Source organism: Arabidopsis lyrata (assembly GCF_000004255.2).
Source record: "Arabidopsis lyrata subsp. lyrata unplaced genomic scaffold ARALYscaffold_4, whole genome shotgun sequence".
Taxonomy (NCBI): domain Eukaryota; kingdom Viridiplantae; phylum Streptophyta; class Magnoliopsida; order Brassicales; family Brassicaceae; genus Arabidopsis; species Arabidopsis lyrata.
The window spans coordinates 13,085,785-13,144,983 of NW_003302552.1; the positions used below are offsets into that span (position 1 = coordinate 13,085,785).

Consider the following 59,199-nt stretch of genomic DNA (forward strand, 5'->3'; position numbering starts at 1 on the left):
CTATTAGATATTTGAAAAGTTATACCTGGCAGATATTTAATTTCAACTGTATCATTCAAATCCAATTTCTTTTCATTTAGATCCCTGACCTACATAGATAATTCTGATATAAAATCCATCCACATTTGAGTTTTTTCAAGTGGATTCTTATATATTATATATTTATATGTAATTGGAAGAATCTTATGGAATCTTATGTCACTTGATTTAACCTTAGGATATGTCATATGTAATTAAGTCGTGCAAGTTATAGAATCTGAGTTATATGATTCTCTGATATTTTCTTGCTTGTGTTTATAAGAACATAATTGTTGCTGCTACTCAACGGACTGGATGAGTTCTATAAGTTTTGAAAATCCATTTGGTGTCAAAAGAAACACTAATTGTCTAATACTTCCTGATTTTAAAATTTATCAACTTGTTGCACAAACAAAAAATATTAACTAAGAATCCAAATTTGATATTTAAAATTATAAATCCAGCGTGCTCAAAGCAATTTTTTTTTAATCAAATGTTAAATTAAATTCAAAAGAAAAACTGTCCTTTTTACAACAAGTGCAACATTGGCTTAGAACATGAGCTGAAAGAGAAATAAGACTGTAGTTATGAGCCTAACTTCTTGCTTGTACCAGATTTGGAGACTCTTATCGTAACGTCTATCCCCCATTTTTCGAATTGAGGAGAGTCTGTTCCTCACTTGCCTATCGATCCATTTGATTAAGAGAGGAGCTAAGTTTGGTTGATCACCGTGCTTGCGTCCATTTCTTTCCCGCCAGGGTGGCGTGTAGTACATAACGAGCTACAAAGCTCTCTGTTCTGTCATGCCAGCCAGCATAGATTGTGTTGAGGAGAGAGTTCCAGTCAGATGAGTATCGAGTTTTGTAGAGGTTTTTTGTTAGAGCTTCCCAGATTTGAGATATGTAGCCGCAGGCAAAAAACAAATGATCTCGGGTTTCTATTGCATTGTTACAGAAGCAACAGGTCGCCGAAGCTCCCCTGTTCCATTGAAGCATTATATCTCCGATGGAGAGCCTATTTCGAGCTGCGAGCCAAACACAGAAAAAAAACTTTGTTGTTCCATGTGTGAGCCAAACTTTGGTGCTCAAGACAAATATAGTGCCAAGAAAAAACGTTATTGCCAAAAATTTTAATACAAATTTATTTTTATTTTTTCTGTGTCGTGGTGAGTTATTTAATCAACAATATGTATTATGATAACACATGAGTGACATCTCTAAGACAACCATTAATTACATGAAGAGTTTTGTTTTTCTGCGGTGTATTGTGTTTTATTTAGTGAGATATTTGTCTTACAGTAATATATAAACTAGTATTATCAACTTGTTTAGTTTGTAGCAAATCAAATTAATATCAAATCTGCAATCGTCACAGGAGTTATACGGTTATCAAATGTGTACTTATGAAAGTTGGCTACTAATTTCAACCAGTAAATCGAAACTATTATAAATTATAATATATATATATATATATATATATATATATATATATATATATATAGTTTGTTCTGTGTTTGTCGTTAATATCACTATTAATAGTTAATTCAACCAACAGAATAAAATCATTATATGAAATTAATTTCGTTATATTAGCCTCTTTTGTCAAAAATTTAGGTGAATAGATATATGAGTTGGTGTCTTTAGTTTCCATCACTATCAAACTAGTTACGGAAATGTATTATGGCATTAAATTGACCAGCAAATTAGTATCTTATATAGAGTCAATATTAGATATTTTTATTGATTTTTTTTTTTTTTGTGCAAAGATTTTTTGAATGATTTTAAGATGATAAATATGTTGAGCGTTACTTTTTTGATGGTTCAAAACTTCAAATAGTTTGTGGTTAAAATTTTCATGTATATTCGTTCTGAACTACCACCAATTATAAATGTGTTTTCTTATTTTCAAAATTAAATAGTTCGCCTATCCGAATAAGGTTTTGTTTAACAGTATTTTTTATTTGTTACTTATTAAAGTGTAAGAAAATACCATACCAACAAAAGACTGATTATATATGCCAATTTGTTTTTGTTGTTTTTAACTATAAATTGCTACATATGACATTTAGATCCACCAAATAATAATGCAACGAGGTTATAAGCGATACATATTTTATGTTTGTCTCTATGTACTTTTTATTTCTTTTCTAATTTGATAACAATTTATATACTTAACTTCAGATCTCAGTGTATGTAAATTTCTTATGTTATATATTAATTTCTTCTTCTTTTATAACTTTGATTTTCACTGTCTATTTAAAGTAACGAATATCATTTACTTGATAGCCAAATAAATCGAACATACCTGATCAGAATTTTTTTATTTTGTATTTTTTATATAACACCTGATCAGAATTTAACTAGTTTAATTTAGGGAAGCGCCAAAAGTAGTATTCTTTGTTATTATTACTTTCCACCGACGTTATGTATCCGCTTGTCTACTAAATTCATTACTTTAATTTTGTTTATACGAGTTAATAATGATTTAAGAAATAGCATTATTAATCTCTGCCCCCACCCCTCATATTCATTATTCTTAATTTTTAAAAGACATTTAATGATATATTCCATCTAATACAATACATTTCATGCAATATTTTTAGTTCCACTTCACATATCCGTTGATTTCTCCAATTCCAAAATCTAACTTTATATAAGTTTGATTAGAATAACGATTCTTTAGTTGACTTTTTGAATCCATCCTCGAGTTTATTATATAAGTAATTGATAAGTATTGGTAACATGAGATTGTTTAAATTATATTTCTGCAGAGAAAATTAGGATACTCCACTTGTTTAGCCATTTGTAACTGTACAAATATGAATACATATGTAGCAAAATGGTGAAAACTGAAATCATGAAAATGAAAGTGTTAAAAACAAAAAATTCTTTTTGAAAAAATGAGACATGGAAGAAATGTCGGTGAAAATAAAAAGAAGAGAAAAATGTCGAGTCTGACAAAGCTCGCGTGCCGATCAATTTATTTAATAATTCAGACTTGTCTCGTTTCACAATTTCATAAAGTTAAGTCCAAAAACTTCTGCACCTTTGATATTATCAACAACTCTATCTACCGTACGCTTTCTATATTCATTTTATTTTTAATTTATCCCATTTGATTCTTAACCCTACATTTCCCTTTTTATATTAATTTTTAACGATTATTCGTTTACCTAATAAATAACAGATGAGAATATAATCAAACCATGCAAAAACAAAAAGATTGAGGGATATGAGTCACTTCTTTATTAGCTTCAACAAGAATTTTAGATACTTAGTTATTGAGATGACATTTCTATGGGTATCTTTATTTATTTTGATCAAATATTTCATACGTACGTACGAATAGTTAAATCAAATCATAAAAAGTGTTTGTGAGCGAGTGATAGATGCTTTTGATGAATACAAATAAAATGGCAAATGACAGTGAAAAAGTTATTTTCATCAGCTTCAATCACTCGAATTTCATATTATTCTTTACATTTTTTCAAATTGATAAGCATCAACAAAAACAAATAGTAAATACCAAAACATAAAAGAACAGATATTATGGCAAGTGTTCCATGAATATCAAATCAGTTCATCATCAATATTATCACAATAATACATACTTTCATAAGACAAGAAATAAATATGAATTGAATATGCATATGATGGTAGTTGAAAATAACCGTTTAATGTAATGTATTTATAGGGATAAAATAGAAAACATGAATGTCTTATTTCTTAAGTTATAGTTAATATTATTTCATAAGGCGAATTTTACGTACCAAATATGGAATCTTTTTTTTCTTGCCCAAACTTCAATTAATTACGTAAGTAATTTGTAAAACTAAAAAAAATGAGTGGACCCCAAACGAAATAAGATCCTCATGACAAATGCCAATCTGACATAAACAGTTATGTCGCCATGGTACTATGCATGACACGAAGGTAATACATACTGTATAATAAATTAAAAAGGCGAAATTAAGAAGAAAAAAAAAACTAATTTTCATATAAAAAAAAACTAAATCATTTTTAGAACTAGGATTTAGAATTTATTTTTAATGGTTTTGATTTAAATCTCAGACTTAGAGTTTAGTTTTAGAGTATAGACTTTAGTTTTAATGTTTAGTAGAATTTAAAATTTTGGATTTAAATTGATATTATGTACTTTGGTATATTATTAGTTTGGGTATAAAGTATAGACTTTGTTTTAGGGTCTCATAAAAAAAGGGTGATTATTTGGATACAAAAAATGAGACATGCTTAAGGACCCCCTACCCATACCACCACAACACGCTTTGAATCATCTTCAATAGATGATAAGAGTCATGCATAGTAAACGCTACTACTACTATTCAATACTCATAAATAATTTGGTCAACTATAGTTTGATTATTTCCTTTCATAAATATGAAAATATTATATGTAGATATTTTGCGTGGTGGTTAGTCAAAGTGAACGCACAAATGGAAAATAAAAAGGGAATATGTATGTATAAACTAAATAGAAAAGAATTTTGTCCAAAAAAAAAAAAAAAAAAAAAAAACTAAATAGAAAAATATAAAAAAATTAACCTTCAACAATAGTATCTTGTCGGAAAAACTATGGAAATTACTAAATTACACTTGCAACCTTTATATATTTTCTCTCCATTATTTTCTTTTAATTTTGTTTTTTCTCTCTCCATCTATCTTCGATCACTCTCTTCTCAATTGTCTTCTTCACCACAATCATGTCCAAACCCATAATCAAATCTTTCTCATCGAAATAGAAAGATATTTCCCTCTTTCTCTTCTCAATCGAAAAGGACACACCAACAACAAAGTCTTATCCGTCAAATCGTATCGAAACCATCAACCGCTACCTCTTAAACCACCATTACAATATAAACCTCGACAACATCTTGTCCACCCATATTTGAAATCTCTTCTACCTCTTTTTTTCGTATCCATCACCGCCACCTCCGTAACGACGACCACCACCTCCATAGCGACTGTCACCATCTTTCATATGACATGCTATTTGTTTTTAAATAACATGCTATTGTTTTTGAACACGCTATATTTTCTAAAATAACATGCTATTGTTTCAAATGACAAGCTATATTTTTTTAAAACACTGTAGTTTTTACAAATTTCAAGCCAATTCAATGTTTTTCTTTCAGATCCAGTGTCATTTTTATTTGTTACATGTCATTCATTAAAATTACTTATATCTGTTTGTCTTCTTTCTCCACCATCACTCGTATCGACACCAACCGCCACTTCTTAAACCACCACTACAATATAAACCTCGACAACACTACCTCCACCCATATTTGAAATATCTGCTACTTCTTTCATTCGTATCCATCACACCACTTCCGTAACAACCACCACCACGTCTATAGCCAACGTCACCACCTTTCATATAACATGCTATTTGTTTTTTAATGACATGTTATTATTTTTCAACACGCTATAATTTTTCAACACGCTATATTTTCTAAAATGGCATGCCATTGTTTTCTTTGACAAGCTATATTTTGTTAAAACACTGTAGTTTTCACAAATTTCAAGTCATTTTAATGTTTTTCTTTCAGAACTAGTGTCATTTTTAATTGATACATGTCATTCATTAAATTACCCGTATCTGTTTGTCTTTTTAGTTTATATCCATCGACAAAGTTCTTGTAATTACTATAACTTAAAAGGATAATTTCGTATTTATCCTACCTTTATCCCACAAAAAAAAGGAGTTAGTTTAAAGAAAAACTGACACAACGTTATTTTCTTAATTTTTGTATAGATATTGGTTGTTTGCTAATATTACTCAAATAAAAATTACTCATAAGTGTGAAACCTTATAAAACACACAAAAATCACTTATATACGACTAGATTGGAGTGTAATAAATTTTTTTTTTTGCTTGAGTAAAAACGAGTACAGGTACCTAGTAAACAAATTTATTGTTTTGTTGGAATTAAATTTTGTGGTGATAATTCGAGACGACAGTAAATAGCTCACTGGGGCAACCAAAAAAGTCATATTAATTCATCGAACATATGCTGACAAACAAAAACAAATCATGGAACATCTATTTGGTGTTTTCCAAAAGCAAAAATCGTCTTTAAGTTAGAAAATGCAAACAATTTTGGCAAAAAAAATAGAAAAAGTAGGTGGTTAGATAGTTGGGAAAAATATCATTTAAATCATCAGTTTACCATTTTCGTTAGTTTAAAACATAAATTCTAGATCTTGTGATTTAAATCCTCTATTTTATGTGGACATAATGACTTAAATACTCAATTTTATGTTGATTTTCAGTTTAATCACAAATTTTCGTTGACTAAGTCAATTAAGACACACCGTTAACTAGTTTAACAGAGATGTCCTCGCATATTTTTTGAAGAAAAAGATGAAAATTATGTTACATTGGTGTAGAAAAAAAATTATGTGATGGCTTTAAAATGCCAGTTATGCGATGACATCGTCTTATTGATCCGTTAAGCCAATTAACGATGTGCTTCTATTGACTTTGTCACGAGAATGTATGATTAAAATGAAAATCAACATAAAATTAAGGATATAATTCACCAGATCTTAAGTTCATGCTTTAAAACAACAAAAATGGTAAACAGATGATTTAAATAACATTTTTTCCCTAGATAGTTTGTGAAAATCGTGTATATCAAACTTGTGAAAATTGGCAACACAATCTGTTTTACTGAATATTTTTCTATTGGAAAGAGTTTGGTTTATGTTTACTACTCAACTAGTAAAAGAAAAAACGCCATTTGAACGTCAACAAAATTTGGGCCAATATTCCAAATACATGTAACAACTTTTTCGGAATGAAATGTCGTATTGTCATTAATACAGTATAGTAGTAGAACATTAGGGAGACACGTACGTAGGTTTGGTTAGATGCTTGTGTCTATAGGCTCTTCTTTCAAAGGAACTCCTTAACCCTATTTGCAAGTGGGACATACACGGACAAGATCATAAAGATTAGGTGAAAATCATTAGGACTAATCTAGTTTTATATAAAATTTTATTGGGGTCAACTGACCCCATTAACACCTATGTAGCTCCGCCCCTGCATCCAGTACAACTGTACAAGAGAAATATAGATGTAAAAAAAAGAAATATAGATGTAACATCATCATAAGAAATCATAGTCACGAGATTTTATGACAGATCTTAGTCTTACATAAATGCCTGACAAATTTGCATGATATATATTTGCAATGATTTTTTTATTTTTAAGTTGCAAAAAAAAAAATCAATGTAAGACGCATCCTAGTTTTATTTGTTGGGTCCGAGTCTCTTGTAGCTAAATTACGACATTATTTCTTACAAGTTATCACCCAAAATATTTACCATCTTATATCAAGTTATCAACAATAGACATGCACATAATCTGTGTAATAAGTAATCTAAATATGGCTCTTAATATTTAATTAATGAAAAGGTGAAATAAGCATTTGAGATTTGATATTGAAGTCAACATCGGGAGGCGAAGGTCATCAAACGGCCACTTGGACTCCGATGAGAAAATTTCAAGTGGGCTGCTTGTTGGCTTTTACTAAAATATTGACCACAAATTTATTTATATTCTTTTATTTTATTTTTTTATTTTTATTTACCACAAATTTATTTATATTCTTTTAGTTATAATATGGTGATACTATATCTATATTATTAATACTCCATAAATATTATTATATATGACTAAAGGTATGAGCTTGTTCCTTTTTTGTTAAATATCTAAGGAAGAGTGCATAACCATTTTGGAACCATTTATGTTTAAATAATAAAATTTAGAATATATATACTGTATCAAATAACTATGAGGTGTTATTCAATGATGGATTTTAATAGAATTGAAATCCAACACTAATCCAGTGTTATTCAACTAATGATTATAAATCTAACGTTAAAATTTGGTGTTATTAGATCTTATACTTCATTAGATTTTAAAAGTTTGGTGTTATTCAATGGTGGATGTGGATGTCGGATTCACACACTCAAGTATTTTTGTTAAGTGGGAAAGATTATTCTTGAGGGACAAAAATGAATATATAAAAACTTGAAAATTGATACGAAAATTGCTATATTATTTCCCTTTCGAGAGGAAGATCCCCTTTACATGGCCATCGGCCTCTATATTTATACACCGATAAACGACATTAAAATGAGTAATTAAGCACAATTATTTCTTCTTAAATGTGTCTGTTTTGATTCTCCGGCTTTAATGCTCAACGTTTGAATTTGAGTTGACTCTGATCTTCATGGGCCTCGCCTCTTTCGGCCCAAGTGTCCGTAAACCGACTTACCCGTGTCTTCTACACCGAACTCGTGTCACAGTGTAGTCACTTCGGATTCTCGAAATGGTGACAACCACTTCGACCGTCCCTTCGGCTCACGGGTCCAATGGGCTTCATCCTTTATGGGCCATTATCTTGATCACATGGCAATCTTTGGTTGGTCTCGTACTTCTGGTGCGGGATCCGACACCAACAGTGGAGTTAAAGTCAATTCTTTAAAGTTTGTAAAATCCAGTGTTATTCAAAACTAAAAGACTTGTAAAATCTTTGTATATTAAGTCATTTCAAATGAAACCTCTTTGGAGTTTCATGAGTAAATTATTATAATCAAAATCCAAGATATACTGCAGAGATTTTGAAATCCACACAAACATATTCTTAAAACCAATATCAGCAAACAAATCTAAACCTTAAATAATTGACTTCCTGGTACGCTTGTGCCATGGCTTTCTTCTGAAGGACTGGAGAGTCCAAATTTCACACGTGTATAGGGAGGCCAATCATCTCGCGGATGGATTGGCTAACTATGCTTTCTCGCGCCCTTTAGGGTTGCATTTGTTTGATTCATGTCCCGATTGTATGTCGAGTTTATTAGCTGAGGATGCTAGAGGGGCTGCGTACCCTCGTCGAGTCCGTTTGTAATTTTAGTTTGATTTCTTAATAAAATGTGGGAGACATTGTCTCCCCTCTTCAACCAAAAAAAATTAAAGAATTGACTTTAACTCCACCATTGAATAACACCCCCTATATGTTATTAAAGAAAAATATAGATGAAGATATAGTAGTTAATTAGTTAGGAAATTTTAATATGTATAGATTTTAAAATGCCATGCTCTTTTAAATATATACATAACCAATAATCCAACATAATTACTATATGTTCATCTATTTTTAATAACATATAGAACAAATACACACTGCACTATTGCAAATAAAACTTTTTTTTTTGTCCAATAATGCATCCTTCTTGTTTTTCACTTTCTAAAAACTCCGGTTATGAATAATTTTTTGATCGAATCCGCTCTTCCGAGAGATTCAATGTCATTCTAGAAGTTGTCTCCCCAACTCCGCAAATAGCATATTGAATTTTGAATCTTCCTCATGTAAAAAAAACCCTAACATGATTCACTCACCAATGATCGAATCGTCTATAGCATAAGATCTAGAAGACCGACTATGACTTGTTTTGGAAATGGTAAAGTAATCAAACTTCTTTGTTCAACCAATATGTTTTATGGGTTAGTATTTGGTTATAAGAACATCCTTTTGCATGTTGTCTATGATACTAATATCACCACGTACATTTATATCAAAAATCTTATCCGTTCCAAATGATTTCTTCCGATCCTTGCCGAAAATTTTGAAAAATGGTTCAAAAACATAATGGCCGTGAATGGTGACCTACATGTGGTACGGTTTTCAAGCCTTTTATGAACAACGCACATATATTCACCATTCAAGCTTATTTTAACATATTGACGTTTTTGAAAAAAAAAAAGAAAAAAAAAAACAAATCGCGTAATTGTCTAACAGATAAAGCTTTGGACCGCTTTTAAAATCAGAGGCAGTGTTTACCCAATGGTCTAACTAAAACCGCACTGGGTAATACATGTTTTTTTTTTTTTCGATTTTTTATGAAAATATGCACATGTGCCAAAAACAAAACTCTCTCTCACTCACACTATCTCTAACTCTCTCATATTTGTGTTTTTTCTTATTCTTTTTTTTTAATAGTTTTTTTCTAGTTTTAATTTTCTTTTGAATAGTTATTTTATATAAACAAAATAATTTACATAATTTATAATATTATAGTTAGTTAAACTGATTTAGAGTTTAAGATATTGATTTTAAAGTCCCTATATGTTCATTTTTTTCAAATAATTATCTTATATGTAAACTATTTTTATTTAAATTTTAAACAAAATTACTCAATACTATACTAAATTATCTAAACATTGATGTGTAAATATATATATTTTACTATAAAGTAAAATATATATAAAAAAAATATTAACTATACTTTTTAAAACTTATATATGTATCCCGCAAATTATTTTTTCACCAATCAAAGATTATTCCGTACCGCTTATTCTACAAAAACCGCACTTCTCCCACAAATATATTTTTCTCGCATGTACCGCAGTACGACTGTACCGCACTTAAAACCCGCTTTTTCTATACCGCCAAATACGCGGTCACCATTCAGACCCAATGTTTCCGGGATACTACCGGTCGAACTACACATAGTCACTATGAAATTTGTAAACTGCCAATTGTAAAATTTTGTTTCTGAAAATCAGTTTCTTTTGGACAAGTGACAACATCTTTAGCAATCAAAGAAATATAATTAATCCCAAAAAAAAAAGAAGGAGAAAAAAAGAAGAGAAAATATCTGACAAGACTGCCCGAAATCACAAGTAACTGTAACAAAACTGACAACGGGCCAACAAAAAAAAAAAAAAAAAAAAAACTGCCCGTCGGGCAAATTCCTCCAATAGAGTCGTCTCTCTTTATCTCCGTCTCTCTCTCTTTTAAAATTAATTAACTTTCCAAACAAAAAAAAGATTTAAAAATTAATATCTTCTCAACAAATGAGTCTATCATCAATGTGTACATAAATGTGAATCTTCTTCCCTCTTCTTCTCCATTGTTAAAGCTCGCTCCACACAACCACCGTTCTCCGTCACGGTGGCGCTTTATTCTCTCATCGGAGCAGCGCCTCACCGGTGGCAGACGGTGTCGTTGTTCCTCTCCTAAATACCTCCATCAATCATCTCTTACACATATCTCTAACGAAAAGCTTCGAGAGATGGGGCAGAGTATGAGCTGTGGAACTAGACCGGAGCACAGAATATTCGCCTCCGTACAGTGCGGTGATATCATTACTATCCGCCGTCTGATAACGGCGGAGCCTAGTCTGTTGAATCAGACTACTGCTTATGATCGTCACTCTGTTCTTCATGTCGCTGCTGCTAATGGTCAGATCGAGGTTAGTTTCAGTGATATTCTCCGAGATCTCGCCGGAATCTGGTGATTTTTGTTTCTGATGTATCTACTTTTTTTTTGCAGATTTTGTCATTGCTTTTGGAACGATTTACGAATCCAGATTTGTTGAATCGTCACAAGCAGGTTTTGCATTTTCGCATTGATCTGGTTCTGTTTGTAAGTTTTATGAATCTTTTGCTGATTTTTGATGATTCTTGTAGACTCCGTTAATGTTGGCTGCCATGTATGGAAGAATCTCTTGTGTGAAGAAGCTAGCTGAAGTTGGAGCTAATGTACGGTTTACTTTTTTTTGCAATTGAATCAATTTTGGATTTGGGATTGAAAATCTTTTGGAATCTGCAGATTTTGATGTTTGATTCTGTGAATCGAAGAACATGTTTGCATTACGCTGCATATTATGGACATGCTAATTGTGTTCAAGCTATTCTCTCTGCTGCTCAATCAAGTCCTGTTGCTGTTCATTGGTGAGTCTTTTGATCAGTTTTTGTTATACCCTGTGTGTGCTTTAGAATCGAAGTTCAGATTTGGAGTTTTGAGTTTTTTTTAGGGGATATGCGAGATTTGTGAACATAAGAGATGATAAAGGAGCGACTCCGTTGCATTTAGCGGCAAGGCAGAGACGACCTGAATGTGTGAATGTTTTGTTGGATAGTGGTTCTCTTGTTTGTGCATCTACTAGTGTATATGGGTAAGGGATTGAATTCAACATTTGTTAGAAGTTTCGAGTCATTGGAACTAATCCTTTCAAGCTTTCGTTGAAACAGTTCTCCAGGGAGTACACCTCTTCATTTGGCAGCTAGAAGTGGATCTATCGATTGTGTTAGAAAGTTGCTTGCTTGGGGTGCTGATCGTCTTCAAAGAGACGCTTCTGGGTAAACTATCCTACACTTTGTGGAAGATCTGGTTTTAGTTTCAGAACATAACTTGAATCTTGAAATCTCTTTTCAGGAGAATACCTTATGTGGTTGCTATGAAGCATAAGCACGGAGCATGTGGAGCCTTGCTTAATCCGTCCTCTGCAGAGCCTCTTGTTTGGCCATCACCATTAAAGTTCATCAGCGAGCTTAATGACGAGGCGAAACTGCTTCTAGAGCAGGCCTTAATGGAGGCTAATAGGGAGAGAGAGAAAACGATCCTCAAGGGAACAGCTTATTCCTTACCATCACCCTCTTTCTCTGACACGGATGACAACATGTCCGAGGTAAATACTGCACTCTTTTACTTGACCCGTGTCTCGGTAATTTTTGTGTTTGTAGTAACATGTAAATGTGTCTATAGGTGAGTGATACAGAACTGTGCTGCATTTGCTTTGAGCAAGTATGTACAATTGAAGTTAAAGACTGTGGTCACCAAATGTGTGCACAATGCACACTTGCACTGTGTTGTCACAACAAACCGAACCCAACGACATCAACTGTGACTCCACCGGTCTGCCCGTTCTGTAGAAGCACCATTGCATGTTTAGTCGTCGCCCAGAACAACAACAACAATAACGAAAAGAGCAAAAGCCCGGATGATGTTGTTGTTGATCGTGAGGCAGGTGATGTTAGCTCCTCCAAATTCAGAAAACATAGAAGATCAATAAACCTTGGTGAAGAAAGCAGCAGCTTCATGGGACTATCAACTATTGGATCGTTCGGTAGGATAACCGGCCGTGGCTCGGGAAGGATCGCAGCCGACAACGAGCTGATGGACAAACCGATATTGTGAGGATCGATTCCGTTTATGGGGCATTTTGGGGCATGGGGGAGAGAAAGTGAAAGATGAGGGGGTGAAATTGTGAGAATGTATAAATATAGATGAATTTATGTTAGATCTTTTGTTGAGGGGAGGAAGATTGAAATAAAGGAAAAAGATGGGAAGTGTGTAATGCAAGGATTTGTTGTTTCTTTGATTAAGTTTGGCCAAAATGGTTTGTTGTTGTTATTATTTGGTTACTTGATATGAAAGGGAAACCCATAATCTTTTGTCTTTGTCTCGTCTTTTTTGGTTATTTTCTCACTAAACTTACCAAGAAAAGGCAAATTAGACTTTTCGCCAAATTTTCATTAAAAATGGATAATTTTGACGAAAACTCGAAAGGTAGAGTTCGAGTTTTCACCATATTCAAAATCGTTGTGGTATCTGTCTTGGCCACTTAAGATGTCTTAAATTGATAAAATGTTTGATTGTTTACATGTTTTGTCAAGATTAGTCCATGTTTTGGACCGGGATCTATCGCGATTATATCGAAAATCCCCGGATAATTTAGGTTAGATTTGTGAGATGGGAACAAATGTGATGTGAACGGCTGCTAAGTCGCCAATGTAGATTAAGATGGAGAGTCTGAAAAAGAAGAAGAAAAGTTTTTTTTTTCTCGGTGGTGTTTATTGATCATTGACCCTACACGATCCCATCACTTTCTAGCAACTTGTGGTCTCCAAAATATGGCTCTTTGTACTTAACTAAAATATCTAAACAATTTTTAACTTTGGTCAATTCAGATCAACTAGTAGATACACATGGCCACTTTTTGTTTATTCGTGGACAATTGGTTTTTTTATACGTCAAGACAATTAGTATAGAGTCATAGGGAAGACCGATTCGGTGGATAATTATTTATGTAAATCGATTTTAGAAAAGTAAACCTATTGGTTATGATAATATAAAATTAGACAAACGAAAAGAATGAGTAATTGATTTCTTACTTTTATATGTCTAAATCGTGTTTAAGCCGAAAGAGTAGATCGATGTCAAGAAGAAGAAAAAATGAAAGGAAAAAGTGATAAAAGTGAGGGGAAAATTCCTAAAAAAAACCTCAACTATTTAATATTTACTAGAAAAAAACCTGAACTTTTTTCGATGCCCGAAAAAAACCTCAACAAATTTACCCCTGACAAAAAAAACACGAACTATTTTTTTCTTCCAATTTCCTCTCGACCCCGTTACGGCCGTTAACGCCATCGTTGACGCCGTTATTATTTTTAGAAAAATTCTTTAAAAAAGCCCAAGTTATTTAATTTTGCCAGCAAAATACCTGAATTATTTTTTGTTGCCAGAAAAATACACAGATCAAGATTTTTCTCTTTTTCTTTTATTTCATTAACAATGTAAGGTGGTTAGACATCATAACTTTATGTGTTCCCTTGAACCTCATGCAAATTCTCACTACAATTATATTAATCGATTTTTCAATTTTCCAATTAGAACAAATCTCTCAATTACATTAGTTGATTCCCTAATTTTTTAACTAGAACAAAAAAAACACAATTAGATTAGTCTTTTTTTTAGCGTTGAGTTGGTTTGATTAAGCTAGCTTTACCTTCAATTTTGGTGGATTTTGTTTGATTGGAGTATTTTTTTTTGCGATTTATGTAGAGAATTTTTGAAGATCTACCAAGATTTTTGGGGCTCTTATGAAATTTAGTGTTCCATTGTTGATGATGTCCAAAAAATTGTAAAGTCTGAATAGATCAAAAACAAATCTAATTTAAAAATTTGAAAATCGACTAATCTATTTGTATATTTTTGTTCTTAAATTTAATTGTCCTAAGTAATAGTCAAAAATGAAAACTTTTATGAGGTTCAAGATAGCACATAAAAGTTATTAGCTCTCACCATCTTACATTGTTGATGGAAGACAAAAAAAAAAAAAAAAAAAAATGTTGATCTATGTATTTTTCTGGCAACGAACAAATAATTCGGGTAGTTTTCTGGCAAACTTAAATAACTTGGGTTTTTTTCAAGAATTTTCCCAAAAAATAGTAACGGCGTCAACAACGGCGTTAACGCCCGTAACGGAGACGAGAGAAAATTGGAAAAACAAAATAGTTCGTGTTTTTTTTGTATGCGGTAAATTAGTTGGGGTTTTTTTCCGGCATCGAAAAAAGTTCAGGTTTTTTTCTGGCAAATATTAAATAGTTGGGGTTTTTTTAGGAATTTTCCCTAAAAGTTAGGGGCTAATTGAATTGGATATCTAATTTTAGAATATTAATTTGAAATCGAAACTCAACTACAAGTACAACTATGAAGATCCGTATCCGCGATTTTGGATTTATGGATATCTTGATATCGATTTAAAATTTCGAATAACCGTCCAAACATCAAAATATTTATGGAAATATAAATCAAATTCGTAAGAAAACAAATAATTCAAATAAAAATACATAAATATATTATTAAAAAATTAAATATTTCTATGCAATTTAAATCTACTATGGTCTAGATATGAAATTTAGTTAGCATATGTAATCACATACTATATGCAAAACATTTTAAGGAAAAAAAATACAGTTGTGCAATTTATGATGTATTGATGGATACAATTTGTGAAAAAAATACAGTTGTGCAATACATTTTTTATATATTTAGCGAATCCTAATCCATATTTTAAAATTAAAATATCGAGATTAAGAAGTAGTATTGATGGATACAAATGTATTTTTGAAAACTATCTGATGCACTCTTAAATAGGATTTTAGATCTTCAAGGTAATTTCATTTCCAAACACAGTTGTGCAATTTATGATGCTTTAACCTGCCCCAGTTTTGGTACTAATTTTTCTTAATAATAATTTCACCCTTAATCACAATTGTGTAAGTTTATCGTGCTTTGACATTTCAAGTTTAACATATAGGACCCACTTTTTGGTGCTATAATTTAGTTGTCAGGTTATTGGACCCGACCCAAGGGTTGATGAAAGCAGATTTAGATTAGATACCTTAACCCACCAAGAAACTAATTTCCATATATAAATTCGTCATAATATGATCCAATGAGTTTCTCTACTCAGCCATCACTTTCGTGCTACATGAAAATATCCTCTCTTTTTTTTTCGTTTTCATTTACTCGTGGTCACAGGTTATAGGACTCATAACTCATAAGTCACACCATAGATATGTATGAAAGTTCAAACGTGTCATATTGTCTTCGAGGGATGCCAAATCATGAAATCAACATCTCTCACACTTAATCTCTAATAATACCAAGGAATAATATTCAAGCAACAAACTGACAATTCGCGACTTATGTGTCATCGAATTTTGAAGGGACTATGTCAAAATTGGTATTACCTTATCTAAAAGAACAAAAATTGTTAAAAATCTTAAATTATTCTACTCAAAACTTAAATATACATGAACTGATAAAATAAAAATGTTAATTTGAATAATTTTCATTTAACATATGAACTAACTTTAATTATAATTAAACTTTGATATAGTTCTCGACGCAGTCGGAGGGTGGAAAGGTTGTCATGATTCTAGAGGCAGTCACATTGTTTTTTTTTGTTTGTGTAGTATTAAGAGATTTGCTCACTCTCTCATATCCATAAAGTCTTGTAAACTAAAAGTCTCTATATATATCTAGAAGTAGCTGAATACAAGACAATATGGCGGGACCGTCCCTAAGCACAGTAACATAAAGCAATTGCTTGAGGTCTCCAAAAATTTTGTTGCAAAATTAGGTCTCTGAAAAAATTTTATGTTGCAAAAGAGGCTCCATTTTTTTGAAATTTTAAGATATTGATGTCAATTTTTACAATTTATTTATAAAACCTAACAAAAAAAAATTATGTTTGGGCCCCCTTTTTTCAGGCCTTGAATGTAGGGTTGGATTATTGATTGAACCCAGGTAAACAGAAAATGCAAGTATTTAGAAGGACACAAGATTGATTCCCGTCAAAAGAGATACTTTATTAAATATTATAGAAAATGTATGGATCGGAGGTAGGCCTAGAACTATAAGGTTATCAATAAAATGACACATTAGGGAGTTTCTGATAACTTAGTTTATTGTGTGATTTTCATGTTGAGATTGTTATTATATAGATATAGATGCAATTGAAAAGAACTTTTTTTTTTATTAGGAATCATTTAAACAATCTAATAGATATGTTTAATCAGGTTTACACGATGTTGATACAACTCGTCATTAACCAATTCCTAATCTACCCAAACTCACATCACCTCGTATGGAGAGGAGGTCACACAGTAATATATGACAATTATGTGAGGCGTATTTTTAGACCGAGGCACCCACTTCTTAACTCGTCAGCTTGGATCCTCCACATATATGCATTGGTGAACAACTATGTAGCTTTTTACACTCTCCAATATTGGAAACCCCCTCTGCTTCATCCACCAATACTACCGGAGCTGCACATTAAGTTTGCGGATGAAGCCAAAATACTTTGGCTAAAAAAAACGGCTAATGGTTAAGGATCCAACTACTCCACATAAACTCTTTGTTTAATTTTCATATACAAAAATTGAATTTTATTGCAACTATTGGTTCTTTGTATTCAACAACTCACACACAACCGTTAAGTATCCAATAGAAAGTATTTTCAATTAGAGAGAAATGAGGATTAAGTGAAATAACTTGAAAGCAAACCATAAATACTTTAATGAAAAATAAAAGAGAAAAAAAAAACAAATGCTAAGCAAATCGAAAAAGGTTCAAATTTTTGTTTTGGTATGTGGAATTTTTGATCTGTTACTATTTTTCCTATAAAGATTAGTATTTGACATTTTTACCCGTAATAACTATTATTAATTTGTTCTTTGAAAATTTTATTTATAATGACAATTAGATGTAATTTTTGATAAGAAATGAAGTTAATTCTGTATATGTACTTCCAAGATATTTGTAGTAGGATAACAAAACATAATTTTCCAACAAAATGATCAGTTTTAGTTGATAATTGTAGGGTGATTGACACATTTGTTGGGGGAAATATTTATACTCTCAACACATTTTTGGAAAAAAGTGATTATATTTAACACTTTTTGTTTTTTGGGATTGGAACACTTTGTCCATTGTTCAAAAGTTGCACATGCCCTTTTTAAGAAACGTCACTACAAAAAAATGATCATTTTACATCATTTATTTTGAATTATTGTATCACTTATAATTGATGCAAAATAATTTTACATCACTTAACTAAATGACTCTGAAAATGATGATGCAAATAATTAACATCGGTTTGTTAAAAATTGATGCAATTACACTGAATATTTGTATCGATTGTTGTAACTGATGTTAGTTTTGTGTCAATTACGAAAAATGATGTTATTTTTTTAAATCACTTTATATAAGTGATATTAGTATTTGTAACGGTTATAATAATCGATATTAATGTTTCCATCACTTATAAATAATTGATACTAAAACTAGTATCAATTTTGATAACTGATTTTAATAGTTGTATCATTTACAATAATTGAGTTATTTTATTCCAAATTAAGTTAATCATATCATTTATAATTCACTTTATTTTTTTATCACTTATTATTTTCAGCGATATGCTAAATCAATAAATATAAGAATTTCGTTAATAACTAATTAAATTGTAATATTTTTTTTATCCAAACTGAAAATTATTATATTATAAATTTATAATTATAATACATTTTTGACAAAAATACAAACTAAAATAAAGTATGCCATTGGAGACGATCATGGAACAATCACTATGACTCCATCACCACCATTAAACTTCTAAGTCGATGATCCATCAATTATCAGATCTTGCTTCCTCTTTCCAAACGGCATTGCTATATTCCGTTTTAAATTTCTCATCATCATGGGCGGTGATAATTGTTCCGACTTCTATCAAACAACAATGATGCATGACTTTGTTTTCTTCACCTTTCTTTTGTAAGACTTTGCACTATCATATAAAAAAAATCAATGAACAAGCGAAAGTAAATAACAAATATACAAAGAAGAAAGGATGAGATAAGTACACAGAGATAATACTCATTGACTCTAGTCAAATTGGTCTTTGAGCATCGTGGGTTGATGATGAACCTTATTTTCCACCATGGTAGATTTTGAAACCAGAGAGAATGAGAGAAAAGAGAGTCAATTCTAGTTTGGTTTAGAGGATAGTGAATAGGTTGTAAAAATAATTGAGAAAGATTCACATTTAATCCCAAAAAAATGATGAAGAACGTGACGTAGATGGAGATATTTTAGGGATTCTAGTTATTATTATATCAATAACAACCAATAAGATTTATTCCACATCCCATTTATTTATTTTTCTATTTTTTATAAGTACTATTTTAAATTTTAAATTTACAACCAATAAAAATGTAAAAGGTAAATATTCAATATAACTAAAATAAATTATAGGATTTTAGTTGTTTTAAAAGATACCAATCGTAGGATTTAAGGTGAATAATTTATCGAATATGTACATAGAGGTCATCATTTGAATACATATATATATATATATACATACGTTTAAACTAGTACAGTAATATTAGCATCATCTTTTTTGAATTAATGCCATATTGTAGTTATCAACACATAATTTTTTTATACAGAAACTTATAAATCACAGACAGATATCTTTTTGACACAATAATAAGCATCAACACATAAAGTTATCAATCATTCTAATTACGGCCAGGTATCTTTTTGACACAATAATAAGCATCAATTATTATAAGCAATTCTAATTGGTTTCAGTTATTATTTGATGCAAAAGGTTAAAAACAATTTTCATCGTTTTTATAATGAGAGAAATTTTATATCATTTTATAAGTGATGTTAACATTAATTAATAAACACATCGATTACCTATTTGATGTAAATTTAGTTTTTAATATCAATTTTATTAAAATGATGCAAACTAACAAAAAGTATATCAATTTTATAGAATTGATGCAAAACTAGTTAATTACAACATCAATTATTAGAATTGATGCTAAACCATGTATATTTGTTGCACTTATAAATAACTAATTTAAAATAGTAACACTTGGTTTTGTGATACAATTTAAGTGATACAACACACCTCTTTTTTTGTAGTGCGTTAGGTGCTCTAGGCTCATGATTGGGAAATTTGGAAGTTTACTTAAAAGCTATAATTAATATAGCCTTTTTTTTCTATGTAAGATCAAGTCCAAAATCACAATATAAACAAACAATGATGTTTATAGATCTTCCACATGATTTAGAATTGGAAACACTCTTTGAGGGTTCGGATAGTATCGGTTTCGTGTAACACCCCGAAATTTATATTGGTCTTGTTAAAAGGAAAGCAAAGTCCATTAGTGATCCAAAGGAACCAAATACAAAACGACGAGGTTATGTGTGTATCATGTTTATGTGCTCGTGGATATATAAAGGTATGTATACGTATATCGCCGTCTTCGTTTTGCCGATAAAGGAGAGAGTTCAGGGGCAGAGCTAGTTAACAATTAAGGGGGTCATATGACACCTATGAACATTGAAAATTTGGTTTTTGTTAAAAGCTCTATATTAACATCTTTGTCCCCTATAAAATCAATTTCTTAAGTTTTGACTCCAGTAAATCAATTTCCCAGCTCCGCCACTGAGAGAGTTCTATGTTGAACCCTAACACCGCCGCCAATACCAAGCCTCTCTCAACGTCGTATCTGCTGTCAACGCCATTGTTATTGTTCTCCCGATGTGTTGTTATGTTTGAACGGATACGAGTATTGTTGCGAAGGAGAGATAGTTGCCATTTATCACCACCATAGTCACCGTGTGTCACCGGAGTTGCCATAACGAGTCACCGGTTTCTAACCACTGTCACCGAAGCAGCCGTAGTCCATCGTAGAAGCTGTTAAGGGTAAGGAAACCCTAGAGTTATTATGTAACTTGTGCATGAAGTTTCTGGCTTTATCTAATTGTTGAGCCATGAGGAAGTAACCACCGCGAGTTTGAATTTCCTTGTCGAGCCGCCGAGGAGATCCACCGAGAGTAAACGCCGAGAAAATATAATCGGCGCTGCATTTCGTCTCGTGTTGTTGATGTTGTGTTTGTTGATTATTGAACCAAAACCTAAACCGATCCAAACCGAAATTGTATAATTAAAGTCTAGAACCGAAACTAGAAATCGTATTCACGTGAATGTGGCGTTAAGTGGTAACGTGGTGGTGACTTATGAGTTATTAGATTGGGTTGGTTTAATCTCTAAAGCGGATGTTAAGGTGGTAACGTATCATGGTCACGTATAGAATTGTGGTGTTGTACAATTGAGATGAATTGAGATTATTGAACCGAAACATTGTGAACTTGGATTATTTGTGATATTATTAAATTATTAGATATTTTGGTTGATTTAGTTACTTAATCAAGTCGGATTAATTTAATTGGAAGTATACCAAATCAATTAAACGAGACTAGAATTTTGGTTTGGATTATTAGATTAAATCAGAGATTATTAAGTATTTGACCGATTAATTTAAACCGTTGCAAATAGAAATCGTCATTGAAGCAAGTTCTTGTTGTTGCTAGTACTAAACCAAGGAATTCAACCGATAGGCTAAAGTGAGGGTGGTATTTGCGGATATGCAGTAAACTCTTTCCTTATATACTCTTCGATAGTTGTTGAGTATATGCTCGAGAATTATCTTTGTTGATTTATGTAAATTTGTGTGTATGATAAAGTTAGGTTGTTAGTAACATGGTATGTGAAATGCATTAGTGACATGATTTAATATCATATTTAAAGTATATTAAATTATAAAAAATGATTATGTATATGTATATGAGAAGAGAAAATTAAACAGTATGAGAATGATACTTGAGGAGGTTGGACTGTAATGGACCGACAGATTCATATACAGGTCATTAACCGCTGACAAGCAATAAGGAGAAGGATCGAAGTACGAGCTGTGGTCTTCCATAAATAGTCGGGACCATATGCTGTTCCGATATTTGGTTCAATCTCGATGGTGTGTTTTAAAGAATAAGTAGAGATTTTCAAATAAAAAAGTTGCAAATCCAAATTTGAAAAAAAAAAAAAATTGTATTTGATTTTTTTCCTTACAAAATGATTCACGCAGTAGATTAGTCATTTGACGACTGATATCATTTACATCAACTACAACATTAGAGGGTTCAATTTTCCTTTAGAGGGTTCAGTTGAATGAGATTAAGAAATTTGATTCTCCATGTCTTCATCAACTACAACTTTACATGTGTCTCCATTATTGGAAACCATGCCTATAACGGTATTCCCCTTGATCAAGTTAAATATTTCTTAAAGGAAGCATGTACTCACTAACTATCACAACACATAGGCAGATTTCTCTTCGATCCGTATCTTGATCCTCGAGGATCCAAAATGTATCATGTTAAAGCAAAGAGAGAGAACGGGCATACATTTGCATAGCATTTAATTTGCTCCTCGAAAAGCTCTACCAATCAAGGTCTAACTGGTGAACCTTTTTCATTTTTTCTTAAATAAAAGATGCAAAACAAAAATAAAATTTAAACATATGAAATAAGTTATACAACATCATTGGGACAAAATAAAACAACACAATTATGGTGAAGACATGGCAAAACAATGACATCTCCTCTCAAATTTAATAACACTTAGGGCACATCATGAAGAGTCGTAAAATATACAATGACGACGACTTTTACCAAATCAATTTGAAGGAGAGGTAACGACACGGCTAGACAAGAACACTGTGCACCCGTCCTTAGGCGACATGGTGGGGCAATGCACAATCTCATCACAACCATCTGATCGGACCCTCTTGAAATCAAACATGGAGGAGAACATGGCAATGAAGAGCACGAGGTGGTTCATCGCGTAACGTTGGCCTACGCACTGGTGCGAGCCAATTCCAAAAGTTAGGAAATTGCGTTTGAACACCTGATCCTCTTGCCTTGTCTCGCTAAACCGGTCAGGATCGAACCGGTCTGGTTCAGTAAACCCTTGAAACGAGGCGTCGAAAAGGGAAGGAAAGACAATTGTACCTTTTGGGATTGTGTACGATTCCGTGAGATGGAAGTCACTAACAGCAACATGTGGGACCATACTTGCTGGTGGTCGGTATCTAAGGACCTCACGCGCCACAGACCGAGTGTACTTCATCTCCGCGAGCTGATCAGCTGTTATCAACTCGTTGGACTCAGGCGACCAAACTCTTGCGACTTCCTCCCTTACTCTTCTTAGCACTTCTGGCTCCGACTCAAGTAGCACCACTGCCCAGAGGAGTGATGATGTAGACGCGTCCTGTGAGGCAAACAGAAAATCAACGAGCACACAACTGATCTCTTCGTCTTTGGAGTGAGGCGGTGGCGGATTCTCTCCTATGATCGAATGCGTCCAGAAATCGACTAGACATGTTGGATTCTCTCCTGCAGCCATCTTTGCTTTTGATTTTACTACGCAAACAGCCATTGTATTCACTAGTCTCGATACCGCCCGACGAGCCTCGCCGAACGTGAAGCCAGGGAGGTCGATCGGGAGGGCCATTGTTCCGGGATTAAACACATTGTAATCAGTACGGATCGTGTTCTTGACTTCCTCGTTGAGGTATGGTCCAACAAAAACGGTCTGGGAAGTCTCGAGGTTTAGTTCACGGATTAGTTGTCTCATCGAAACCGGCCGAGATCCACTGGAAAAACATTCCTCCCACTGCCGTAAATGACGGAGGATAACTATTTGCTCGAGGGAAGAATAGGCAGAGAGTGGTTGTCGGGTGAAGTTAGGAGCGACTTGACGACGAACGGATTTGTGATCCTCGCCAAACATAAAGATAAGGCTGTGATCACCGAAGAGCTTTTTTCTGAATGGATGTCCAACAAGTTGGAAAGCATCAGGACGAATGTTGGAGAAGATTTTATTGGAGAGCTCTGCGTCTTTAATGTATATGATGAATTTTCCAATAAGGTAGTTGACGGAGAGGCCAACGGAAGTGTCCGCCATCGCGGATTGCTTGTCCCAGAAGGAAGTTGGGTCACGGACAAGTGCAACAACGTTTCCAATGATCGGAAGGACGAAGAGAGGACCAGGGAGGTTACGTTTCTTGACAAGGTAAGAGAGTTGCTCGAGCAGAAGGAATAGAAGTAATGCTGAGACTAAGTACGGTGCAAGAGAGGCAAATAGGGAAATTGAGGAAACCATTACTCTTTGTTTTCTATTATTTGCTTTTGTTTGATTGCTTGCTTTTTGTCGTTTTGGTGTTCTTAGTTTGGTAGGTTTGTAGAATATTTATAAGAGGTTTTGGGATATTGGATTGAAGCTATTTGCAAATTTATTTATTAAGATAAGAAGAAGTCAAAGGTCTTTCTTTTTTGGGCAGTCTTTCTTTTTTCTTTTTGTTTCCTTTTTTGTCAAATGATATGTCTTTGTCTGCTCTGTTTTTTTTACTTCTTAAGTATGTCATTGTCGACGTGAAGAGAGAAAGAGAGAGATGATTCTATTGAATTGATCCTGATTTGTGAGTTTACGTGATTAATGACTTTTTGTGTTGAAACCAAATGACTTGTGAGTTAAAGAAATTTTGATGTTATCTTTACCAATGACTTTGGTTTCAACTACCAAATGGACTTTTCTGTTTTTGACAGTTTTTTTTTTTTACCTTAAAAAGTATAGATGCATAGTTTGGGCGCCAATATATCATACCTATTAACCTAATTTGCTCTAAATCATCAAAGTATAATTCATAAATTCATAAACTTTATATGATTTAATGCATTATAATTAGTTGATGGTTTGTTTGACAATCGAGCTTCAACTCACTCTAGCCAAATACTTAGATAGAGAAATTCACAACGTTAACATCTTATATGCCGGTCGAGAAAATAAACAATTTGTGGATGCATTGTCACTTTAGTTTAGAGTTTCATAACACAAGCATTCTTTTGGCTATAAGGCTCTGCATTGGATATTAATTAAGCTCTATTATATCCAATGTTTTAAGCCTAGGGTCACTTTTGTTTTAAGCCTAAGGTCGAAGTTAGCTTACACGTATGTTTGTTTTTCTTCTAGTTTCGCTGTAAGTTCTATTTTTGTTATAAATAATTTTATTTCTTACTATTGTTTACTTTGTGTTTCTACTAACCGTTTTATAATTTCAACTTGTTTAACAAATTATTAATTTATCATTTTTACTAATAGAATCTAATACAATATCACCAATCATAATTATTTTTTATTATTTAATTTACCAATAATTTATAGTTTGATTAGTTCTATATTTAGAGTAATTCATTGTCTCTCTCCTCTATTTTAGAGTGATACATTGGAGCAAAATCTCCTCTAAAATAGAGGAAAATATAGAGGTTGGCATTGGAGATGGTCTTAGAGAAGTTTTGAGGCCACTCAATGTCCACAAGATTAGATGGCATGTGGTTGGCACAATTGTCTTGTTAGGCAGAGTAGACATGATCAATAAGTTGAGTCTGATCTGTGGATTTGTTAAACTGATTGTTTGTGTGACGAGAAGACATATGATTTCTCATATCAGAATTGGTCTAACATTCTTCCAGTAGTGGGAGAAGACAAAACATTTGAACTTGGGTTTCGATTTATTTTAAAGCCCACTAAAATAGACCCATATGTGTAGGCTTTTTTCTATTCACACTTGATATTATAAACTCGGATAGGGAAACACATTCGCCTTGATTTCAGTGATCAAGCATTTAAATCATATTTTACTTAACATTATAGTATACCTTTAAGCTTTTTAATATCTTTTTCGAGACTAAATTCCACTTTACGTATCCGAAGTATTTCACCAACTCTGCTTTCCAATTTCCAAGGTTTTAATGTACTCTTAAACTCTATTAATCGTCGTGCATACATACCGATTAATTATTTCCAATGTACAAGATATGTTAAACCAATGGAAAAGAAAAAGCATGCACAAAGTGTAGGATACTATTACCCAAAATCAAAAGCCTTGTCACTTGTCAACAAAAAACATACTAGAAAAAGTTAAAAAAAAAAGGAAGTTAAAATAAACAAAAGTGAAATAGATAGTTTCTCATTACTACATTATGTAAACTCGTAGTGTATTACAATTTGGTTATTAGGTAGCTACGTTATACATACATATGAAAATCAAATGTATCTGGCTTTCTTAACTTTGTTACATAGAGATGTTGGATTAAACAAACAATCAATCTCTCTAGAAACATTTAGAATGATCATTCTCTTGCTTCTATATGAATTTCTAACCTTAAGGCTTCTCGACGGGGCTCTTTTAGGTTTCCTCGGCGCCGGTGGACAAATTCTTGGTATTGCCGGGAGAATCTGGTCGGAACGTGTCGGAGTCTTGCAATAATATTCTTCTTCTCTCTTGAAGTTTGCTCCTTCTTTACATGAGCAATTACTTGTGTTTTGGGATTTAGTTTCAAGATCTTGATCTTGGTCTTGTAATTCTTGATATGTAGGAGGAATGATGTGAGACTCTTGTTGTGGAGGTGTGTGAACGCTCCGGTCTGAAACCCCTAGAGAGGGTTCATGAAAGAACCCTAGTTCCGTTTCGCAGAGATTGTTTTGGTCGGAGATGTAAATTCCGGCGTCCGAGAAACCCATCTTTGAGAAGAAACGTAGCTCAAACTTAAAGCATAAAAGGGAAGGAGATATATAATTCTAATGGGAGAAAGAGAGAGAGTGAGAGAGTGAAAGAGAGAATTTTATGTCTTTGGTGGCTTAATTTGCTTTATATAATAATACGTGAAAATATGAATTGTGTTTATGTAAATATATTTTATTTGCGAACATTCGGGTTTATAATTAATGTTGAAGGATCCGATGCAACAACTATACTTTATGTAAGAGATTGTAAGATTTTCGTAAAAAATGGTTAGTCTCTATACCAATCACATGTTTCTCGCCTTTTGAGAACACATTTTGCTTTAAGATCCAGATGACTCTTTTAACCACACTCAGATATTTTGTTGAACTAATATAAAAAATGAGATTTCGTTTCTAAGGATACAAAGACCTCGTTAATTTTGAGTTTTCTTTATGAAAAACCAACAATTAAAATATCGACTTATGCATAAATCTCAAAATTAGTTTCTATGTCTCATTCTTAAATTTAATTAGTAAAATTTGTAGTCTATAAAAAAAATCAAAATAAAAGAGGCATAAATAATAATTGTGTAAAGATGAAAAAAGAGCTTGAAAGCGTATTGACATAAAAACAAGAAAAGGCCAGTTTTGTTGGTTGAAAAGAAAAAGGTCAATTAGTTTCCTTTATTCATAAGCTAAAAGAAATTATTGAATTTAGTGTCTAAAGGAAGATAAGCCGTCTCTTTCATCTTATTCAAATTTGGTTATATCATCATTTTCTAATATTTTACTTTCTCTCATATCCTAACTTTGATGCATGTGAACATCGATCTCACATGCCTTCTATGTACATCACACCTACCTATATATACACTACTACACATCAGTTTATCTATAAACCTATTTACCATTTAACTTGACCTATCATACATCTATTACCTTTTGTGTGTATATATCTAGATCGATTTAACTGACAAAATTAACGAATCGTTGTGTAATATACTCAATAGCCATTAAAAAACGATCCGATAGCATTAAACTACTCACCTAATTGACAAAAATCTTAAATGTTTATGATACAAATTTAGATTCCATCGACATATATCAACATTTGTCATTGGTAACAAAAGTCAACACTAATAATAGATATTGGATATGTTTGTTTGATTGTTTCTGTTATGCTCATATGTATTTATGTATAAACTAATAACGAATATAAGATAACAAAGTAATTGGAAACAAGACACTCTTACCTACGAGATATTTAAACAAAAACAAAACAAAAAAAATTATAAAAAAAAACACACACCTAAGAAAGATATATAGTTTCTGTTTTTTTTTTTTAAGTAGTGATGAATTTTTAGTTTATTTTTTTGGGCTATAAGTAGTGACGATTTATTCTACTTTGTAAAAGATGGTTGTTTCCTTTTTTTAAGCCTCTACTTCCAAAAGTAAGTAAATGCAAAGTTTCTTCACGTACTTAATTAGATAGAAACGTTCAATCAAATCACGAAAGAATCTTGTTAATCCTAAACGGACAAAAAATATTAAGATGATTTATAATATTTTTTTAAAAATAAACTTAAATCAGAAATCACTGTAAAACTTGCAAAAAAACAAATTGTTTAGACGATAAAGAGTCCCAATACTTGCAAGCTAAAACGTATAGAACAAATGGAACAAACACATTCCATATAACATCATATATAAGTTCACAGCAATATGAATAATAATTTGAAAATAAATTACCATTATCAAAGTTTTAACTAATTTTGTAACACTTGAAACGGTTTTCTATATAGTTATGTTGGTAGACTAAAACATCAGTACTTTTTTTTTTTTTTCTTAAACTATTAATTTAAAAAAAAAATAAGTGCCAATCGTAGTACAATTCTTGGTATGTGCTTAATTACGTACCTTTACCAACAAACAAGAAGAGAAATGTGAATGGTGGCACCAAATGCGTTGGTTAGATTTGTTGGAGATCACATTATCTATCACTATCTACCACCAAAAAGTATATCACATTTTGAATTATTTATTTAATATTAAAAAGAAATAGAGATCTAAATTCTCGGGATTCTATAACAATGTTATCTCAATCAACAACTGAAGTTAAGCAGATAATTTAACTTCTTGTTCAGGTAAAAGTTAAAATATCAGTTAATTTATCCACTTTTACAAGTTAAAAAATGGATAAATAAACAAAAGTTAAGCACACACTCTCATGGAAACATAATTGAATTATTTCTCATGCTCAATCATTTTGCCTCCCATCTTCTATTTCATCCTTATTTCCTTGTCTTTTCTTCTTCTTTGGGTTTAGTTTCAATTTCAGTGTAATTACAATCATTGACTATTAATAATGTAGTTTTGGCCGAACATATATTTTTAAGGACAGATAAAGATCATAACAAAATCTTGTCTTGTCCATGCATGCTTTGTCCTGGAACTTATTATGTGTCTATTGCTGTATTTTTTATTAAATAATGTCTAATTAGCATCGACAATCATATAGAACTTACATTCATTTGATAGCAATACATACAACACAAATGTTTTTGATATAAACATATTTCTTATAAGTTCATCCATTTCAAACCCATATATTCATTGAATCTTTCAACAAAAAACTGAAAGCATGAAAAAAGTAATTAAAGAATTCCATTAACTTAATTGAAAGTAATTAAATAAATATACACAATCAACCAAACCGAAAATAATTAAATAAATATACAACATAAGTTTTATTTTCGATACTCTTCTTCGAGATGAAAGATGCATCTTGGACTATGGAGATTAGAAGCGGATTGCAAACTTCTTTTTGGTATGATCACTGGTGCTCTCTTGGTTGTTTATATGATACTCTTGGTGTGAGAGGTTTCATTGACTATGGGGTATCTTCTAAAGCCATGGTTGCTGCAGTCCTAGCAAACCATAGAGCTAGGCGCTATCGACTGGATTTTTTAAATCGCATTGAGACCGAGCTGGAAAGACTTCGAAACAGAGGACAGTGCCTTGATCCGGATGTTGCTTTGTGGAGAAGACTAAATAACAAGTTCAAATCACGGTTCATTACTTCTGAAACTTGGAAACAAATCCGAAATGCAGGGCCAAAAATAAGCTGGGTTAAGAGTGTTTGGTTCCCGGACTCTATACCGAAACACTCTTTCCTGCTTTGGCTTGCGGCAAAGAACAGACTAACTACCGGTGAGTGTATGGTCGCTTGGAACAGAGGAGTGAACCCATCATGTGTTTTCTGTCAAGCTCCGATGGAGACACGGGAGCACATCTTCTTCTCTTGTGCTTTCTCTTCGCGGGTTTGGGAGGAGCTGGCACAACGACTACTTCAAAGACCCTATACAACCAGTTTCATGGATGTAAAGAGACCTCTTAAGCTATTCAACACAAGAATTCAATCAAAGTATACCTCACTTTTTATTGATGTTTAGAAACTTCTAAAAACTAAACAAACTTACAATCTCTCTTAAGTTACATCTCAACCCTAAGACATGTATTTATAGTAAAACATAACATGTAAATTCCTAGACACAATAGGATTAGATATCTCCTAAATCTATTGTCAATCTCTTAAGCCTGTCTTATCTTTAACCTCCTTATTAAAGATTTCTTGGGCCTTAAGCAAAGCCTTGAATGTTTACTCAACATTCACCCCCTTAAACTTCAAGTCTTTCATTGAGAGGTATTCAACACCTATCACACTTCTCATTTCTTTAAACTTCTTGCTAGGGCCTTTGTCAATATATCAGCTCGTTGCTCTTCTCTGGGAACAAAATCTACTTCAATTTGCTCGTTCTCTACACATTCACGGATGAAGTGATAACGTTTGTGAATGTGTTTGCTTCTCCAATGGAACACGGGGTTCTTCGTGAGCTCTATTGCGGATTTGTTAACAATGTAGAGAAATGTCTTCACAAAACTCTGTCCCGTTAATTCACTGGAGCCACAGTGCTTGTTTTGCTGCCTCTGTTGCGGCCATAAACTCTGCCTCACAAGATGACAAAGCCACTGTTGGCTGCTTCTGTGAACACCAAGTGATTGGTGAGTCTCCGTAGTAGAATACATGGCCTGTGGTGCTTCTCCCGTCGTCAGGATCCACATTGTGGCTACTATCACTGTATCCCACTATCTTCTTAGTTCCTCGTTTCCTATATGTCAAACCATAAGCTAATGTACCCTGCAAATATCACAGAATTTGTTTCAATGCAGTACCATGAGACTCTTTAGGATCTTGCATATACCTACTTACTACTACAACAGAAAAAATAAGGTATGGCCTTGTATGCAAGAGATATCTTAGGCAGCCTATTCTTCGACGATACATAGTAGCATCAGCTTCTGACTTCTCTTCTTGAGCTTTAGACAACTTTAAACCAAATTCCATTGGAATGTGAGATGGGTTGCGGTCACCTAAACCAGCTTCTTTCAGAATTCTCCTTGCATAAGCTTCTTGTTTTAATTCAATACCTTCTTTGCTCTGTTTCACCTCAATACCAAGGTAATAAGTGAGCCTACCAAGGTCTGACATCTCGTATTTAGACGCCATTCCTTGTTTAAATTCTTGAATTATACCAATTGAATTCCCTGTTACAAACAAGTCATCAACGTATATAGCAACTAGGAGTAGCTTTGTGCCTTCAGACTTTCGATACACGACACTTTCCTTTGAACACTTCAAGAACTTCAATCCTTTTAAAATCTGATTGAGTTTTGTGTTCCATGCCCGAGGAGCCTGACGCAATCCATACAAAGCCTTGGAGAGTTTGAAAACTTTGTGTTCTTCTCCTTTCTTTTCAAAACCTTCTGGCTGAGTTACATATACATCTTCCTTGAGTTCTCCATGTAAAAACTCAGTTTCGACGTCTAAGTGATGGATTTCCCAACTGTTAGAAGCTGCAATTCCTACTAATAGTCTTATGGTTTCAAGTCTTCCAACTGGAGCAAAAACCTCATCAAAGTCAATTCCTGATTGTTGTGCATATCCTTTTGCAACTAATCTTGCTTTAAACTTTTTTGTAGATCCATCTGCATTCCTCTTGATCTTGAAAACCCATCTAAGACCTATTACCTTAACTCCCATAGGTTTCTCCATTAGTGTCCAGGTCTTGTTTTTGTTAATTGAATTGATCTCTTCTTCACAAGCTTTTACCCATTCAGTCAACTTTTTGGCTTCTTGAAAATTTTCTGGTTCATCATTAATGGATAATAAGAGTCTCTCACATTCTATATCCATTAAGAGAGCATAATCATTAAGGTAACCAGGGCGTTTAACTTGTCTTTCAGATCTTCTGAGCTTTGGTTGATTATCAACACTAGTTTCTACACTTGGTTCACTTATGTGATCTTCAATATCATTATTTTCAATAGCTTCATCATGATCTTCAGAATCTTCTCTTTCTCTAGTATTTTCTTCAGAAGATTGCTCTGCATTTTCACTGTTATTGACATATGGGCCTTTTCCTTTATCCATGACATCTCCCCAGATCATACTGAACATACCTGGTGGTTTTTCTAAACTCTCACTAGCTCCCTTCCAAGTCCAACCATCTTTCTCATTGAATATAACATTACGACTAACAACTACACGTCTAGTTATTGGGTTGTAGAATCTGTATGCTTTTGACCCTGGCTCTATCCCGAGATGTACTAAAGTCTGAGACCTATCATCAAGTTTTCTCAAATTCACCGGCTCTGTTTTTGCGTATGCAAGGCAACCAAAAACTCTGAGGTGATCTACACGAGGCGTCTTGTCTTTTAAACATTCATAAGGTGTTTGATCCTTTAGAGCCCTTGTAGGAATTCTATTGATCAAATATGTTGAATGTCGAACTGCTTCTCCCCATAAGTAATTTGGTACTTTCATTGCCTTGAGAATACTTTGAGTCATTTCCATTAACGTACGGTTCCTTCTCTCTACAACTCCGTTCTGTTGCGGGGTATAAGGGGCTGTTAACTATCTCTTAGTACTATTTTTTTCACAAAACTCATGGAACTCTCTAGAAGTGAACTCTCCACCTCTGTCTGTACGTAATGTTATGATAGTCTTGTTGCATTCTTTTTCCACAAGATTCTTAAAAGACTTAAACTTTTCAAAAGAGTCACTCTTTTCCTTTAAAAGTATAGTCCACATATATCTTGTAAAATCATCAATGATTACGAATACATACCTATTATGAGACAATGTAGCAGGAGAAATTGGTCTACACAAGTCAGCATGGAGTAGTTCTAATGCTTGTGAGGCTCTATATAGGGATGCTTTCGGGAATACTTGGCGAGTTTGCTTTCCAACTAAACATGACTCGCAAAGTTGGTTTTCTTTTTCAATTTTTGGCAATCCATGAACCATTTCCTGTCTTGACATTGCTTTAATTGTCTTGAAACTGATGTGGCCAAGTCTTGCGTGCCACTTCCAAGTTTCATCTTTAATTCTTGAGTGTAGACATGTTGGTTTACCAATGGTGAGGCTTATCTTATAGAGTCTGTTAGGTGATCTTAAGACTCTAATCAGTAGTCTCCCATACGGATCATGAATTGTCAAGTAATCCTGTCTCACTCTTATGACACAACCATGCTCGGTTGCTTGACCTAAACTAAGAATGTTACTTTTTAGCTCTGGAATGTAGTAAAGATCTGGTAAGAGGGTTTGTTCTCCTGTCTTTCCTTCAAACAGAATTGAGCCTTTTCCACCTATTCCTACACATGATCCATCTCCAAATTTTACTTTGCCTCTAATGTTTTCATTCAATTCTGAGAAGAATGACTTGACTGCAGTCATATGATTACTTGCACCGTTATCTAAGTACCAAATCCCTTCCTCACCTTTTTCTTTTTCATACTTCTTAGGTATTACATTTTCTTCATTGAGAAAGACGATTTCGTGCATGTAAAGTGTTCCATCAGCTTCGACTGTTTCTACATTATTGGCCTCTTGTTGAGTTTGTTTTCTCTCGGGACAAACAAAGGCATAGTGTCCAGGCTTATCACACCGATAACACACCACTTTGCTTTTATCCTTTTTCTCTTTGGTGTTGCTTTGATTTGTTTGATTACTAGGATAAGTCTGTTCTTGATTTCCTCTGCCTCTTCCACCACGTCCCCTGTTTCCTCTTCCTCCACGTCCTCTGTTTCCTCTTCCTCTTGTATTCCCATAACTAGCATATAAGAGTTTGTCTTGTGAATCACTTTGACTATCATCAATTCTTTCTTCATATGCTTTAATTCTTCCCACGATGTCCTCAAATCCGGTTGTTTTCAAATCAAGGACTTGTTCTAAGGAAGCCACGATTTGTATAAACTTGTTTCTTGCTAGACTATTCATAAACTTTTTCACTAATCTTTGCTCTTCAATGGCTTATCCAAGATATGATGCTTTTGATGCAAGTTATGAAAGCTTGTTTGCGAAATCATCAACTGATTCTGACTCCATCATCCTTATCTTTTCAAAGTCTGACATGTAAGTACTTAATCTTGCTTCCTTGACATGTTATGCTCCTAGGTTATGGGAGTTGATCAAGTCCCAAATCGCTTTTGGTGTTGCTTGATCTCCAACTTGAAGAGTTAGGGCTTCAGAGATAGATTGAAAGATCAAAGTTGTCGCAACATCGTTCTTGTCAGCATCGGTTGATCCGGGTTCAATCGTATCCCAAACTTTATGTACTCGTAACATAATCCTCATCCTCATAGCCCAAACCGTATAGTTTGTGGAGGTTAACATCGGACATTGAATTGACGAGGGATGTGTTCTTGACGCGTGGTGTTGGCCACGGCGAGATCATCATCAGCCATGTCTCGGCTATATCGAATGATCTTCACGTTTTCAAGGATCGAGTAATCCTTATGCTCTGCTACCAAATAAAGAGACCTCTTAAGCTATTCAACACAAGAATTCAATCAAAGTATACCTCACTTTTTATTGATGTTTAGAAACTTCTCAAAACTAAACAAACTTACAATCTCTCTTAAGTTACATCTCAACCCTAAGACATGTATCTATAGTAAAACATAACATGTAAATTCCTAGACACAATAGGATTAGATATCTCCTAAATCTATTGTCAATCTCTTAAGCCTATCCTATCTTTAACCTCCTTATTAAAGATTTCTTGGGCCCTAAGCAAAGCCTTGAATGTTTACCCAACAGGATGTACTGAGTCTTTTATCTGATTCTACAATCACAGGCACGGCTAGCTTCATTCTTCGCCTTCTTTTCCAAGCAACTGTCCATTCAATCTGGATAGAGCGGAATAAACGAAGGCATGGTGAACTTCCAAGTACTGCAGATCAGTTAATCAAGTCGATTGATCGATTGATACGCAATAAGGTCTCCTATATTCGTCGTCTGGATCCCCGAAAACATGAGGATGGCCTTCGTGTATGGTTCGAGTCCAGAGGCTAACATTCTATCATTCCTTTGAATTCCTTTCAAAACAACTTTCGATTAAAGGTTGCATTCATTGTAAAGACGTTTTTTTGGTTGAATAAATTTTACATTCATTCAAAAAAAAAAAAAAGATGCATCTTGGACAATAAAAGATTTAAACTTTGAAGAGACAGAATGTTTGGTCATGATATCATCAATCTTATGTTGCATTCATACGTGTCGAGTTTTAAGATAACCAAATCGCAATTTATGTTAAACTACGTACGTGACAATCAACTATAATGTGCTTCGTCCTCTCATTGTAAATTAGACTACTTGCAAAATGGAGGACGATTGTGTAGGCAATTTGAAACCAAGATAGATTTATGCTCATTAAAATGCTAAAATGATTTTGATTGATATCTCATAAAAATGAAGAATGAGAGACACATCTCAAGATTAGAGACATTGATATTCATTACACCCTTTATATGGGCTCTATATAGTAATCTATCTTGATAAAAAAATCCTAATTACATAGATTAATGGGCTTTTTCATGGAAACGATATTTGGACTTGTTGTGGACTCTTATAGATTTTTACATAAAAGAGTTGTGCTTCCGGAGTCTAAACCAAGATCATAGGGAAAGTGTTGCAACCAAACAAGGCTCACTAGTTGCATTGGCATTTGATATGTACTCTACCTCAACATTGTTCTTCTTAACTGTTACATATCTCTTAAAGTTCCATGAGACATGAGAAACACCAAAAAAAAGCACAATAGCATATGAAACACCATTTGGAATGGCGCTCAAGAATCCCAATCTCTATAAGAGAGAGCTCGAAGAGTCATGGTACATGTTTTGGGATAAACCAATCTTTGTTGTAGATCATTATTCTTTAGATAGTGTAAAAATCTTTGAGCAATTTGAAGATACACGGAACAAGGTGTCAAGGTGCTTTCATGTACTACTGACAAGGTCGTGCCTCTTTTGAAAACAATACATAAGGCAATAGCTTTATACCCCCCATATTTTTGAGGCCCACATTTTAATATATGTTCAATTGAATTTTTATCATTAAGAAGAGACTTTTATCAACAACAACAAAAAAAACCATTAAAAAGAGATATATTGTATTATCAAAACTAATATAAAACTGAACTTACTATTCTTTACATTTTTCATAGTTAGCTAATAAAAAATGTAAACAAACTTTTGTTTTTACATCATTTAGATCGACAAGACCCGACCAATACCAAAATCTCTATTACGTGGGTACAACGACTTGCTGGAGTCGAATACCAGGGAAAAAAACCGCATAGGTGGATCGTTAAATCATTTGACTAAATACACTTCTCTTGAAACATAACTATTTATTTACTGATTTGTCGTATCATTACTATGTTATTCATAAAAATAGATTTAAAGCTAAACTGCGAGAATTCAAAATAAATAGAAGAAAAATATTTATAAAAATTGTATTTTACTTCAGTCCCCAAATAAAAAAGCACAACCTTATTACGATTTTGCCACCACGTTTTTTCCAATTCTGGCTCTGCATTTCGTTATCTACTAAATAAGCTTTTACTTTTTATGGTCACCAATTTTGCAAGCAACTATCCAATGATTCATGGAAATTATTTACGTTTGCAGTCTGAACTCAATAAATGAAACATAGTACTCAAATTGTGAAAGTGAAAGACATGTTAGAGTGGTGTTACAAACTTTAGTAAATAGTACTAAGCAACAACTCATAAAAACTATCTTTTATTAAAGAGACATCAATCAAATAACTATCTTTAAAAAATAATCTTACAACAACAATTAGTTTTTGAATTTGAGGTAAATCACTCTTTTCTCTATAAAAAATGCGAATAAAATTTCAAAAAAAAATAACAGATGATAACTGTTTTAAACCCAAAAACACACCAAAACAATTTTTTTGAACTTTGAAGAAACAAAACTATTGTCTCCTCTGATCACTACAAAACTCAATGACTGCATTAGCAGGAGCTTTAGTCTTAAGAATCATTTCTTCAAACTCGTCTTCTGGGTTTGATAATGCAACTATTGCTCCTCCTGCTCCAATGGAAGCTTCATCTTCATGTATCACTACTGTTCTTATAACAATGTTCAGATCAAATGTACCGTTATACGAGAAATACCCGATTGAGCCAGAGTAAAGGCCTCTTGAACAGTTCTCTAGAGAATCGAGAATCTCAACGGATCTTAGTTTTGGGGCACCGGTCATTGAACCGCCAGGGAAAGCTGCTCTTACACACTCCACTGGACTAATATCTGGTTTTTTCAATCCGCGGATCGTGCTCACCATAGTGTGTACTGTTGTGTATGATTCCACATCCATGAGGTTAGGTACATGGACTGAGCCTGGCTCACAGACACGGCCAAGATCATTCCTTAGAAGGTCGACAATCATTAGATTCTCGGCTTGATTCTTCTCACTGTTATAAGACAGGGAAAGAAAGAAACAATGTTAAAAGTAGGATTGATGAGAACAATTCAGAAACATTCGAGGATTCTGGAACAATCCAAGACTCTGACGATATGCAAAGACTAAAGAATGGGAAAAACGTGTTTGGTGTACCTGAGTTTTAATTGCAATTTAAGAAGTTCATCTTCTTCCGGTGTGGAACCTCGAGCTATAGTACCCTTAATCGGCTTTGCTTCTAGCATTCCATTTCTGTCCAGCTTAAGAAACCTTTCAGGGGACGAAGAGCATAAAGACAAATTTGCATTTGAAAAGTTGAGAAAGGCTGCATATGGTGCTGGATTCCTCTCTCTCAGGTGGAGATACAGTCCCAAAGGATCAGCATTGCCTATTTTCCTTCTGTTCTGAGTAGTGAGACAAAGCTCGTAGCTTTCCCCGTCTTTGATATACTTCATACAGCTTTGAACATCGTTTATATACTGCTCTCGGGATTTGTCAGGAACAAAACTTGTTTTGCATTGAGATGAATCTATAACTGGAAGAGTTTGATCCTCAAATTTTCTTGTTGACGAACCCATCAGGCTAATGAGCTTCTCTTCAGTATCATTCAGGAAAGAGGTTTCTGCGGTTCCCTCTTCGTAAAGGGATAATACATAAACGTCATCAAGTTGATGATCAATGGCAACAACATTATCTGCAAAGAAAAAACATGCATCTGGAGCGTTGGATTTGTGACGATTAATTGGCATTCCACATTCCACTTTAATATCATACCTGCAATACAAGAAAAGGTATTAAACATTCGTTACAGTTGTGTATTAGGAAAAAAATTGTACAATAGAAAGCCACTAATTGAAAAAAGCTTGTTATAGAGATTCACAATCTAGATGATTTAAGACGTACCCAATACAACCTACGTATCCACCGCAAAAATCAAAAGGCAACCCTGCGAAGTCCTTCTCATCATAAGAGATAGATGAAAGCTCCTGGTAAAAATACAGTTGATATTTACTGATGAGTCTCTATTTACTATTGTATAATATATTTTATTTCACTTTCTAAAGAAGATAAAATTTTGCAAGTGTTGGAATAAATCGAGTAGTTCCATTACTAGAGTTAAGTCTTTCTGCATACCTTACGGAGAAAATCAAGAAAGCCTTCTTCCAAGAATCCTTTCTCAGTAGAACTCTGAGAATCTTCAATCAGAAGATGTCCCGCATGTTTTGATATACCCTCGCTGAAAAAACAAGTCAGAGATTCAATGATTCAGTTCCCATAATATGACGCATCATCTCATTGTTCAGATTATCTCAGCCATATCAATATAGTCGCATAATGACCAAAGCACATAGGTCAATGATATGAAAATGTGCAGGAGGAAGGTTTATGTCGCTCGAGTTAAAAAAGAACATAAACCTTTGTCGGATAGAGAAAGAGTAGGTCATGCGTAAAACCTTTGATCAGAGAAACTAAATGTCAATTGCTTCCAGAGAGATCCACCTTTACCGCCCATGAAAGAAAATCGTCCTCTAGCCTGGAACAATGTAATTGGAAGAAACATTCTTTAGAACAAAAAAACAGAAGATATCTTGTCACACAGAGGCTAGCACAACAAAACAGCAAGAACAATACCAGCAACTACGGTGAGAAAATAGACTACCAACCTTGTCAGTAGAAGAAGTATCCAGCCAAAACGTATCATTCCCTTTATTCTTGCCAAAGATTTCCATGAATACATTTTTTGCTCCACCAACTTTATGTGCAAGACGTTCATGCTTCTTCCATTTCAACCTCAGCAATTTTGCATGAGGTTTTGGATATGATAAATCCGCCAGATCGAAGACGTCTACACCATTTGTCTTGGCAGCAAACAGAGACTTCTTAGTGTTCCCATAATAGCTAGAACCATTTCCAGTAAATCTAGTTCTGGAAAGTTCTTTCAGCAATTGAGTAGCACCAGGCACCTGCATGTTTGCTAAAAGATATTTATAATTGAGGAGAAGCTCCAAGATAGTTCATTACAAAATAATTCCACAGGTTACTAAAACGAAATTAGGTCTTAGAATGGAATAAGAGAAGAGAGAGGCAGAAATAACAATCTAGTACTAATGAAACCATTAAGCTTAAAGGAGCTCACCAGTGTCATTTATGTTTCTTCGACGCAGGGATGTAGATTTGCACCGACTCCAATAATCCACAGTTATGTCTTTGAAATTTTTAAATAACTGACTACCATAGGTAGTAGCAATACTCTCTGGATGAAACTGAAAGTAAAATGCATGTCAAAGACAGCAGAACAATGGATGAAACTTATTCTAAATACGATCTCAAAGATCAAACCTGTAAACCATAATGGGGAAAAGAAGAATGCATGATGCCCATGAGAATGTGTCTATCTTGTTTCCCATCAACATGGGACGAAGGCCAATGGCTTCCATTTTCCAACTTTTCTGAAACAGGAATGACAGATCCATTCAGTGGGCTCCCAGTGTTCTTCACAGGAACACACAACTTCTTCTCAGAGAAAGAGCCAGTGTCATCATAAATCGTCCACGCTATTGGTACAAGTTCCTTTGGTAGTGATTCCTTATCTATGATCAGCGAATGGTATCTAACAACCTACAGAAATGAAGCCCCAACACAAATTTGTACTCTGTATCTAGAGAGAATCCTTAATGAATGTTGCATATATAAAAGTAGATGACCTGCCTTGAAATCAGAGTTTCTCCCAGATGGAATATCAGAAAACAGTATGTTCCCATCATGTTCAATCCCACTACAAGAGGTAGATGGAAATGGTGAGTAAAATATCTAACAGACACTTAGAAATGAGAAATGGATGAGATATGACCAAATATCAACAACATTAGATTATTATAAGGCACAGAGAGAGCATTAAAAAAAGTCCTGCATACTAATCACATTCGTCAATACCTCAACCGTCCATGGACTGGTTCCGGGGCATGCACCACATGAGCTCCATGGACATAACCCAGTGCCTGCCAAAACATGTTTTTGTTTAAAGAAAGAACCATAGACAGAGATATACACTATTACTTTTCATGACAATAGAAACTAAGACCGGAAACACTTAACAAATGAAGTACTGCCACCTTTCTGATGATATAATTTACCTGGTGGCCAAGGCAGACGCCTAGAATTGGAATATCACGACATTCAAGCAAAAGACGAAGACATATTCCTGCAGAGCAAAAAAGTGAAGTTTGAGAAAAGACAAAAAAAGCTTCAATAAAAACAAGATTAACTTGCTGATACCTATATCAGCTGGACACATCGGCGAACCAGGTCCAGGCGATATGACAATATTATCGAAAGCAACATCTTCATATAAGTAATGGTAAGCTTCTTCCCAGGTCCACTCATCATTTCGAATAACCACAGGAGGCACTACACAGAACACAAAAAGAGTTCGAATAAACGCAGAACACTATAGACTGACAAAAAAGAAAGATAAAAACTATGAAGTTACCTCCATTAATAGTACTCAGTGCCTGATATATATTGAATGTATAACTATCATAATTATCAATCAACAAAGTCCTCACAACACCAATCCTCTCTACAGGTTCTCTTATCGGTAAACTCTTCTTAACAACCGACGAATCTTCCAATTTCCCTGGCACAAAACGGCTTGCCGCAAGAACCTTCCTCGTACCACGATGAGGTAAACTAATGAAACCCTTCTTCCATTTTTCATCGAACTTAACCAATTCAGGAGAAAACAACCGCCTCGCAAACGAAAATCTCAGAACATTTTCACTTGGATATGAAAGCTCAGAAGAAGTTGAACAAAACGAAAAATACATGTTCATGAATCCTGTACCAAAGAGATACAGATTTATCAAACAATCTTAAATACTTCAATTTAGGATTCTCATGTCACATAAATCAACTAATCACAGATTTCAAAAGTTCCATTTCCTAAACATCACACTATCTCTAACATAGTGAATATTCGATTTCCAAATCCGAAACTATACGAATCTGAAACGAGAATCATTAGGTCTAAATTCAATCTCTCTACTTAATTTACTCAGAACGATCTATGAAATCAATCAAACACAAATATCTGGAAGACGAAGAGCTAGTGGCAGAGAAAACTTACGTTTAGAAACGAAACCAAGTGATAGAGATTCGAAAGCAACGAATCGTATGAAGAAGAAAATGGAAGAAGCTTTTTGCTCTGAGAGGAATCAATGGTGAAGAGAAGGAGGAAGAGAAACAAATGGTGTTGAGAGCTTTTTATAACGAGAGGAAGAAATAGATTCATTTCCTTTTAAAATTAAAATTGGAAATAAAATAAGCTTTTTACTTTTTACAAATTAATGCTTCAAATATAGAAAGGAATGTTAAGAGGAAAAAAAAAAAAACTAATACTTGTAAAACAGTAATATCAAGTAAAAATTCAATTTTACAAATCAAATTATAGAAATTTTTTATCTTTTTGGTTATATGTAATATTATAACAAACTTATTTTCCTTTAGTGCTTAATAATATATCCATTAATTTAAACTTCAAATGATTTTTTCTATAGTTTTTATTTATGCTAGAAGATATCATAATTATTCACTAAATTCTATGTATAACATAGAAGAGTTTTGGTGTTTGTTGGTTAATGTGTCTACAAGCTAGAACCTAATTTTCATATAATTTTTCTATTTCTAAAATTTAGAAATTAATCAAATAACATATTCAAAAATGAATAATTCAATTTTCATTAATAGTATAGTCTATCCACTAAATTAAAACCAATTATTATTTCCATACAGACTTTAGATTTATGCTACAAAAATTCCTATGTATTCTCTTAATTATATGTATAAGATAGAAGAGTTTTGTTCTTTCTTGCTCCATATGTCTACAAGCTAGAACCTAATTTTCATATATATTTTTATTTCTACAATTTATAAAAGGTCAAATAATATATTAATAATAATTAATTTTTCATTAATATTATACTATCTACAACTATATATCTTATAATTATCCTTTATTTTACTTGGTAAATTACATAAATTTCATTAAAAATATATATGGATAAAACTTAGATTTTTATTTATTGTATAAATAATATATTGAAATTTGATTTTACTCTATTCAGGTAAAAATTTAAACAAAAAAAAAACAAATTTTTATTAAATTTTCTATTGTAAAAAGCTGTTTCCAACTTTCCATAAAATTAGTAAATTTCATTAAGTTTCCAACTGTTAAGATGCCTTAAAATTGTAGTAGTAGTCCATGATCAAAAAATCGCTAGGCGATAGTCGGGGGGTGGGGGGGTGAGGATGGGCCTAACACCTACCAAGAAAATAAGAGATTGAACGGAAATTAATCGGGGATTAGTTTTAGAGCTATTTAATGTTTTAAAATATATTAATCCATTATAATTAAGAAATTTGTATAATATTGTTTTTAAAATTGCATTAAACACATGAAAACAAGATTTTAAGCTCAATTTTATGATTTTTATACAAATTACGAACATAAGTAGGACGTTTTAAATTTTAGATCCATAACAAAAAAATAAAATAAATAAAAGTTGAATTAGGCGGTCTAGACGGACAAAAATCGGACCAGCAATTATGGTTTATAGTTCTTTTTTTGTACCTCAAACTTGGTCCTTTCTATGATGCATCGTCATCGGGTTTTTTTTCTCCTTTTTTATGTTATCGTCACTTGGAAAGTAAGATCTCATAGATCTTTGCCAATTGGTGATGAGTTATTTACGCAAGATTTATAGTTTGATCGATTACATGTTTTGGTTTTCGTAGTTGTTTGGTTTTATATGAGTGGGAATTTTCATTATTTTGATTAGCACCTCTTTCTTTTCTCAGGTACAAGCATAAACTTTTTGGATTGTGGAATTGCAAACGAAACTCGAATCAAATTGAGGTATCTCTCTAATCTTGCTTGCTTTATGCGTTTTAAAAAAAATAAAATTTAATTTGATTGCTTTACTGTTACGTGATCATATAGTTACGATCATAAAAGGATTAACCATGCGGCTATATTTTCTTTGGTACGATCTTTATTCTTTTACGTGTTATTTTTATTTTACGCATTGTTTTATTGTTTCGAATATATTTCTTTAATACATAAACTTTAAATCTGTTCAGAATGAAGTGTTCTATATTATGGAGTCTATGGAGATTATGCACCGTCTGCAACGTTGTCCGGATCGTATGAGGGAGAGTGCATGAGTCGTTATGGACTCAAAGACGTGTTTCCGGAATTATAATTATCGTTATCGTATGATCGATATCTCGATGTATCTTTAAATCTTGATTATGATATCTTTCTTAGTTATACTAAAATCATATTAATTAATGAAATATTTTGGATTATATTGAGTTTATCGTGTTCATCGAATATCACACATGTTTATGAATCGAAGTTAATCGGTACTATCTTGGGAATAATATTCATTGTCGACAATTCTTATATTCTGAGTTTATTATGCTTAATTGAAAATAATTGATATTGAGAATACTAATACTCAGAATGATTAATCACCGGCGCTATGTTTTTAATGTATACGATGATATATACCTAATCGGCGACATGATAATTCTTATCGCTATATCATGTATACTAGACCGGAGTTATAAAATATCTTATTCGTGTAGAGATACCTAATTTACCGGTTCTTAGAGGATTAATTCACGACTAAATATCTTGAAACAGAGGATGCTAATAATGATGAATTATTGCGTCCGTGTATCTTATATGTTGGTAACTATTTTAAATACATATATCAAATTGAAATACATATATATTAATAACAACTACAACAATCTGTAATGCCTTTTACTTTTGATATGATAATCTTTTTGGGTTGATATTAGCTAATCTCTATCTAATTTTTTGAAACAAACAAAATAAGAGATATAGATAGATATTTGTCTTTCCGATTGAGACCGTTCTATAATTTCATATTGTTTTTTAATATTATTTGATGTTATCCTATATAATATTATACAAATAATTATTATTTTGTATTATTTGAGGTTATCCTATATAATATTATACAACAAACATAAAGAGTATTAAGATAATAACTACTTCTTATGTTTTACTACCGAATCTATCGAGATTGTATTTAATATTGATATATACAAATATTGGATACTATTAAACAGTTTTCTATTTTATTTTGTATTAAGATAATAACCACTTCTTATGTTTTATTACCGAATCTATCGAGATTATATTTAATATTGATATATACAAATATTGGATACTATTAAACAGTTTTCTATTTTGTTTTGAATAAAAAAGGATATACTTATAAATTTACTTTTTTTTTGTTGTTTATAGAAATTTTTGTAATATTATTATATATTTTTATGTAGTAGCCCATAAAAAGTTAGGTGTTTCTATTTTTGATTTTTGTAAATTTAAATGAATATGTGAATATATTGATATTGACATTTTAAAGGAATATTTTTGGTGTTATTGTTTAGGGTTTTTCTCCTTATGTAATGATATAGAGTATTATGTTAATTTATTTTTTAAAAAATATTTAAAATATTATATTGAATATTCTCATGATTTTATTTGGTAACTACGAATATTGAAGATGAATAGAATGGAATATTTTCGTAATATTTTCCGTTTTTGATGATTGTGTGTATTACGACAATTTAAAATGTTATTTTCTATAAATATATAACTTTTGTTAAGTCTATCCATATATGTATATATATAGAGAGATGGCGTCGGTTCCCTGTTGCTCTCGCGTTTGCAATTACTATTAACAAGAGCAAGGGTCAGACTCTGGAGCATGTAGGATTGTATCTTCCCAAACCGGTGTTTACCCATGAGCAGTTGTATGTTGTGTTATCTAGAGTAACGTCGAGAAAAGGTTTGAAGATTTTGATTACCGATGAGAATGGAAAGTGTCAGACGAAAACAATGAACGTGGTGTTTAAGGAGGTTTTCCAGAACATATAGTTTTTGTTCGTATTTTAGACATATTATTTTCGATATCTAAGCATTTTGAATTTTTATAATCGTTGATGCTATTTACAGACTTATGTTTTTCTAGATATTATATTCCAAAAGGGTTTACATTTATTGTATTGATTATGGGAATTGAGAAAATATTTATTAGTAAAATTCTCAAGAAGATGGGCATTTTATAGTCTAAGATGTTTTATATCATAGTAGATGATTACACTTCGATGACTTCCAAAATTCATATGTTATCACAAACTTAGCGTTAATCAAAAATGTGTTTACGCTAAATTTGTGGTTAAATATTCGTGTATCTACCTGAGATATCTTATTAATTCAATATTACACTTAGCAATTTATAATGTAAAATTTCTATATTCGCTATATATTAAAAATCTAAATAATTTATAATGTAAAAGTACTACTTTATACAAGTAATGTTGTGGTAAAATTTATATATATATACATATTCTTAGATATTATATGTTTTTGGACTTTTTCCTTCTGATAATGTTACATTTCTATTTTAAAGAATCATATATATCTTCAGATTTGAGTAAATTCGTATATATCTTTACCTCTAATTATTTATGATATTAGGTTTACGTGATAAGTATATATATAACGGTATCGTCTTCATCCAAATTAGTTCTTTCTTGGGTGACATGTTCGCCGACATGGTTCGTTTTGTCGACGTATCAGATTTGGTACCGACAATACCAAAGAAGAGAATCAGGGTCAAAGTTCTAAGAAGATATGACGGTTTCACGCTGTTTAATTCAACTTTGGAATTAATATTTGTCGATAAAAAGGTTAGTATTTGTCGAACTGTTTTTATATCATATAAAACTGTAAATTATAATGATATTAACATTGTTTGTTTGTTCTGACAATTAATTCGAACGCTGTTTATATTGTAGGATACTATGATACATGCCGTACTGATCAACAAGGATCTTCATGTTGGATATTCAGAAAAACTCATATAGGGCAAATGGTTTGTAATAAGTAATTTTAACTTAATTCTTGCTATGTGAACGTTTAGGGCAACACCTCATCTGTTTGAAATTCCTCTCAAAACTTCAACCTCTATTCGAAAGTGGAGAGCTTTAAAACCCAAACATTTTTTCGCTTTCGTGAGGTTCGAGGATGTACTAGATGGTTTAGTAAATCCTGTTTTTGGTGTTGGTATGTAACTGTTTGATTATTATATTTTACCTTTATTTAACATAATCCTCAAATGCTACTAATAACATGATTTAAATATAGATTTGATTGGTCGTGTTATGAGTGTTGGAAACTATGATGAAGATGTATCTCCGGATATTACTTGGAATCAAGTTTATCTCGAATTAGAGACCGAAAAGTAAGTCTTTGAACAGGTAACATTGAAGCGATGCTTTGTGCTAAGAAATTTGTTTTACCTCTTTTTTTTTTCTTCAAAGTGGACTGCGTCTACAGTGTCGATTACCAAGCGAATATTCACGTGAATTCTTTGATGGTTGGAAGATGTGTTGATAACATCATATGTGTTTTAAGATTCGCAAAGTTGGAAATGGCTCAAGGTGACTACGTTTTTTATGTATTCGTTTCTTACCTCTATTCCTTGCTTATTAAGTTGAAAGAGGATCCGCAAAAAAATTGTAGACCAATGGCGTGCAACTACTGCAGGCGCCTGTACGAAGCTTTTGTTCAACCCCATATGTCCTGAAGAGGCGGCTATGCGTACGTACTTCGCGGGACGGGATGATGGACTTTAGTTGTAACAATTATTTCTGAATTTCGTTTGTTTACCAAATTCTTTTGGACTTATCGCTATTATATTTGTCAAACACTTTATTTTAATTTTTTAAAAAGTACGCACGAATAATAATATTCCGATCATATTTTATTATTGTTATATGCATTTTTTTAATCTAATACTATCATCTTCTATTTTATAATAGTATAATGTTTTATCGTAGGTCGAGAGTCTTAAACCATATAAACATTTAATAACTAAATAAGGGTAATACATCAATGTATTCAAAAAAAAAAAATGCCGCCTTTGACGAAGGTCGACGATCTTATCCCTTATGATAGAAATTGCGTCATTTGTGTCGAGGTTTTGGTTTTTTGGTTTGAAAATTTTGGCAGACCTAACCAGAAGTTGGAGATGATTCTTGCGGATTTAGAGGTTAAACACTACTTTCACGTTCGGCATTTTTTTTTTATCGTGATTTACCTTACATACTTTATGCTTATGTTATTCTTATTATTTAGGAGACTAAGATTGAAGCTACTATTACCGGTGGTGCGTTTGATCTTGATAATTTAACTGGCTTGAGGGAAGACACATGGTACTTTCTATCTGATTTTTTGGTTCTGTACTTGCCGGATTTGTTGAGTAACACGTCCAATATGTTCCGTATATGGTTCCATCGACCAACTAAAATGACTAGCACATTTGAACGGTCACCAAGTAAGTGTATTGAACCTGAAAGATTTAGCAGCATAAGGGGATGGAGGATCCTGATCGAAATTCCGATTGGTACGTTTTTTTATTTCTACTTTTTATTTGTTTGGTTCTAATGAAACAATGGGATAGCTAATAAATCGAATACTTTAAATCAAGATACGGTGGGATTTATCGTTTATATCGACCGACTTATACGGATCCCTTATGTTTTCGGACAATACGAAAGGGATAGTGGATGTAACTGTGTCTACTTCATCTTAAAGAATCATAGGTGAGTTTCTTTTTCAATTTGTATGCCAGAAATTCTTTATATATGACGTTTAGTTTTGGTTTGAAAATTAAAAGGGGATTGAAATTGAGATGTTGCGCGGTAGGAGATTTGGCCGACTATTTTATGAGAGTATGGATAAACCGAGAATATGATCATTCGTACCTTCGTGATCCTGTATTTTGTGTTTTGAGGTTTTGGCATGTTAAAGAGTATAAATGTATGACTTATATTTATTCATCGTATTTTCCAAAAACCAAAATTTAAGCCTGTTATTATCTTCTTTGCTCTCATCGAATTGAATATTTTACAGAAAAACCATGTCTCATGAATAGAGTTGGATGCTCTAGATTTTATCTTGACCCGGAGTTTGACGAACTTTAGGAGATCAAAGAACGGTAATATTCAGTATTTATAATCATTTATTTGTTGGATATACGTAATTCATACATTTAATGGCCTATTACATTTATATATATAGTACACTCTCCACAGCTTATGTTTGAGCAGCTACGAATTCAAGATGTTCCGGTTCGGATGCTTGAGTGATCATGGAATTTTCTACAAAAATGATCGATGAGTCTTGTGTTGTTATGGGTTTTAAAGAATATCTAAATACTTATTTTTAGAGACAGTATGCTTGATCTTTTGTAATATTACGGTCAAATTTTAAAATCTCATAACTATGTTCTATTATCAAAATTTAAATGTTTTTTTGAAAATTCTTGGCCGCGTAAGGCACGGATAACTACCCTAGTTGATGAGTTAAAAAGTAAGTTGGGTTATATAGAAAAAGTCACTGTTCTTCCGACTGAGGCTTAACCTTAGTCTATCTTTTCGAAAAATGAAAATATCGGGCATGGGCTTTTGCGAAGTAGACCATGGAAATTTTCTCCCCCATTTTATTCACTATGACATCATTCCACGCATTCCAAACATTTGATTTGTTACATCTTCGTGTTTTGAGTTTGAGAACTTGTTATTAATCGATTACATATCTTTAAATGTTTTTGGATGAAAAAACCAATGAAACCCATGCGAAATCTCTAATGACCAACGTTTCTATTTTATTAATATGTAATATCTTCATGTGTTTTACTTTCTCATTTAAGTTTACTTGCTTTGTTAGTTTCGTCTGTCATAAACCCCACAAACCAACTACAAATTTTTGTTCTACCTTTATTCTCTTAAGACGGAGTTTTTTTTTTTTTTTTTTTTTTTTTTTGAATAACCGCGGGTCTCCCAAAGGCTTCCTAGGCCCAAGGACTAATCCCACGAGGCTGACAATTCTCCTATGTAAACCTGCCAGTGGCCGTGCCTCGAACCATGGTGGCGGAAGTCCTCTTAAGACGTAGTTGTAGGGCGATAACAATTTTTTATGAGATTAATCCTTAAATACTATATACTATTAGTTTTGTACTTGCAACTTGCAGTGTGGTTTCTAAGGTAACATTTTTAGGGGAATAAACCACAAAATCAACTAGCGATTGCGGTTTCAAAAATTATCAAACGATTTTTTTCTTACAATTTATGAAAGATGGTAGGTAAAGTTTTTCTTTTTAATTGTCTTCATTCGGCAATATAAAGCAAGGACTCATCTTAATCATATCTATGAAATAAATAAAAAAACATTTTTAACATTCAATTAGTGCGTCACCCGCCAAATTAAAAAAAAAAAAAAAAGAGATTTTCGGGGACAAAGAGTCGGGGTTTTGTTCTAGTTCACCATTAAAAATGTTTATAAGTTGACTAAATCTTAATTATGTACCTACATTTAAAAAAACAAATTTCCATTAAAAAAACATTTATTTTAAAATAGAAAAATAATTCTAAAACAACACTTAGTATTTTGGAACGGAGATGATACTATTCTAACACTTCCAACACATATTACCTTCCATACAGTTTATTACGAATCCAGTTTCTTTCAACTTAAATCTACATCTCCATGACAGTCAAAAGGCTAATATACATTGTGAAAATGTAGATCAAGACTCGAGAAATGTACAATATGGACTAAAAAAAGAAAGATCCAAACTTGTGTTGCCTTAGTTGGCGGAAACAGTACAAAAACAGAGAGGCCAAGATTTGGTGGGAAGTAAGAGAGTTAAGTGAAGAGAGATTTAATTCATAAATGGGACGAGAGTGCATATATCCACCACTTCCTCTTCTTACATTTACTTCTCTATTCCATTACAGTTAGAAGTTGGAAGACACTAACTACTTCAATAGCTTGCATTGACCAATAAGCAAATGGTTTCCACAAATATCGAATCTATATCTAAGTGTCTTAAATTCGAGGTCAAAGGGTTTGGTTTTGAAGCCTAGATTCATCTTTGAATATGGAATTAATTGAGAACAATAAACAATCAAAAACAGATAGATAAAAAACTTGACTTTGTGTTTTAATTCCAGAGGCAAAACTTTTTCTTACTGTTTTATTAACATATATTACATCATTGTCTTCCCGATCGAGCTTTTTCTTTTTGTTCGAGACTTAAACTCGAACTCATCTCAGAAACACTTCAAGTTTTCTCTATGTTCATATATATGGTTTTTGTTTATACACAAGATTTCCACATTCTTCCTTCTATAGAGATTACTACAATGGAAACATCATCGTGGTACCGTCTCCGTTCCCCTTGCGGTATCTCAAGTAGTTCATGGAAATCCATACCTAGAAAGATCAATAAGGAAAAACATAAATATTTATAATTAATGTACACTTTGAATCGAAGATTTCTCATCAGGGTTTTCGATGAATTATTACCGGCTTTCTTGGCAGCACGGAAAAGAAGCTCTTGAACCAAGTGCTGAGCCGGGTCACCTTCAGGCTGCAATGTGATAAAGAGTTCGACCTCTGAAACCGCTTCTTCGTTTGTGAAATATTGGTAAAGACCATCCGAGGAGAGTATCAGAAACTGGTCTTTAGAGCCTAATCTATGATGGTAAAGTGATGGCAAGCAGTTGATGTAAGGAGACGTCCCTTTGTAATCGATTTGAAACATCTCAAGAAGCGCGTTATTCCATTTAGGCTGCAAATAAATATACCCCAAAGTTAAAAAATAGAAAGCAGAGCAAATACAAACATTCTTGCTTAAATTCCACTGACCTAATGTTCAAATTCAATATCACTAAGAATGTAAAGTACCGTACCTGCTTGAGGAAACCCGCGCCGAAAGCTCTAGTGACCTTCAACGAACCTTTAACACGTTCATTCGAAACCGCACTCGCATCATCCGGATGCTCCTTTCGGATTCTATCAACTTCCTGAACAACAAAAACAAGACTTCATCAGTTAAAACATCACCAATTCATCGATAAATAACCGCATTTTATCCGCATAATTCCTTACCTCTTCTACATTAGTGCTATGATCAACAGTAAGCTGAAAAGCCGATAAATTCGGAACCAAACTAGCTCCTTCACCATCACAACAACCATCAAAATCATTCATTGTTTCTTCATTGATACGTTCCAAATCTTGTCTAATCTTCCCAATCCAATAATCACTCTCAGCTTTTTGCCCAAGAACAGCTCTACTATCACCAACATTCATCAAATAAACATCTTCACCTTTCATCAACATAACAAGAACACAAGAACCCATTAAAGCTAGTTCAGGATTTTCGTCGAGCATCATATCTGCATTCTCCAAATAAGCTTCTTCCGTCTTCCTCAAGGCTTGTGACAAAGCTTTCAATACATCAGACGAATTCGGATCCGGATCTAGATCCGACCCATTACTCCGATCCTTCAATAAACGGTCAAGATCTCGATCCCACTCACATCTCCACCGTCGTTGACTTTCTTCCCAATTCTTTGACTTTTTCTCAGAACTCGAGTCACGATTCTCTACATCAGTTTCATCGGAAGATTTTGCATCTGTTTTAGGATCGTCCCATAATAATCCTTTAAGCTCACGATGAACGGCTGGATATAAATGAGAGAGTAAATAATCCGGAGCATCTGGACCGTTGAATCCATCGTAGATTCCAACGAATAGCCATCCATGTTCTTCCGATACAACTACATGTACACGATCCTCACCGGCTTTTCCTTGTGCCCATTGAAGATTCTGGCTTTCTAACGAAACGTCGTCGTCTAATAAACTTCCTTCACTACTAAAATTCAAGCTATTAACAGTGAGGTTATTCTCGATCTGGTGTTGGTTCTGGATCCGGGTTTTATCCGACCCGAATACCCAATCGGGTTCTTTAACCGATTTGATCGGAGCAACAATAGAGTTTTGTCCTCTAGTAATCGTCTTCGAAATTGCTCGACGGAGAACCCGAACTAAAGATCCTTTTCTCGACCCGACCCGGAGATTAGCTAAACCATGAGAGAAACTTCGCTGAAATTGATCAGAACCGGTTTTACCATCAATCGGACCGGAAGAACCATCAAGTGGACCGGACATGAAACCTCTTTCAATCGGACCGGAAAGAAACCCTCTTTCTAAAGGACCCGAACCGGGTACAATCGGACCGGAACTTCTCGGAATCGGTTGCAAAGGAATCGACGAAAACGACGTCGTGCTTTCGAACGCGGCGGCTCTATCGATATGTCCGTAAGGATCATATAAAGAAGTAGAAAGTGGTGTGGCGGCGTTAGCACTAACGGAAGCGCCGGAGATTGTACGGAACGTCGTCGTTTCTTCTTCTGAGTGAACTTTTGAAGACGAAACTCGAGTCGGGTCGGGTCTAACGTAACAGAAAGAGTGTCCTAAACCTTCGTCTAAAGGATCTGGTTCGAGAATTGATAACTCAGACTTTTTGTTCCGGCGAGTTTCTCCGGTGAAACATTTCGTCAGCTTCCCGATTCCGTTACCCATTTGGAAAAAAGAAATCTTTTTTTTTTGTGATTGAGAATTTAGATACAAGGAACGTGTTTTTTAGATTAGAGATTGTTGATCCATGGTAGAGAAAATGAGAGACAGAGGTTGAAGAAGAAGATGAGAGAGATAGAGTTGACTTGTGTGCAAGAAAAATGATTTTTTTGAGTGGAAATTATAAAGGGAAGAGAATATAAAGATGAAAATAAATTGAGAGATATTATTATAATATTATTCTGTTATGTTATTGTGTGTTAAATATAAAAAGGGAAGAAAAAAATTGATGAAAATTAGGGAAATAAAATAAAAGTTTTTTTTTGTTGATTTTTAATTTTTTTTTTGCACAAAGACGAAGAAGAGGGTTGACTAGTGGTGAAGGCAAGGTTGTGAAATGTGTGTCTACTGTTTACTCTCGCTAACAAGCGCGTATACGACACGTGCTTATTAGAATTACCGTTAGTAGTTTGCTTTTTATTATGTGGGTCGAATTTAAAATAGTTGGGGAAGTTTCTTTTTCTTTTGTGGAATTTGAATTTGTACTGGGTCAAAAAGGTTATTATTCAAAGTCTTGAAATGTGAATAATTTTGGTGGTAAAGTAAATAGGAAATTTTTTTTTGTATTTGTCTGTTATTTAAAATAGTAAATGTAAAATGTCGTAAGAAAAAGTTTTATCAAAAAAAAACTAATTGCATAAAAAGTACAATGTAACGTATTTTAAATAAAACAAAAAAAAATTTGTTCTTTATAGAGATATTCAAAGTCTTGAAATGTGAGTGTGAAAATAGTAAATGAGTTTTTTTGGCATGGTTTAACTAAAGTTTCTTTTGAATTTGTGCGTTATTTTAATAAATAACGTATAATCTGGTAGAAGTTTTTTTATCAAATAAAATATTAATTGCATAAAAGTATATTGTAACGTCTTTTCGGATAAAATAATATAATATATAGTAACGTAACATATTATCCCCTTTGTTACAAAATAAATATTGTTAAAACATTTTTAATCAAAATATTGTGATTTACATTTTCAATATAAAAATTTGACATAAAATACGTAACTTTACATTAATTCTAGATGAAAAAAAAAACTAAAAGTCAATTTTATATCTATAAAGTATATATATAAAATATTTATGTTTATTTAAAATCGGAATGAAAACATTAACATCATTAAGAGGATAAATGAAGTCTCAGTTATCAAAAAAAAAAGATAAATGAAGTCTCATTACCTCACATTTATCTATCTGTATTCATTTTTAATCAAAATAATTAATTATAGATTACTCCCTCTGTTCCTAGAAGATTGATTTTCTAGAGATTTCACATATTTTAAGAAACAATTATTGTTTAATTATTTATTTTTATTAAATATTTTTAAATAAACTATGAACCAATAGTAATCTGAAACAGTTAATCATTACGTCTTGAAATCTACGATTTATTAATATCAATTAACTAAAAATAAAGAAAATTTTTAGAAAATCAATCTTTGTAGAACAAATCCAAAACACTAAAACATCAAACTTCTAGGAACAGAGGGAGTATTTACTAAACGAAACGAATATGGAAATTTGTAAGATCATCTTGGGCGTCGGATTGAAGTGAAACTGACCATATAAAACTCAAAACTGTGAAATTTTTTACTAAAGTCTAAAGGCCAATTAACGAAATAAAAAGATCTTATAGATTAAAACCTTTTATAGACATTTTTTCTTTAGAATTAAAACCTCTTATTTTTATTAGAAGTTTAAATAAATTAGAAGTCAAAATAGCCACAGTCTCCTTCAAACAAATCCTTATTTTTATTTTCAAATTACACTTCTTCGAAAGTTGTGCCTACGATCACCGTTGGATCACGTGATTGTCTAAGCGTGTGACACGTGTAAGATGATCACTGACTCTTCGGTTATTTCATAAATTCTCGTCAACGCTCTTCCGCTTACTACCATCACTCTCTCTCCTATGTCATAAATATTTAAATCTGGACTTTTATTTCTTAATTTTATTTTATATTTTGCCAACTAAAAACTTATTTAATGCTAAATGATTTTTGTGTAATGTTAATTTTTTTCATTTTCTGGAGTGGGTGGTGGTTTATTTATTTATTTATATATTGTGGTTGGAGGTTGTGATAATTACTAATCTAAATCACGCCAGCAGGATTCGAATGTTGGAATCATTTCTTTTTTGTTTGCGATTTGATTGGAAGTAGACCAAAATGAACTAATTTATGATTCATTTATATACATTACATTTGCATATATAGTAGTAGACTTTTACTTACAACTACATATATTACCAGATTCTTTTTAAAAAAGGGAAAGTATACATTGCCTAACTCTTTTGAATTTTGAGATTTCGAAATAGCCGGTAAAGGTAAAACTTTTTCTGTTTAATATCGAGTATTTAAAATTATTATCGGAAAATAACAAAAAATTATGATAGATAAGTACTACCCGAACACGAGTTCCTTGCATACTAAACCCCAAACTTTGATTCTATATAATATTTAAAGCCAAAATTCTAGACGTATATACCACTTTCATTCACCCCCTCATAATTATCCAATTAGAATTTGTCATATCATCTAGTTAAAAAAATTAAAACAATTATTTTCAAATCCGTTACAAAACCATTTTTTAATGTGAAAAGTAAGAAGAACCACTCATTTCGTTGAAAATCCATTTTATTTCGGATTCTTTCTACAGTTGGATTTTAAATCTTTTCCAAGCGTTATATTATGTGTTTTTTGATCCGTTTCACCGAAAATTAAGCAAAAGTGTGCAAGCTGTCAATAATAAAAAGCATGTCGCAAAAGTTTTCTAAAATCCCTCAAAGTTTAAATGTGAAAAAGTAAAAATGTGTGTTTATGTATCTACATATACATTTTTATAATATTTTTTTGCTTTAATTCTTTTGGATCCGGATTTGACCCGGATTTTAGTTTATTCGAATCTTGGATTAGCAATTTAAGGGATGTTGTCTTAATTTTAAACTAATAAATGAAGCCATGTTGTCTTAATATCTTTCATATTAATAAATAGCCGATTTTAATGGAAAATCGTTTTCATATTTATGCTCATAATAAATGTCCAGATTTTAACAATATATACATATATTATGAAATTATAAAGAAAAAACGTATTTATTTTTTTAACAGTATATATATATATATATATATATTATGTTAATAAATTTGTTTAATATTCTAATAATAAGCTATGTCATTTTTCTTTTACAATAACAGATTAAATATAGGCAATTGCCCATTAAATTGCAATAAATTTAAAATCAAAATAACAATCTACATATATATTTTTGCAGGGGTTTTTTGCTTTTAATAATTTGGATCTGGGTTTTACTCGGTTTTACTATATCCGGATCTTGGATAAGACATTTAAGGAAATCTAAAAAAACCGGTCATTAATGTAGATAATTACACATATATTTTGGTATAAGCATATTCCAAAAATCTCTCCCAAATCAAAGATGTTACGTTCAAAAATTGTTGCCAAAAATCTCTTGCTTTCCTTCTAAAATCTCTACCATTGGCTGTCATCCCAACTAATTACTCATAATTATCTTTCCTATATTTCGTTTTTTTTTTGAGATTTGCAAGAAAATTACTAATTCCAAAAATAAAAGATTTTGAAGATATTGTGTACTTGATCATCAAGATTTTAGGATCTCACTCACCCAAAACCCTATAGTATTCTCAAAACATTATAAATACCTTAAAAAAAAAAAAAAAAAAAAAAAACATTATAAATACCTTTCATTAGTCTAATAAAAACTCACCAGTTTTACAGAAAATGAGAAATCGCAGACGTGATTCAATCTGTACGGACTCTGGGAAGAGCTAGGAGACAGTGGTGAACCGGGATCTAAACCTCGCCGACGATGTGAAGATGGTGACGAGGAGAAGATCGTAATTCTTTAGGTTTCGATTGGCAAAACAAGACGATCGGCGATCCAAAGCTCCACCGCCTGAAACGCAACATCGAATTGATCACACCGAATATCTTCAGATTTCGGATATGCTTTTCCGGTGGTAGCTTCAAAATACACGCCGGGAACTCCTTGATACGCTACACGGAGAGTAGATCCATGCGTTTTGCTGCAGCTTTGAAGAAACAAGACTCAGATCGACGGAGCCGTTACTGTGACCGTTAACGACGGTGACTTCATCTGCTAAACCACCGATGATTGAGTTTGAACTTTCCGTTTCTAAGTTTTTCATTTTGGGTATATGAGAGAGTTGAATAAAAACAAATTGGGCTCTGTAGGTCTTTACAAAATTGGTAGACATGATTCTTTGTTATTGGGTTCTAATACTCTATGTGTTTATTTTTTCATTATGTGAACTAATGAAAGTTGCATACTTAAATTTTTTTCATGGCAGTTCTAAACATATTATTTTTAATATTTGTGATTATATAACAATAATAGGTTAGTGTTAATTACATGGATCATTAAGGTTTGAATAGTGATAAAATAATTAGAAATACAAATAAAATAACAAGGCCGGTGCAAAACTATTAATTAAGACCTTAATTATCGGATCAGTTCAAGCTTTAACCCATGTCTTTTTCTGAAATTGCTAAAAATAAGTAATGTTCTCAAATAAATTCAAATATCAAATCTTCATAAATACATTAAATACGTAAGATTTAAAATTATGGAGAAATCTTTTCTAATTAAATTCAAAAATTTCTAATTCAAAAAATTCTAATTCAAAAATTTCTAATTGATATATTTAAATTTTTTGGCTTTTGTTTGCCCATTTAGCTATGGTTTTTGAGTTTTTATAAAATAGTTTTAAATATTACGGGACGAATTGAATGACACGGGTTTGGTTAGGATTGATATTAATATAAATTTAAAATATCACTAATACATCGCAATAACACATATTAAATCCTCATTTTATTATTTAAAATTTAGCATACGGTATACCGTGGGTAAAATCAGTATAAGACGGGTTAAATCAGCATCTTATTCAAAATCATACAATTGAATCTATTGTTTTTATACTACGTCTATCTATAAAATTTCAATTTTTGTAATAAAATTTTGTCTCACGGTGTATTATACATTTAAATTAAACAAAACAATAGTATATATCTATAGATTATCTTAAAACAAAATTTAATAAATTTTTCTAATAAAAATATAGACCCGCGGTGTACCGCGGGTTAACATCTATTTTCTAACACAAAAAAGGATCATTTTTTCCGAAAAGAGGGTTGTCTATTAAAAACATTTATAGATTTTTTTTTTAAATCACTCGAAAATAAGTAGAATGCATGATTTTGAAACTTTCTATGCCCTAAACCAATATTACTTCCCTGCCCTGTTAAAAATGTAACGAAGGTTTTGTTTGGTATCCTAAAACAATAAATCTCCTAGAATCGTTTGAAAATGTAGAGCTAGAAGGTGAGACCATGACCTATCTCGCCAACCAGAAAATTTTGAAATTTTAAGATCAAGACTTGGTCACAAAATATAAATTTATATATTACATAATTTAATTGATTTTTCTTCAGTATTAGTTGAGCCGTTGCCATATAAGAGACGGTGTCGAAAAATCGTCTTATAGATAAACTGAGAAGGTAATCCACAAATTGATGCATGCGAAGAGTGCAAGCAAATCATTGAGAATGATAAAACCATTTGTTGTCTTTGCGCAAATGTTTAATTTTACTCAATTTAATTCTCAATTTGCTTAGGTAATACTCTCTCCGTTTTCGAATAGTTGTCGTTTTAACTATATGCACACAAATTAAGAAACTATTAATGTTGTTAGTTTTTCAATATAAAAATATCATTAATTATCTACTTAAACATAATTTAACCAATAGTAAATCAAGTTGCATAATAAAAATAAATATAAAAAATAAAAAAGTAATAAATTTTGCATCAAAAACTGAAAACGACAACTAATTAAAAATAAAAAAATTTCTCTAAACGACAATTATTCGAAAACAGAGAGAATAATCAAGATCTTACTGAGTTAAATCAATCTAGTAGACACGTGGTAACTCAGGGGCAAGTTTCAAAGAAGAACAAAATGTCAAATACATTTATCATTAGACATAAAGAATTAAAGAAAATAATATAAGGAAGAGTGGGTCTTCTCTTATTAAATAATTGCGTTCATACTTCAAAGACAAAATAAAAACCACCAAAATGTATATTTTAACATGTTGACAAAAAATCATGAAAAG

At 32.6% G+C, this 59,199-nt stretch overlaps 5 protein-coding genes across 5 annotated transcripts; 1 reads left to right on the forward strand and 4 right to left on the reverse strand.

Moving 5' to 3' along the window:
- Positions 1-10,869: 10,869 nt before the first annotated feature.
- Positions 10,870-13,292, forward strand: LOC110229146 (putative E3 ubiquitin-protein ligase XBAT31). Its single transcript, XM_021028397.1, has 8 exons — positions 10,870-11,302; positions 11,383-11,442; positions 11,520-11,591; positions 11,662-11,783; positions 11,867-12,007; positions 12,084-12,191; positions 12,268-12,520; positions 12,598-13,292. The coding sequence occupies exons 1-8, from the start codon at positions 11,123-11,125 to the stop codon at positions 13,027-13,029; spliced, it is 1,368 nt and encodes a 455-aa protein (XP_020884056.1). The 5' UTR covers positions 10,870-11,122; the 3' UTR covers positions 13,030-13,292.
- A 9,228-nt stretch (positions 13,293-22,520) lies between these two features.
- LOC9317081 (cytochrome P450 710A3) lies at positions 22,521-24,370 on the reverse strand. The gene has a single exon (XM_002880968.2). The coding sequence runs from the start codon at positions 24,200-24,202 to the stop codon at positions 22,715-22,717; it is 1,488 nt and encodes a 495-aa protein (XP_002881014.1). The 5' UTR covers positions 24,203-24,370; the 3' UTR covers positions 22,521-22,714.
- A 1,655-nt stretch (positions 24,371-26,025) lies between these two features.
- LOC9317082 (cyclin-dependent protein kinase inhibitor SMR10) lies at positions 26,026-26,778 on the reverse strand. Its single transcript, XM_021028753.1, has one exon. It carries the CDS (start codon positions 26,618-26,620, stop codon positions 26,144-26,146), a length of 477 nt encoding a protein of 158 aa, XP_020884412.1. The 5' UTR covers positions 26,621-26,778; the 3' UTR covers positions 26,026-26,143.
- A 9,987-nt stretch (positions 26,779-36,765) lies between these two features.
- On the reverse strand, positions 36,766-41,703 carry LOC9317083 (aminodeoxychorismate synthase, chloroplastic). Its single transcript, XM_021029395.1, has 14 exons — positions 41,560-41,703; positions 40,924-41,271; positions 40,710-40,841; positions 40,568-40,635; positions 40,368-40,432; positions 40,143-40,209; positions 39,774-40,052; positions 39,571-39,697; positions 39,098-39,408; positions 38,888-38,967; positions 38,568-38,670; positions 38,337-38,419; positions 37,590-38,207; positions 36,766-37,446 (listed from the first exon to the last, which is right to left on the reverse strand). Exons 2-14 carry the CDS (start codon positions 41,264-41,266, stop codon positions 36,948-36,950), a joined length of 2,775 nt encoding a protein of 924 aa, XP_020885054.1. The 5' UTR covers positions 41,267-41,271; positions 41,560-41,703; the 3' UTR covers positions 36,766-36,947.
- An 8,837-nt stretch (positions 41,704-50,540) lies between these two features.
- Positions 50,541-53,141, reverse strand: LOC9315255 (probable protein phosphatase 2C 23). The gene is made up of 4 exons (XM_021029941.1): positions 51,493-53,141; positions 51,294-51,407; positions 50,908-51,172; positions 50,541-50,814 (listed from the first exon to the last, which is right to left on the reverse strand). The coding sequence occupies exons 1-4, from the start codon at positions 52,969-52,971 to the stop codon at positions 50,699-50,701; spliced, it is 1,974 nt and encodes a 657-aa protein (XP_020885600.1). The 5' UTR covers positions 52,972-53,141; the 3' UTR covers positions 50,541-50,698.
- Between the last annotated feature and the right edge of the window lie 6,058 nt (positions 53,142-59,199).

What these genes read in the sequence shown, in the direction of transcription:
- LOC110229146 (XM_021028397.1), top strand. Translation starts at nt 11,123, where the DNA reads ATGGGGCAGAGTATGAGCTGTGGAACTAGACCGGAGCACAGAATATTC. An exon ending in AGTCCTGTTGCTGTTCATTG is followed by an intron (nt 11,784 to 11,866) that starts GTGAGTCTTTTG and finishes AGTTTTTTTTAG; the next exon opens with GGGATATGCGAGATTTGTGA. An exon ending in CGGATGACAACATGTCCGAG is followed by an intron (nt 12,521 to 12,597) that starts GTAAATACTGCA and finishes ATGTGTCTATAG; the next exon opens with GTGAGTGATACAGAACTGTG.
- LOC9317081 (XM_002880968.2), bottom strand. Translation starts at nt 24,202, where the DNA reads ATGGTTTCCTCAATTTCCCTATTTGCCTCTCTTGCACCGTACTTAGTC.
- LOC9317082 (XM_021028753.1), bottom strand. Translation starts at nt 26,620, where the DNA reads ATGGGTTTCTCGGACGCCGGAATTTACATCTCCGACCAAAACAATCTC.
- LOC9317083 (XM_021029395.1), bottom strand. Translation starts at nt 41,266, where the DNA reads ATGAACATGTATTTTTCGTTTTGTTCAACTTCTTCTGAGCTTTCATAT. An exon ending in GGAGAAACTCTGATTTCAAG is followed by an intron (nt 40,053 to 40,142) that starts GCAGGTCATCTA and finishes TCATTTCTGTAG; the next exon opens with GTTGTTAGATACCATTCGCT. An exon ending in TTTAGTTTCTCTGATCAAAG is followed by an intron (nt 38,671 to 38,887) that starts GTTTTACGCATG and finishes TTGTTTTTTCAG; the next exon opens with CGAGGGTATATCAAAACATG.
- LOC9315255 (XM_021029941.1), bottom strand. Translation starts at nt 52,971, where the DNA reads ATGGGTAACGGAATCGGGAAGCTGACGAAATGTTTCACCGGAGAAACT. An exon ending in ATAGCACTAATGTAGAAGAG is followed by an intron (nt 51,408 to 51,492) that starts GTAAGGAATTAT and finishes TTTGTTGTTCAG; the next exon opens with GAAGTTGATAGAATCCGAAA. An exon ending in GCGCGGGTTTCCTCAAGCAG is followed by an intron (nt 51,173 to 51,293) that starts GTACGGTACTTT and finishes ATTTATTTGCAG; the next exon opens with CCTAAATGGAATAACGCGCT.